Source organism: Tachyglossus aculeatus, chromosome 23, assembly GCF_015852505.1.
Source record: "Tachyglossus aculeatus isolate mTacAcu1 chromosome 23, mTacAcu1.pri, whole genome shotgun sequence".
Lineage (NCBI taxonomy): Eukaryota > Metazoa > Chordata > Mammalia > Monotremata > Tachyglossidae > Tachyglossus > Tachyglossus aculeatus.
In genome coordinates this window covers 28539908-28611996 of record NC_052088.1, presented here as the reverse complement: position 1 = coordinate 28611996, position 72089 = coordinate 28539908, and the positions used below count along the sequence as shown (strand labels likewise).

The window sequence follows — 72089 nt, the reverse complement described above, 5'->3', positions numbered from 1 at the left end:
GATGACCCTAAGGATGGCATGATTCTACTCATGCTTTTGAGTGAGGATAAGGGTCAGGAATTCCCAGGACAAAAACCCCACAACAATGCCTAAATGTCCTTCCAATCAAGAATCATTTACTGTATGCAGAACGCTGCACTAAGCACTTTGGAAAGCACATTGCAGTAAAGATGGTAAACACAATCTCTGCCCATAAAGAACTTACAGTCTATAGGGGGAGACAGATATTAAAATAAATTACCAATAGGGGAAATGGTAGAGTATAAAGCTGTCCTTAGTATTTTGTTGTGCACTTATTATAATGGTAATAATAATAATGATGGCATTTGTTAAGTGCTTACTATGTGCAAATCACTGTTCTAAGCACTGGGGAGGATACAAGGTGATCAGATTGTCCCACGTGGTGCTCACAGTCTTTATCCCCATTTTACAGACGAGGGAACTGAGGCACAGAGAAGTTAAATGACTTGCCCAAAGTCACACAGCTGATGATTGGTGGAATAGGATTTGAACCCATGACCTCTGACTCCCACGCCTGTGCTCTCACTGTTCTAAGTGATTGGGAGAGTACACTACAACAAAGTTAGTAGACATGGTGATGGCCCACCATGAGAAGCAGTGTGGCTTAGTGGAAAGAGCACGGGCTTGGGAGTCAGAGGTCGTGGGTTCTAATCTCGGCTCCTCCACTTATCAGCTGTGTGCCTTTGGGCAAGTCACTTAACTTCTCTGTGCCTCAGTTACCTCATCTGTAAAGTGGGGATCAAAACTGTAAGTCCCACGTGGGACAACGTGATTACCTTGCATCAAACCCAGCGCTTCAAACAATGTGTTGCACATAGTAAGCGCTTAACAAATACCATAATTATCATTACAATTATTATGAACTTGTAGGAGAAGCAACATGGCCTAGTGGCTACAGCATGGGCCTGGGAGTCAGAAGGACCTGGGTTCTAATCCTGCCTCTGCCACTTGTCTGCTGTGCAACCTTGGACAAGTCACTTAACTTCTCTATGCCTCTATTACCTCATCTGTAAAATGGGGATTAAGAATGTGAGCCCCTTGTGGGACATGGACCGTGTCCAACTTGGTATCTACCCCAGTGCTTAGTACAGTGACTGGCACAAAGTAAGTGCTTAACAAATGCCATTAAAAAAAAAAACGAGCTTACAGTCTAGCGTGTAGGAATGGGTACATAAGTGCTATGGGGTTGGGATGAATATCAAGGTGCTTCATGGATACACAGTCAGTGTGGCTCAGTGGAAAGAGCACAGGTTTGGGAATCAAAGGTAATGGGTTCTAATCCCAGCTCCACCACTTGTCAGCTGTGTGACTTTGGGCAAGTCACTTCACTTCTCTGTGCCTCAGTTACATCATCTGGAAAATGGGGATTAAGACTGTGAGCCCCACATGGAACAACCTAATTACCTTGTATCTCCTCCAGTGTTTAGAACAGCGTTCCCCCTTCTAGACTGTGAGCCCGTTGTTGGGTAGGGCCTGTCTCTATATGTTGCCAACTTGTACTTCCCAAGCGCTTAGTACAGTGATCTGCACACAGTAAGTGCTCAATAAATATGACTGAATGAATGAATGCTTGGCACATAGTAAGCACTTAAATACCATCATCAACTGCATAAGTGACACAGAGGGGTGGGAAGATAGGAGAAGGCACATAGTAAGCACTTAAATACCATCATCAACTGCATAAGTGACACAGAGGGGTGGGAAGATAGGAGAAATGAGGGCTTATTCAGGGAAGTCCTCTTGGAGGAGATGTGATCTCTAGAGGGTTTTGAAGTTGGGGAGACTGTATTGTCAGATCATCATCATCAATCGTATTTATTGAGAGCTTACTATGTGCAGAGCACTGTACTAAGTGCTTGGGAAGTACAAATTGGCAACATATAGAGACAGTCCCTACCCAACAGTGGGCTCACAGTCTAAAAGGGGATATGAAGGGGAAGAGAGTTCTAGGCCCAAGGGAAGATGTGGTAAATAATAATAATAATAATGATGGTATTTGTTAAGTGCTTATTATGTGTGAAGCACTGTTCTAAGTGCTGGGATACATACAAGGTTATCAAGTTGTCCCACATGGGGCTCACAGTCTTCATCCCCATTTTTCAGATGAGGGAACTGAGGCACAGAGAAGATACGTGACTTGCCCGAAGTCACACAGCTGACAAGGGGCAGAGTCAGGATTAGAACCCAGGACCTCTGACTCCCAAGCCCGGGTTCTTTCCACTGCTTCTCTAAAGGAGTCGGTGGCAGAATAGATGACACTGAGGTATAGTGAATAGGTTGTCAGTAGAGGAGCGAAACAGGCAGACTGTAGTAGATCAGCGAGATGAGGTACGGTGGGGAGAGAGCTGACTGAGTGCCTGCTTGTCCCTGTATCACTTCAGCATTCTCCATGAAAAATCACAAAGGAGCTCTGGTCAGAGGGGGTTGACTGAAGAAGGAGCCAGTCGTGACAGTTTAGGGCCCTGCGCCTGGGCCTATAGATTGCTTTGTCTCAGTGACACCCTGGCTACAAAACCCCCTCTTAAAAATCAGTCTCACCAAAGGATTCAGAAACCCCACACCCACTGGGCATGAGAAGCGGCGTGGCCACCAAACACGCCTCAGAGTCAGAAAACCTGAGTTCTGATCCCACCTCCGTCACCGTCCCCCTCGATGCCTCAATTTTCTCCTACTGCAAAATGGGGATTCAATACCCGTAGCCTTCCCCCTTTGCCCCTGAGATCCACTTAGAACGGGGACTGTGTCCGATCTGATAGCACTTAGCCTAGAGGAAGCTATTCACAAATACCCCAATTATGATCCTGAAAGCATTTTCCTGGGGCCGAGTGGAGCCACCAAGTGGGCTGGATCTCAGGTCTGATGGCCTAATTACCTCCTTGTGCTCCATCAAAGGTTCCTTCGGGCTCCCCAGTCTCCGGCCGGAAGTTTCACTCGCTCTTGGTCAGCTCTCACGTGCCATTTCCTGGATGCCTCCGTGGCATTTCCATCCCTTCCAGTTGACCGAGCCTGAGATTTTAACTAAACAAAAGCAGCCCGGTTGCTAAGATGAGAGAGCGATTGCAGTTGTCTGCCTGGTGCTCCCTGTTTGCACAGTGAAGGCGAAGGGGGAGGCACGGGGTCCCTGGAACCAGAGCCCAAGCCAGGCAGGCTGAGAGGGGCAGGGTGCATTTATTTGCTCCCGGTGTTCATCTGGGGTCGTCCATCACAGCACGCTCTGCCCTATTACCCAAACAAATCCAATGTTCCAAGGCAAACATGCTCCAGTGGTTTGACTGGGGTAATTGATGTAAAAACAGGTGTTTCCTATATTCAGTCTGATGGCTTACATGCACAGCTTCTTTCAAATTATCTGTTAATTACTTTGAAGTGTTAGCTCCAAGGGAAAAAGAAAGCCAAGGGGTTGTCTGGAAGGGCCCTTTGGTCTCGGGCCAAATTAAAATCTTAAGCAGCTGAATCCTGTAATTATTTAAATAATCAAATGAAAGGGTCACTGAAGACCATCGATTTGCGTTCAGTCACTAAATTATATGTTTCAACAACTCTATTTTCCTGAAACCTGGTATCATTTTTTTTCTCTGCCTTCTGCTGTGAGCTTCAAGAGAGCCACAGCTTTGGTTGAGTTTGTGTGCTTGGGCCCCTCGGTATTTTGGGTGCTGAGGAAATGGAGATCCAGTGAGGTTAGGTGACTCACCCAAGGTCACACAGCAGGCCTTTCAACCTCCCCTCACTCCTGCTATTCTCCAGCCTAAGTTACCTCCCTGCAAACTGTAGAGATTTTAGTCGTGTGTGATTATGAAGATATTCTTATCATTAAGGTAGATGAATCTGACCAGGGAAAAACTGGTATCATCAGCCCAGAGCTCTCAGACACAGCGCCACTACCATACTGTCAGAGTTTCTAGCCAATGTTTAAACTGCCACACTGGGTGAATAGAAAACAATTCATTTCTTTTTGAAGTTTCCTCTGAAATTGGCTTTGGGGGGGTTGGGGGTGCAAGCTGACAAACCAAATAGCGAACGTCCAACGGTTTATCCGTGGTTATTTCCCAGGTCCCCACGTTCATGGAATGTGTCTACCAACTCTGCTATATTGTACTCTCTCAAGTGCTTAGTCCACCATTCTGCACACAGTAAGCGCTCAATAAATTCCATTGATTAATCGGTTGATTGGCTCTTAACATCTCACCCTGAATCCTTCTTCATCGGAGTTTCCATCCACAGCCATGATGGCGATCGGAGGGGGCTCTTGTTCGGATATTGCCACTGGTTTTCTGGCCTCCTCTTCCGGTTTTCTCTTCTCAAGTGAAAGTTCTTTAATAAACGGAATTGGCATTTCCTCATTTGTTTTCAGGATCTCTTTTACAATAAACCTCTTTTCGGTGCTGGTGGTTATTTATAGTTTGCTTGGGGTGGGGGACCTATATTATTGTCACTGTGGCTCTCTGGGAGGATCTAATTAACGATAACGAGGCTTGCATGAGTAAATAAAACACCATGACTTGCTTCTTCATAAAAGAATGGTACCCTGTGCATTCATCACAGACAAATCTGAGATGGTCTCCTTCTCTCACTAAAGGTGTACCAACAAATCAACGGTATCGGTATTTATTGAGTCCTTACTGTATGCAGAGCACTATACTAGGCTTGGAAAAGTACTATACAAGAGAATAGGTAGACATGTTACCTGCCCACAGCAAGCTTACAGTCTAGAGACTGTATGCTAGGATAATGGCTAAGGCTTACATGGTTAATTAGAGCCAACTACAATATTAATCTTAACACATTCTGATAAGCCTCAACTGACTGGTGGAGGTTAATTTTTATTGCATCTAGTATTATACAGTGTATTTTCTTGCACTGTAGCTATTCCCTCACCTCCATAGACTCTGAGTCCCATGTGAGAGAGGGATTGGCTCCATCTGATTACCTCATTTCTATGCCACGGTTTGGCACACAGTAATAACTGTAGTATTTGGTAAACACTTACCATGTGCAGAGCACTGCATTACGTGCTGAGGTAGATGTGTGATAATCTGGTTGGACACAGTCCCTTTCCCCCATGGGGCATACAGTCCAAGTAGGAGGGAGATCAGATATTAAATCCACTTTTTACTGATGGAGGAAAATAAGACCCAGAGATGTTAAGTGAGTTGTCCAAGGTCACACAGCAGGTAAGTGGTGGAGCTGGGATAACAATCCAGGTTCTCAGACTCCCAAGCCCGTGTTCTTCCCACTAAGCCATGTCATTTCCCAAAACTTAACAAAAATCACCACTATAGTTAATAACGACTGAATTCTGTGTTTACCAATATCCCCCACTGTTTACAACATGTTCCTTTTCTTATTTGTTTCTCCTTGCCAATGAGCCCATTGAGAGTCAGAGACTGCAACTAAATCAGATAATGAATCATATTTATTGAGTGCTTTCTGTGTGCTGATCTCTGCACTAAGTGCTTGGGAGAGTAAATATAACAGAGTTAGTACACACAAACTCTCTGTCCACAGTGAGCTTACAGTTGAGAGGTTTCAGTTTGCTTGTATTTTCCCCAGCACTTAGCCCAGAGATCAGCACTTAGGGAGAACTTAATAAATCTCCAAATCAATCAATTGATCAAGCAGATAAAACACAAGAAGCAGCATGGCTTAGTGGATAGAGCACGGGGCTGGGAGTCAGAAGGTCATGGGTTCTAATTCTGGCCCTGCCACTTTTCTGTTGTGTGAACAGAACAAGAACGATAAGAACCGAAAGTCACTGAACAAACATACGCAAATGGCACAGGGCACCCATTCCTGCAAGGAAAATGAGGAAGTTCAATTACCTTTAAGTGGTTGGGGATCTGGCACTTCAATTGCCGAATCACAGAAGAGTGAAGCCAGATAGGAATGGACAGCCTGGTCCTAAAATAAAATGTCAAGAACTCTCCAATCAGGCTCCCCTGACCCCTTAAATCTAGATGACCAAATGACCTGGACTGGCTTTGCTGTGGCCTTAACAGGGAGTCACGCTCTGTACATATCTGTAATTTATTTATTTATATTAATGTCTGTCTCCCTTTGTAGACTTTAAACTCATGTGGGAAGGGCATGTGTCTTTATATTGTTATATTGTACTCTCCCAAGTGCTAAGTACAGTGCTCTGCACACAGTAAGGGCTCAATAAATATCAGTGAATGAAAGAACCTTAAGGGAGACCCTCAGAGGGGGCATGTATGACACTAAAATTGATGACCCCAACATCCAAGGCGGTCTGAGAATCCTCTTCCACTGTTACCTGGTAAAAGAGACCCATCTATTGATAAAATATCATTGATTGACTGATTAATTCATATTGAAGAGCCACAAAGACCATCCAATATGAGCCCCTCAGGGACAGGGTCCTTATCTAACCCCTACTTGTGAACTCTTTCCCAGCACTTAGTACAATCTTCTGTATCCAGGAAGAGCTTCAATCAAATTGCTACTACTGCTCACTGTTGTCGCTGACACAGAGCAAAACCTTCTCAACTCCCCAGACGATGCTGACCTCTAATGCTTTGTGCCCCCGGAATCTTGTCCTAATGCAACCCAAATGGAATGCTGGAATTGTTGTCAAATTTCAAGATGAAAGAGGAACTATTCTGTTTGTCCTCTGTAGGGTTGGGTTGTTGACGATGCAAGTCTCCTGACTGGTCCAAGAAGCTACCCGATTGACAAGTCAATTCCCCCATCTTTTCACTAGAATATGTCTTTGTCCTGCAAACTATTTTTTTTCTCTCAGCGAGGTATGCTTAAAAAGTCAGAGGACTCACTGTTAGGTTGAGCTGAGAGTCTGGTAGAGTTGTTTCTTGCCTGGACTTATGCTGTCGAGTCATCTCCGACCCATACCGACGCCATGGATGCATCTCTCCCAGAACGCCCCACCTCCATCTGCAATCATTCTGGTAGTGGATCCATAGAGTTTTCTTGGTAAAAATGCATAAGTGGTTTGCCATTGCCTCCTTCCGCCCAATAAACTTCAATCTCAACCCTTGACTCTCTCCCACACTACTACTGCCCAGTACAGTTGAGTTTTGATTTATCTCTCCTTAATCTCTCATCTCCCCACTGTATCTATTCCTCTACTTCCACTTCAGCACTTTTGTGCCACCTAAATGCTTGCCCCTTGCCCCTTTCCCCTTCTTCTACCCCATCCCCTCCTGACTGAGCTCTTATCAACATAACTTCACCCTCTGTGGCTCCCTCGTACCTGCCATTTATTTCAGTGTCTGCCTCTGTTCCCAGACTGTAAGCTCTTTAAGGGTAGGCACTATGTCTACTAACTAGATTGCAATTTCCCAAATGTTCCTCCCTGCTATCAGACTGGCTGGGATCCAGGACTTTGGCCGGCAAACTTTTTTTTTCTCTCAGTGAGGGAGAGAATCAACCAATCAGTTGTATTTCTTGAGCAGATGGAGACCCCTAAATTTTCAAGGTAAAATCCAGTGTTCCAATGGAAAAACTCCTCTAGACTCCTTGTGGACAGAGAATATGTCTGTTACATTGTTCTAATGTACTCCCCCAAGTGCTTAGTACAGTGCTCTGTACACGGTAAGTGCTCAATAAATATGAACTGACTGACAAACTCCAGTAAATTACTGTTTTAATTTGTCATTCTAGCAGCCTAGTTATCTTCCAGATAATGGTCCAAGCTACCCCCCAACTTAATTTGGATTTTCACCTCACTCAGATGACTATGGAAATTAATCTTCTCAAAATGGTAAAACAGCCTCCAGGAGAGGTTATTTGGGTAAGAAAATTGTTGAGTGATCAAAACCATTTTCATTAGAGGGGTCAGTCTGTGGAATTACAGGTTTGCAGAATTCAAAGTCCTCCTTATCATTAGCACAATCATTATAATTACATAAATTATCCTTATAAACATTTGCACTGGCATAATTATCTTCATTTATAGATCTCAAAGCCCTTAAAAAGTATGAATGAATTATACAATTAAGCTTCCCCATTTACTTTCACTGGCAATGGTTAATTGAACATATTCAGCCATCAGGCTTATGAGAATTCATAATTCCATCTCATTCTCTATTAAATATGCAGTTGCAATGACAGTGATCACCCAAAACAGAATCTGGATGGCCCTTGCTTCATCCTTCTGTTTCCACTGAGTCTAAAGATGGCTTTGCCCTGGGTATTTTCAACTCAGTTTTTCTTTTCCTAAAATTCCACAGTAGGTTGACACCCTAGAAGGAAGTCTTCCATTCATTCATTCATTCAATCGTATTTATTGAGAGCTTACTGTGTGCAGAGCACTGTACTAAGCACCTGGGAAGTACAAGTTGGCAACATATAGAGACAGTCCCTACCCAACAACGGGCTTCCAGTGGACTTTACAACTTTACCGCCCACAAAAAGAGAGGACTTCTCATTTTTATGGAGAATTCTAAGCCAGACCCAAATTCTGGATGCTTTTTAATCAGAAAAAAGGTGGTTTGTGAGTCAAAGATAAAGGTCGTGTTTGCTCTGCTCTTAGAGCTTAGATGGTCCCAGAACTGCAACCAGAAACCCAGATGAGATGAGACATTGTGAAATTACTTTTTCAGTGATTTTTGTTAAGGGGAGGCAGCCTTGCCTGGAGGACAGAACACGGGATTGGCAGTCACGAGGCCCGGGTTCAAGTCCTAGCTCTGCCACTGGCCTACTCTACAACCTTGGGCGAGTCACTTGACCTTGTTAGGCTTCAATTTCCCCCTTGTAGGACAGGAACTGTGTCTGATCCTATAATTATATAATAATCAGAGTATTTTTAGAGAACTTACTTTGAGCTAAGCAGTGGGCTAAGTCCTGGGGTACGTACAAGAGAATCAGAGCAGCCACTGTCCCTCTCACCCACCTGGAACCGGCAGTCTAAGATGGGAGGAAACAGGTACTGAATCCCTATTTTGCAGATGAGGACACTGAGACTCAGTGAAGTTAAGTCATTTGCCCAAGGTCACACAGTGGGCATCTCATAAAACAAACTTTTTTTAAAAGATAAATTTACACTAATAAACAAACTTTCTACTTTTTCTTTTGTTTGGAAATTTTCCTAAGAGGTCTACTCCTCTCTACTCTTTTCCCATTGACCTCCTAAAAACACTGTTAAGTGTCCAACCGATATATAGATAGATACACACATATATAGTCTATTTATATATAGCCTATATAAATGTTATATATATGTGTGTGTGTATCTATATATATATACTATATATGGTGTGTGTGTGTGTAAATATATGTATATATATGTATACATGTATATCAGTGTACCCTACATTAAAGTTTGGGCCTAGCATTTTCTCCAAGAATTCGCTCTTACTGCATATAATGATAACACACTTAGCAAGGATTTTTGTCTTTCACATGTTCTGCCTAGTCCTTAACATAATGTGGAAACTTAATAAATGTTTTATGAATAATGCATCCTAACAAAAAACAAAAGAACTAAATCCAGAGGCACCCTTCTACATAATACAATTCTGAAATACTTTTGTGCATAGAAATTTTATTCTGGAGATTGCAGCTGATCAGCTATAGCCCAGAGCAATGGGAAGGAGAGAGCTAGAGAAAAAAAGTGTCCTTAGAAAAGCTGCATGGACTAATTATAACAATAGCCGTGTTAAGCTCTTCCTATGTGTCAGGCCCTCTCAGGATCGTATCCTGAGAGTTTCCAGTACTCTATCAGTCTCAACTACTGGAGGAAGAGTCAAGCCTATCCATTCCATTCCTAGACTTGGAAGTGGCTAGTGAGTTGAAGGCAACCTGCTACAAGTCAAAACTCACCTCTGCTGGGCAGCAGGGATATGGGAGAGAGTCAAGGGTGGAGACTCAAGTTAGGAGGAAATGGTAAACCGCTTCTGTATTTTTAACAAGAAAACTCTATGGATCCACTACCAGAACGATTGGAGATGGAGGTGGGGCACTCTGGAAGAGTCGCGTCCATGGCATCGTTCCGGGTTGGAGATGACTCAACAGCATAAGACAAGATGTGTCAAGCACTGTTCTAAGCACTGGGATACATACAAAGTAATTACATCAGATACAATCCTTGCCCCACGTGGGGCTCACAGTCTAAATAGGAGGGAGAACAGGGAATGAATCCTCATTTTACAGAGGAGAAAACTGAGGCAAAGTTTAGTGACTTGGCCAAGGTCACACAGCAGGCAAATGGCAGTGCTGGGATTAGAACCCAGGTCCTCTGACTCCAAGGCCTGTACTCTTTCCCCTAGACCATGCCGCTCCTCTAGAGGAAAGAGCACAGGGACTGGAGTCAGGAGACCTGAGTGACTTTGGGCAAATCACTTAACTTCTCTGTGCCTGAGTTTCCTCCTCTGTAAACTGGGGATGAAATATGTGTTCTCCCACCCCCTTAGATTGCACAATCCATGTGGGCCAGGGACAAAGACTGGGTCCTATCTTATTCTCTTGTCTGGTCTCCAGCATTTAGCACATAGTAAACACTGGACAGACACCCCCATTATGACTCTAAGGGCTGCAACCTCAGAGTGCTGGGTCACTGGGAAAGGCATCTTTCTGGGCTAAACTGGTCCCTTTCTCTCCTGGAGCCCCGACCCTCAAACCCAGTGATCACCTCGTCCTGGTTTAAATTGGGTGGTGAGGTCACCCAAGTTCAGAGGCGGCCCTGGCGGCTTCTAGGCCTGGAGCAAGGCAGGGCCAGAGGAGCAGGCTGGACGTCCTGTTAGACCTACACTCTCTCTTTCTCTTTAGCTCTCTCTCCCCCCTTTCTTTCTCCCTCTATCTTTCCCACTGTCCATCTACCTGTCTCTCTTTCTCTCTCTCCATCTCTGTCTCTCTCTCCCTCTCTCTCAATCTTTCCTGCTTTCCCTGTCTCTCTCTCCCCATTCCCGCTCGCACAAGGCACCGCTCATAAGGTGACCAAAGCCAAAGCCCCGTGTTCCCAATCCCCCACGTGCCTCATCCCAGAGCAGTGTTTAGCACAAGCTGAGTCCCTGGCGGCTCCGGGTGTGGAGGGCGGGGGTGGGGTGAGGGGGGAGTGATGGTGAGCCGGCCGGACCCCACCCACCTGTCCGTCCTCCTCCCCCGCCCTGTTTTGCTTTAAAGAGGAGAGAAAAAGGGAATGCTATTCGAATGGGCCCGCGCAGGGAAGCGGGACGAGGGGCGGGAGCCTCGCCCGGGCAGCGTAGGGAGCTGGGAACCGGGAGCTGGGAGAGAGGAGAGATGGGAGATGGGAGAGGGAAGATAGGAAGGCTGGGAGCTGGGTGGGCTGGGAGCTGGGAGGGCTGGGAGCCGGGATCTGGGAACTGGGAGCTGGGAGGGCTGGGAACCGGGAGCTGGGAGCTGGGAGAACTGGGATCAGGGAGCTGGGAGATGGAAGATAGGAGGGCTGGGAGCTGGGTGGGCTGGGATCTGGAAGGGCTGGCAGCCGGGAGCTGGGAACTGGGATCTGGGAGGATTGGGAGCTGGTTGGCGGGAGCTGAGAGAACTGGGAGCAGGGAGCCGGGAGTTGGGAGGACTGGGAGCCGGGAGGAGGGAGCCGGGAGCTGGGAGCCGGAATCTGGGAGCTGGGAGCTGGGAGGACTGGGAGCTGGGAAAACTGGGAGCCTGGAGCTGGGAGGCGGGCGGGCGCTGTCCGCCCTGGAGGTGCTGGACCAGTGGGAGAGAGCAGGGCTGCCCGCGCCGGGCAGGGCATTCATTCATTCATTCATTCAATCAATCGTATTTATTGAGCGCTTACTGTGCGCAGAGCACTGTACTAAGCGCTTGGGAAGTACAAGTTGGCAACATATAGAGACGGCCCCTACCCAACAGCGGGCTCACAGTCTAGAAGGGGGAGACAGAGAACAAAACAAACTACTGCCCCGGGGACCCCAGCCAGCTCGACGGGCACGGGGGGGCACGGGGGGCACGGGATTAGAACCTAGCAACAGTGCGCGGCTCATAATAAGCGCTCAATAAAGACCCAGGGCAAGTCACTTCACTTCTCTGTCCCTCAGCTAGCTCATCTGTAAAATGGGGATTAGGACAGTGAGCCCCATATGGGACCAACCTGATTAGCTTGTATTCCCGCCCCCCAGCCCCCCAGAGCTTAGAACACTGTTAAGTAAGCGCTTAACAAACACCATTGAAAAAATAATAAAAAATAAAGATATTGATTGAGGGATTGAAATCAATGTGAAAGAGCAGACTGTCGGTCACACACCCGGGAAAAATTCAGGGAAGCCTGATGGGGGGGCTCAAGGTGGGCAAGATGGGGATGGCTGTGGAGATTGGGTAGCTATTTAGGGTTTGGACGTTCATTCGGTCATACATTCATTCCGTCGTATTTATTGAGTGGTTATTGGGTGCAGAGCACTGTACTAAGCGCTTGGAAAGTACAATTCAGCAATAAAGAGAAAGAATCCCTGCCCAAACCGGGCTTACAGTCTAGAAGGGGGAAGACAGACATCAAAACAAGTAAACAGGTATCAATATAAATAGAATTATAGATCTATACACACCAAAACAAGTAAACAGGAATCAGTATAAATAGAATTATTGATATATACACATCAAAACAAGTAAACAGGCATCACTATAAATAGAATTATAGAGCTATACATATAATAATAACAATAACAATAATAATAATAATAATGGTATTTGTTAAGCACTTACTATGCTCCAAGCACCGATCTAAGCGCTTGAGGGAGAATAAAAGGTAATTAGGTTGTCCCACGTGGGGCTCACAGTCTTAATCCCCATTTTACAGATGAAGTAACTGAGGCACAGAAAAGTGAAGTGCTCTGCCCAAAGTCACAGAGCTGACAAGTAGCGGAGCTGGGATTAGAACCCACGACCTCTGACTCCCAAGCCCGGGCTCTATCCACTGAGCCACGTTGCTTCTCTACATATATACATATATATATACCCATATATATATATATGCATATATACATGTCTGCTTGTCTTGCCACTTGTCTGATTGTTTTGTTTTGTTGTCTCTGTCTCCCTTCTAGACTGTGAGCCCGTTGTTGGGTAGGGACCGTCTCTATACATTGCCGATTTGTGCTTCCCAAGGGCTTAGTACAGTGCTCTGCACACAGTAAGCGCTGAATAAATGCGATTGAATGAATGAATACCACTGACTCAAATATATATATGTACACAGTAAGCGCTGAATAAATGCGATTGAATGAATGAATGAACACCACTGACTCAAATACATATATATATATATGTACATATAGCTGTTTCTCGCTGCTTCTCTACCTATATACACACATATATACATATAGCTGTTTCTCGCAGCTTCTCTACATATATACACATATACATATAGCTGTTTCTCACTGCTTCTCTACATATATATGCTTATATACGTATATACAGTTATATAGCTTTTTCTCGCTTCTTCTCTAGGCTGCTTCTTGACTGTGAGCCCACTGTTGGGTGGGGACCGTCTCTATATGTTGTCAACTTGTACTTCCCAAGCGCTTAGTACAGTGCTCTGCACACAGTAAGCGCTCAATAAATACGATTGATTGATTGATTCTCTACATACATATGCATACATACATACATACATACATATCCATATAGCTGTTTCTCGCTGCTTCTCTACATATATACATATATATGCATACATACATGTATATCCATATAGCTGTTTCTCACTGCTTCTCTACATATATACATATATATAACCCATATATGCAGATATAGACATATACATCCATCTAGCTGTTTCTCGCTGCTTCTCTACATATATACACACGCACATATACATATATATGCATATATATGCATATATATATACATATGGCTGTTTCTCACTGCTTCTCTCTATATATACACATATATGCTTATATACATCTATAAATATATATAGTTGTTTCTCACGGCTTCTCTACATATGTATATGCATATGTACACATATATCCCTATATCCATATAGCTGTTTCTCTCTGCTTCTCTACATATATATATATATGCATATGTACACGTATACACATATATCCATATAGCTGTTTCTCGCTGCTTCTCTACACACATATGCATATGTACACATATATACATATATCCATATAGCTGCTTCTCTACATGTATATATGCATATGTACACACATATACATATATCCATATAGCTGTTTCTCTCTGCTTCTCTACATATATCTATGCATACGTACACATATATCCATATATCCATATAGCTGTTTCTCTCTGCTTCTCTACATATATACATATATATATCCATATATGCAGATATGTGCATATACATCCATCTAACTGCTTCTCGCTGCTTCTCTACATGTCTACATAAGTGCTGTAAAGGGGGGTAAAGGCCCAGAGAGCGCTCAGCGGAGGCTCAGAGTGGGCGGTTGGCACGCAGGGTGAGTCGGGCACCCAGGGGGTGCGGGGCGATTCATCCGGCGGGGGCCGGGGGTGGGTGGGGGGCACGGAGGTGGGTGGGTGGGTGGGTGGGGCAGGGGCCGGGCCGCCGGCACGTGGTTCCCGCCGTCCTCCTCCGCCGGGCTGGACGCCAGGATCGCGCCCGCGGGCCCCGCCTCTCCCCCCGTGCCCCCCACCCCCGTGCCCCCCGCCCCCCGCCCCCCGTGCCCCGCGCCGGGGACACCGTCGGGACCTCGGCCCAGGTAGATCTGACGTCAAGATGGCTTTCGTCGACTTGACGTGGAGAGAAACTCATTTCCATTCCGGCTGTCGGGGCTGGGGCTCCAGAGCCGCGGGAGGCGGGCACACGCGGCCAGGGCAGCTGGGCACAGCGGAGCCGGGCACACAGCTGGGCACAGAGCCGGGCACAGCAGAGCCGGGCACAGCAGAAGAGCCGGGCAGGACCGGGCTGGGGGCAGAGCCTCTCCAGCCCCTCCGCTAGGTCCGGCCCAGCCCCTCCCGGTGCCCCCCATGGCCCGTGGCGCGTGGGCACTGCCCTGCTTGGCCTGGGCGCTGCTCTGGGGCTGCGGGGCGCCCGGGCCCGGCCCAAAGAGGCAGTTCGTCAACCAGTGGGCCGCCGAGGTGCCCGGGGGGCCGGGGGCCGCTCGAGCCATCGCCCACGAGCTGGGCTACCACCTCCTCGGACAGGTAAGCGGGCAGGGGGCGATGGGCAGGGGGCCACGGGCCGGGGGCCACGGGCAGGGGGCCACGGGCAGGGGGCCACGGGCCGGGGGCCACGGGCCGGGGGCGGGAGCTGTGTCTGTCCGCCTCCTCCTGGCGCCTGGGAGGGGATGGGGGGAGAGGGGCCGGTGGAGGGAGGAGGACCAGGGGTGGAGGGGGAGTAGCGGACAGCTGGGTGAGCCCCCCCCCTCCACCCGTCCTCCCCATCCTAAATCCTCTGGGACCTCCCCTCCGCCCGCCGAGCGCTTAGGACAGTGCTTCTTCGCACATAGTAAGCGCTTAACGAATATCATAATTATTATCCGAAGTCTGCTGGGAGCTCCCCAGCTGGGGGCTGGGGTGCTGGGAGCTCTCGCTCGGGACCGCCTCTTAAAACCTCTGGGGGATCCCTTATCGTCTTCCCATCGTTGGGGTGCTGGGAACCCCACCTAAGCCCGCTGAGAGCTCTCTTCCCATCGTTGGGATGCTGGGAACCCCACCTGAGCCCGCTGGGAGCTGTCTTCCCTTACCTGCGGAGATCCCACACTAAGCGTGCAAGGAGTTCCCTTCCCGTTTTCCCAGGAGGTGGGGAAACTGGGACTCCATCCTAAAACCGTTAGGAACTCTCTTCTCACACCTCGGGGAGTGCTGGGACCCCTCCCCTAAACTCGCTGGGAGCTCTCTTCCCTCCTGGCCCCTCCCCCAGTAACCAACCTGGCTGTCCACCCGGGGAGACAGGGGCAAGGGCTGCCCTCCTCGGGAGTTGGGGGGGAGGGGGCGCGTAGATGCCCGGGTGGGCAAGGGTGGGATGCTCTTGCCTTCTTCCCCACATCCTCCCCAACTCCCTGGTCCAGGGCGGGGCAGTCCTTGGGGGTCGGTCCCCCAGTGAGGGGTCCGGACAGGAGCTTTCAGGGGACCGTCCTGGAGCTTCCAGATGCTGAGGCCCTGCGGGGGAGGGGGGGCTTCCAGACACACAGTTTGAAACTTTACAAGCCAACCACCGTCTACGGAGCCTCACGGACCCCGCAGTGTCCAAAGGGGCCTGTCTGCTCTGGCTCCCTGGCTACTTGAAGATTACGAAGATCGGATCGGAGATGCTGATCAGAGTTCAACAGTAACCCCCGACCCCCCCCGTCTTGCTTGTCCAAGTCCCCTCCCCACATTTAAAGTATGTCCCCAAGGGTCTGTACAGCCTCATAGTCAGGCATCCCTGTGCCTGGGACTTGTCTCATCTGATGAGCGGCATATCTGGCCTTGAGGAATTGCCTATACATGGGACTACTGTATGCTGGCTCTTCCCTGGCCATTTCCACAGCCCATCACCACCTCCCTAGACCAGGCCCAGAGACAGAAATCTGGGTGGGTGTGGTGTGTGGATTTGTGTGGGAGAGTAGTCCCTGGGGATCAGAGCCATGGACAGGATTGGTGAGAGAGCTAGTAAAGGCCACAGAAGCCAGTTTACTATTTCCTCTAGCCCTAATCTATTTTAACGTCTGTATCCCGCTGTACATTATGTTGCATTGTAATTTCCCAAGTGCTAAGTATGGTGCTCTGCACGCACTTCCTGCACACACCATACCAACCATTTCGGAGAGTACAAAGTACGCAGAAAGAGTTCAATAAACACCACTGATTGATTGATTGTCCAGCTGGGAGTGGCCATCCAGCTGCAATTTAGTGGACCTATGTTACTTGGGTCCTTGTAGAATCTTTCCAGGGAAAGACACTCTTTAAAGGAGCACAACCCTAAAGGATCACAATCTTAAGGCAGCATCTTCCCCCAAAAGCCAAGATTGATGTGTTCACATCTTCTCTGGTCCAGATGAATGTGGAGCTGGGTCAGGGATCATTCTGTCTTTCCTGAGCAAAGCATCTCCAACCGGAAATCAATCGATTGATCGATAATGAATCATATCTATTGAACACTTACTGTGTGCAGGGCACTGTACTGTTTGGGAGAGTATATTACAACCAAGTTGCTCAAAGATTCACCATTTTTCTCTTCGTGGGACCCAGAAATCGACTATCTCTAAGTCACATAAACCTGAAGACTAGGCCAAGAGTCTGGCAGTCATGACATTTACCCTGAAACACACGATGACTCAGAGGAGCAGTTACAGCATCCCAACTCTTGCCTCTCATCCCACAAAACCTCTTCCATTCATTCATTCAATCGTATTTATTGAGCATTTACTGTACTAAGCACTTGGGAGAGTACAGTACAACAATTAACAGACAGATTCCCTGCCCACAACGAGTTCACGGTCTAGAGGAAGAGCTTATATTCCTGCCACTACAACCTATGGGATTGGAGAGGTAGGAGTGAAATGTTATCAACCATAGAGCATGGGCATGGGAATCAGAAGGTCATGGGTTCAAACTCTGGCTCTGCTACTTTGCTGTGTGACCCTGAGGAAGTCACTTCAACTTCTCAGTGCCTCAGTTACCTCACCTGTAAAATGGGGATTGTGACTGTGAGCCCCACATGGGACAGGGACCGATTTCACTCATTCATTCAATCGTATTTATTGAGCGCTTCCTGTGTGCAGAGCACTGTACTAAGCACTTGGGAAGTACAAGTTGGCAGCATATAGAGACGGTCCCTACCCAACAGCGGGCTCACAGTCTAGATTTGCTTGTATCCATCCCAGCATAGTAAGTGCTTAACAAATACCACAATTTATTAGTAGTAGTAGTATAATTGTTCTGAATAAAAGGACAGGTCTTAATACAACTCGGAACTCAAAGCATGGATCTACATCTGCCAGTCTACTAGATAATCAAAGCCTTCATTTTACATGGGTCAAACCTCCTAGCAGGTTGGAAAAAAGAACAACAAATTGTTCCTCTCTCCCCATTAGGTCTTAAGCCCTTTGAAGAAGTGATGTGGCTCGGTGGAAAAGAGCCTGGGCTTTGGAGTCAGAGGTCATGGGTTCAAATCCCAGCTCTGCCACTTGTCAGCTGGGTGACTTTGGGCACGTCACTTCACTTCTCTGGGCCTCAGTGACCTCATCTGTAAAATGGGGATGAAGGCTGTGAGCCCCCCGTGGGGCAACCTGATCACCTTGTAGCCTCCCCAGCGCTTAGAACAGTGCTTTGCACATAGTAAGCACTTAATAAATGCCATTATTATTATTATTATTAATAATATTATTTGAGGGCAGGGATCTTGTTTACTAACTCTATTATACTCTCCCAAGTGCTCAGTGCAGTGCTCTGCACAGCATAGATGGTCAATAAATCTCCAAGATCTCCGCTCTCTTGACTCCATCCATTTATCTGAGCACCTCACACCCCACCTCACCTCTCTCTCCTCTCTACCCAATCTTGATGATCAGATTACTGCTCTCAACTCCACCCTTTCTACTCAGCTAGACTCACTCGCTCCCCTTTCCCTTCGCCGCTCTCGTATCACTAATCCACAGCCCTGGATCACTGCCACTGTCCGCCTCCTTCGCTCTTATGCTCGAGCAGCCGAACGCTTCTGGTGAAAGTCTAAACACCATGCCAACCTCGTTCACTTCAAGTTGATCCTTTCCTGCCTTAACTCAGCCCTCTCCTCTGCCAGACAAAACTATTTCTCCTCCCTTATTGACGCCCATGCCCATCATCACCGTCAGCTCTTCCATACATTCAACTCCCTTCTCAGGCCCCCAGTTCCTCCCCCTCCTCCTTCCCTCACCCCCAACGATCTGGTCTCCTATTTCATTAACAAAATTAAATCCATCAGGTCTGAGCTCCCCAAAGTCACTCCCCACCTTCTCCAATCCCCCGGCTTTCAACACTCTCCACTACTCTCCCATCATTCCCAGCAGTATCCTCAGAGGAGCTCTCCTCCCTCCTCTCAAGTGCTACTCCGGCCACCTGTGCTTCTGACCCCATTCCCTCTCATCTCATGAAATCTCTCGTTCCGTCCCTTCTCCTCTCCTTAACTTCCATCTTCAACCACTCACTCTCCACTGGTTCCTTCCCCTCTGCCTTCAAACATGCCCATGTCTCTCCCATCCTAAAAAAACCCTCTCTTGACCCCACCTCACCTTCTAGTTATCGCTCCATCTCCCTCCTACCATTCCTTTCCAAACTCCTTGAACGAGTCATCTACATGCGCTGCCTTGAATTCCTCAACGCCAACTCTCTCCTCGACCCAATCCAGTCTGGCTTCCGTCCCCTAAATTCCATGGAAACTGCCCTCTCAAAGGTCACCAATGACCTCCTGCTTGCCAAATCCAACGGCTCCTACTCTATCCTAATCCTCCTCGACCTCTCAGCTGCCTTTGACACGGTGGACCACCCCCTTCTCCTCAACACGCTATCCAACTTTGGCTTGACTGACTCCGTCCTCTCCTGGTTCTCCACTTATCTCTCCGGTCGTTCATTCTAAGTCTCTTTTGCAGGCTCCTCCTCCCCCTCCCATCCCCTTACTGTGGGGGTTCCTCAAGGTTCAGTTCTTGGTCCCCTTCTGTTCTCAATCTACACTCACTCCCTTGGTGACCTCATTCGCTCCCACGGCTTCAACTATCATCTCTATGCTGATGACAGCCAAATCTACATCTCTGCCCCTGCTCTCTCCCCCTCCCTCCAGGCTCGCATCTCCTCCTGACTTCAGGACATCTCCATCTGGATGTCTGCCCGCCACCTAAAACTCAACATGTCCAAGACTGAACTCCTTGCCTTCCCTCCCAAATCCTGCCCTCTCCCTGACTTTCCCATCACTGTTGACACCCCTACCATCCTTCCCGTCTCACAAGCCCGCAACCTTGGTGTCATCCTCGACTCCACTCTCTCGTTCACCCCTCACATCCAAGCCGTCACCAAAACCTGCCGGTCTCAGCTCCGCAACATTGCCAAGCTCCGCCCTTTCTTCTCCATCCAAACTGCTACTCTCCTCATTCAAGCTTTCATCCTATCCTGTCTGGACTACTGTATCAGCCTCCTCTCCGATCTCCCATCCTCTTGTCTCTACCCACTTCAATCCATACTTCACGCCGCTGCCCGGATTGTCTTTGTCCAGAAACACTCTGGGCATGTTACTCCCCTCCTCAAAAATCTCCAGTGGCTACCAATCAACCTAAGCATCAGTCAGAAACTCCTCACCCTAGGCTTCAAGGCTCTCCATCACCTCGCCCCCTCCTACCTCACCTCCCTTCTCTCCTTCTACAGCCCAGCCCGCACCCTCCACTCCTCTGTTGCTGATCTCCTCACCGTGCCTCATTCTCGCCTGTCCCGCCGTCGACCCCTGGCTCATGTCATCCTCCCGGCCTGGAATGCCCTCCCTCCCCACATCCGCCAAGCTAGCTCTCTTCCTCCCTTCAAGGCCCTACTGAGAGCTCACCTCCTCCAGGAGGCCTTCCCAGACTGAGCCCCCTCCTTCCTCTCCCCCTCTTCCCCCCTCCGTCCCCCCGCCTTACCTCCTTCCCTTCCCCACAGCACCTGTATATATGTATATATGTTTGTACGTATTTATTACTCTATTAATTTATTTTACTTGTACATATCTATTCTATTTATTTTATTTTGTTAATATGTTTGGTTTTGTTCTCTGTCTCCCCCTTCTAGACTGCGAGCCCACTGTTGGGTAGGGACTGTTTCTATGTGTTGCCAACTTGTACTTCCCAAGTGCTTAGTACAGTGCTCTGCACACAGTAAGCACTCAATAAATACGATTGATTGATTGACTGAATAAATACCACTGGTTGATTCCTTAATAGTGGCTCACATGGTAGCCAGATGGCAGTAATGGGACTTGTGAGGTAATTCAGCCTAGTAGGACTCCAAGTGATAGATTAAGGTTGCTTTCTGTGAGTTTGGATCAGGGATCTGCCTCGTTACCAGAGGCTGCCTCGGGGTTCTAGCTGTTCTGTTGCTCTGGGGATGACCACAAGGTACCCTCTAGGATGGCAGCAGGGTGACAATCAAGGCCAGGGTCAATCAATCAATCATCATATTTACTAAACACTTACTGTGTGAAGGGCTCTGTGCTATGCCCTCGGGAGGGTACAATAAAGCAGAGTTGGTAGACATGGTTCCTGCCCACAACGAGTTTACAATCTAGAGGGTCTGAAAAAGTCCAAAATAATGCCTGTCAATTAGATCAGAATACTGCTAAGTTACAAGTGGGGCCTAGGAGCATGGCATAGTGAATAGAGCACAGGCCCAGAGTCAGAAGGTCATGTGTTCTAATGCTGGCTCCACCGCTTGTCTGCTGTGGGACCTTGGGCAAGTCATTTCATCTCTCTGGGCCTCAGTTCCCTTATATGTAAATGGGGATTAAGACCGTGAGACCATGTGGAATAGGGACTGTCCAACCCAATTTGCTTCTATCCACCACAGCATTTAGTACGGTGCCTGGCGCATAATAAGCCCTTAACAAATACCGTAATAATAATTATTATTACTATTAACGGTATGGGAGTCCTGTCTGCTTGGCCCAAACACCAAGATATTAAATTGGTGCCTAAAATTAGTTCTGACCTGACAAATTGAATCCAGAAATGGAATTTTTTCCAGGAAAACACCCATTCCTTACAGACCCACCCTCATCTCCCGATTTACCCGGTTATATCAAATAAAGAAAGTGATGCATGCATTCATCTCCAGGAAGCCTGGGCCAAAGCATGGTTTGGAAACAGGATTGTCCAGATAATTGGAATGTGGACACCCAGTGGACATTTTGACCTGTCAAAACTGATTTATTTTGGGAGTAATTTTGATTAGAAGCAAAATGATTGAATCATTAGGAGTCCCACTTCTCCATCACGTCACTGGTTGGCATTCACTTAGGGATAGTTATATTTGTCAGAAAGCACTGCTTCTTTGGGAAAAGAATTTTTATTTTAAATTCTACTTCTACAGATTGGATCACTCGAAAATCACTACTTGTTCCAGCATAAAAATCACCCAAGAAGGTCTCGGAGAAGTGCCGTTCATATCACAAAGAGATTATCAGATGATGATCGCGTAAGTGCTCCAACTTTGCCTCTAGCCACCACCCTGAGTGTCATCTTGTGACTTGATTTTGATGGAGTTCCATCCACCAGGCTGATTTGTTCCTGGTCACTTGCCATTTATGTTGAGGTTTTAACTTTCCACAGAAATTTCAGTGTTTTTTGGTTGAGGAAAATGATTAAACGGTGGTTGTATACCTCTCTGCGTCTGAGTGTCAATTCCAACCACGGAAATGAATTTCAACCTACAATCTTCAGGCCTAATGTAATCTGGTTATTCCCTAAAGATTAAATCAGAGAGTTTAGGGAAACATCATTTTGTTTCCTCTGCCTTTCTATTATTATTATTACTATTACTCCTAAATATTTCCTAAGCACTTACTATGTGCCAAACACTGTACTAAACAGTGGGAGAGATACTGTACAATCACATGGGACACAGACCCTGTCTCATGGTGGGGTCCATAAGTCTAAATTGGCAGGAAGATGGGTATTTAACCCCATTTTCAGATGAGAAAACAGGTATAGATAAATTGTGACTTGCCAAAAGTCACACAGCATGCGAGGGGCAGAACAGGGATTAGAACCCAGGTCCTCTGGCTCCTAGGTCCATGCTCTAGCCCTAGGAGACAACGTTTGGTGTTTGTGTGGAGTTTGAGGGGAGGTTTGAGCCTTGTTGTTGCCGACAGATGCTTGCAGTCCTTGGCTCAATGGTTTGGATAGAGATGATTGGTCAAAGTAGGAAGAACAATGGCAGTTCTGCAGACTGAATGGAATCTTTCCTGAATGGCTTTGGGAAGCTCTTTGTGAAAGTAAATCCTGATGTGGGCATGGCCTCACCTTTTAAAGCATTTGGGGATGCTATGGTTGGTGCCATTTTCTCTGAGTGTGGTGTCGCCAGAAAGCCCAAAATGCAAGTCTGCCACTTGTGTCATCCAAGATCTGCTGAGCTCTGGGCTCATGAGTCAGGGGTCATGGCTCTGCTTCCCCCTCATCCCCCGCTGGTGGTCTACTGGCAAACCTATGCTGTGTGTCTTCAGGCTGTTCCTTTAACAGATCCTCTGAGAATTTCTTCTCCTCAGACAGAAAAAGAAATGAGCTCAAGCCCCTGGCATGAAATACAAATGTCTCCAGGGAAGAACAGATTCATATGGCATTTCTGTGCCCCTATCTTGGAGAAATGCAAAGTATTTAGACACACAGGACACAGATGCACCTTGAAATGCAACCTTGAGTTACTGCTCCCATGCCAGCCCCAAATCCAGGCCTCTGAGGCAGGGGAGAAAGGTGAGAAAGCAGTCAGAATCCACTTGACTTCCTCACCACATGGGTGAGACTCCCCTCTCCTCCAGGCAGACATGCCTGATTCTGTCCCACAGATAAAACTCTGGTGAATGCAAATGGAGAGAGGTTGAGGGCTGGAGAGAAAGAAGTGGTCATCGATTTTTATCATCAAGGCAAGGAGTCAGATATCTCAAGGAAATATAATACAGTGGGGTCCACATTTAATGAGCTCGCTAAAAGCAAAACTTTCATAATGCTCACCACACATTCATCCCTGCCTGGCAACTGCCACAGACTCACAGGAAGCATGGCCACAGACTTCTGTGCTCAAGCCTCAGCCTTGGCTTTTGGCAGATGGGAGAGAGCCGGCAGGTGTGTGGCAGAATTTTGCAGGTCCCAGTGGCAGTTATAAATAAATACCAAATCCTTTCCCATAGCTCCCTGGTAACTCAGAGATCTGTTCTCTGTTCTACAAGTGATGCTAGCAAGACCCACAGGCAAGGATACTATTTTTTATGAACTAATTTCAGAAATCAGAATCCACACCAGAAAGAAGTAAATATCTTTTTTAAGAAATTCAATTATTGATAAAATAATGTATTACCTAAGGAGGTAAAAAAACCCATGAAAGAAGATTCATGAGCCCCATGTATGAAGTCACAATTTTACCCCGCAGTTACCTCTTCTGGTTTGAGATGTTTAATAATGATTTTTGCAATTCCCAGCACTTAGAACAGTGTCTTGGTACACAGTAAGTACTGAAAAATACCATTATTATTATTATGAACTTCTGATTATAGGCAAGAGAGAAAACATCGCCAAATGCTGGAAACATCAAGTGTGATAACACAACAAGGGACAGCCTTGTTGTGTGCACAGTATAGCCAGGACTTTTTGTCCTCCCTTAGCTGTTTAAACCACATACACACTCATAGGTGAACTTCACCTGTAGCCTGTGAGTTCCTCTGTAGACTGTAAGCTCCTTGTGGGCAGGAATCATGTCTACCAGGCCTATAGCACTGTACTCTCCCAGGGGTATTTTACAGTGCTCTGCATGCAGTAAGTGCTCATAAATACCATCGATTGATTGATTCATCATCAATGGTGTCTTCTTTGAATATGAGGGACAGCATTCTCTCTCCATTTATATCTGCTATGCATAGATTAAATTCTAACAGGAAAGTGCCACCAATTCGTTTATTACATTCATTCAGCAGTTCCTCAGAACACAATACCACACTAGGACATGTTGGAGTAATTCATTCATTCATTCAATCGTATTTATTGAGAGCTTACTGTGCACAGAGCACTGTAAAAAGCCCTTGGAAGTACAATTCAGCAGCAGAGGCAATCCCTGCCCACAATGGGCTCACAGTCTAGAATGACATTAAGCAGGATGATTTACCTACAGTTTGCTTATTTTTGTATTCACATCGGATCAACTGCACTTCCATGTCCTCTGGGACATATGTGTCTTGTCACTGCTGGTTTTCAATTTGGGGCATCTTCTGGGATTCGCTTACTTTTATTTGATGTTCTGAGAAGTTTGTCACCCAAAGGTGAGAACCAGTTTCTGCACAGCACAGACTCTGCAGAAGGAAACAGTGTGGTGTAGTGGCTAGAACAGGGGCCTGGGAGCCAGAGGACCTGGATTCTAAATCCAGCTCCTCCAGTTGCCTGTTGAGTGATCTTGGACGAGTCGCATAACTTCTCTGTGCCTTAGTTTTCTCACCTGCAAAATGGGGATTCAATGCCTGTTTCCCCCCTCCTACTTTTAGACTCCCTATCCCAAAAGGGGCTCACACTGTATCCAGCCTGATTAACTTGTAGCTACCCCAGAGTTTAGAACAGTGCTTGATACATAGTAAGCACTTAACAAATACCATTATAACAAATATAACAAATACAACAAATTATAACAAATTATAACAAATACCCATCTTACCTCCTTCCCTTCCCCACAGCACCTGTATATATGTATATATGGTTGTACATATTTATTACTCTATTTATTTATTTATTTATTTTACTTGTACAGTTCTATCCTACTTATTTTATTTTGTTGGTATGTTTGGTTCTGTTCTCTGTCTCCCCCTTTTAGACTGTGAGCCCACTGTTGGGTAGGGACTGTCTCTATGTGATGCCAATTTGTACTTCCCAAGCGCTTAGTACAGTGCTCTGCACATAGTAAGCGCTCAATAAATACGATTGATTGATTGATTGATTGATTATAAAAACAAACAAAAACCCCCCTCACAATTGCGGAGTCAGAATGGATAGAAATTAACAGGTTGCTCAGTGGACTTTCAAGGGCTCTCACTATTTGCCTTCTTTGGAACCTTGGGCAAATCACTTAATTTCTCCATTCCTCAGTTGTCCATCTATAAAATAGAGATTAAATACCGGTTCTCCCTTAGTCTCTGAGCCCTGGGTGAGATAGAGATTGTGTCTGATCTGATTATATTTTATCTTCTCTAACTAGAGGAGCAGCATGGCTCAGTGGAAAAAGCACAGGCTTTGGAGTCAGAGATCATGGGTTCAAATCCCGGCTCTGCCAATTGTCAGCTGTGTGACTTTGGGCAAGTCACTTAACTTCTCTGTGCCTCAGTTACCTCATCTGTAAAATGGGGATTAAGACTGTGAGCCCCTCGTGGGACAATCTGATCACCTTGTAACTTCCACAGTGCTTAGAACAGTGCTTTGCACATAGTAAGCACTTAATAAATGCCATTATTATTATTATTATTACCCCAGTCCTTGGCACAGAGTAGGCACTTAAAAAAAATCACAGCTATCATTGGAGTTGGTAATGTCATCCTTGTTTGTTAGAGGCAAAATAATTGTGGTAATAATTGTGGTGTTTGTTATTTGCCAAGCAAGTAGTCAGGTCCCACATTAGGATCACAGTCTAAATAGGAGGGAGAGCAGGAGTTGAATCCCCATTCTGAAGATGAAGGAACTGAGGCCCAGAGAAGTTAAGTGACTTGCCCGAGGTCACACAGCAGGTACATGGCAACATTGAGATAAGAATCCAGATTCTCTAACTCCTAGGTCATTGCTCTTTCCACTAAACCACACAGTGAGGTTCTGCAAATGAAGAGCTCAGTTTTATAAGACATGCCTGGCCCAAGGGTACTGTAGGTGTTCTGAGGTGGAAATGCAGGTGTCTAGACTCGGGTTTCCCAAAGCCAAGCTAGGTGGAATCCATCAAGTGCCACGGATGCGAATGTGTGTGGGGTGAGGAATTTTCCCACTTCTTTATCGCTCCATCTGATTCTGCACCTCTGAGCCCTCCAAATGTTCAATAGGTATGCTCCCCATGCTCATAACCTTGCCTGAAAAAGATTCATAAGGTAGAGGCCAAAGTTCGTATTTGTTTTGCTTCACTTGGCCTCATCTTCCCACCCGCTTTTCCGAATCCCAATTTTCACCTCGAGGATGCAGAAGGCTAGGAGAAATCACACCGCAGGTGGCTGAATGCTGCTGAAGGTAAAACCCTTTAGCTTGGTGAATCACAAAGGCAGATTGGACAATTTTCTAACTGCAGACAATGGTAAGTTCAACAGGAAAATGGGCATTACCGAGCATTTGCAGATGAAAGACAGCGACACTTCTACTCCTACGGTAACCTCAGTGTAAATAATTTCATGGAATCATCACAGCCCTGAATGCTTCTGCTCCTTAGGGTATACTTTACTGTAATTGAGAAAAACACTCATCTCCCCGTGGGCACTTCCTCTCTTCTCCAGCAGCGAGTTCAGTTTGTCGGCAAATAGCCCGAGGGAGGGGCTGCGTTGGCAAGAGTGGTGGGTGATGGGTGGCTTTCGGGTGTTTTTCTGATCAAAAATCTTCACAGGTGTCTTGGGTGGAGCAACAGTATGAGAAACAGCGAAGCAAACGTTCTGTCCTGAGGGATTCAGCCAACAACCTCTTCAATGACCCCATGTGGACCCAACAGTGGTATCTGGTAAGAGCTTAGTGAACACTCATCGATCCTTTCTAACTGTTATTATTATTATTATTATCATCATCATTACTATCATCTCCTCTAGAGGGTAAACTCATTGTCCGCATGAAATGTGTCTATCAACTCTTTTGTATTGTACACGCCCAAGTGCTTAGTGCAATGCTTTGCACACAGTAAGCACTCAGTAAATACCATTGATTGATTGATTACCTTTACAGTGAAGTGAGGGGGGAGGCAGGATTACTATTCTAGCCTCTTGCTTCAGAGGAACTCTCAGAGGGGGAGAATCTGGGGTCAAGAACAGACTAGAATGTAAACTCCCCAGAGCACAGATCTTGCCTATCCACTCTTATTGGATTGTACTTCCCCAAGACCTTAGTACAGTGCTCTCCGCTCTGCACCCAGTAAGGGCTCAATAAATACCACTGATGGATTGATAAAGCTATATAGGAGAGCTTGTTTTAAAGGAGAGCTTTATCCTTCAAAAACCTCCCTCAGCCCAGAGTCCCTGTGGCAAGGGATTTGACTCCCAGAAAACTAGGGAAAAGAGTTCCACTGAAGGAGATCCAGCCTGGCCCTGGAAAACCCAGAGAGGCTTGGATGATTTTAGCCAAATCCCCTGTCCTAATTACCCGTCTTCCCGCCCGAAGGTTAAACTACCTCCTGCCACCAACCTTAGCCCAGCTCGGCATTTTGCGTGTGCAAGCACCGTGTGTCATGGCTTTTTTGTGCTTCTTGGCTAGCAAGACACCCGGATGACTCCGACCCTGCCGAAACTGGATCTCCACGTCCTGCCCGTCTGGCAGAAAGGAATCACAGGGAAGGGGGTGGTCATCACCGTGCTCGACGACGGTCTGGAGTGGAACCACACGGACATCTATGCCAATTATGTGAGCCGGGCTCCTTGCAAGCTGTGGTCCTGTGCAGGCCAAGGCCCAGGCAAAGACTGTGCCTTCCCTTCTGTGAAACAGGCTGCTTTGTCCTACATCTGTCATGGGACACAGACTGGCTTCCCCACCCTTCAGCCCAGTTTTAAATCTTCCTCGAGACACTGAGAATTGAATAGCACTAGCCTCATGGGAGTGGAGGATTTTGCAGTGTGTGTGTGTGTGTGTGTGTGTGTGTGTGTGTGCGCGCACGCGCACGCGCATGCGCGTGCACAAGCCAGACGCAGGATTATGGAACAATGCTGAATTATTAAAACCCCTTCAAGGCCTTTCTGAGCTTGATGTACACTAAAGGCAATCAGATGAAGCTAGATGCCGAAGGCCTCTTTGTGGCCAATGTCTCTGTGCTTTTCCCTGCAGATACTGAGCATGGATATGGCAACAGTGCACATTTCCAAGTGTGTGACCCTGACCAAACAATGCATTATACACACACGCACACAGGCATGTGACCCTGCCCAATCACACACACACACACACACACACACACACACACACACACACACACACACACACACACACACACACACGTGCAGCAACAACCACTCCAGGCAGCAGCCAGAATCATAGCAAGAGAAGGAGAGGAGGACCATTTATTCCATTTTGTTAATATGTTTTGTTTTCTTGTCTGTCTCCCCCTTCTAGACTGTGAGCCCGCTGTTGGGTAGGGACCGTCTTTATATGTTGCCAATGTGAACTTCCCAAGCGCTTAGTACAGTGCTCTGCACATGGTAAGCGCTCAATAAATACAATTGAATGAATGAATGAAATACCAGGGAATACTGGCTAGGCATTTGCAGAGCTCTGCATCACAATTCTGGACATTGGTCTGTGTTTCACTGGAGAAAGTTGATTTTGTGATCTTTTACCCATATTTTTCTTCTATATCTTTTTCCACCCATCCCTCCTGCCCCTCCACCACTCTCTACAAAAAATCCTCCACCTCTTCTGTGGAGGGAATAAAAGGAAAAGATGAGAGTGTGTCAAACAAGAACGAAGGGTGGGAGGGCTGAGAGTGAGAGAGACAAAGAGTGTGGAAGGTAGAGAGAGAATGAAAGGAAAGAAGAATAAAGGGAGGGAGAAACTGAAAGGAGAGGAGGGGGAGAGTGAAAGGAGAGAGAGAGGAGAGAGAGAAAGAGTGAGCAATAGACTCTCAGCAGTATGCGAGTAGAAGCAGCAAGGCTTAGTGGAAAGAGCCCGGGCTTGGGAATCAGAGGTCATGGGTTCTAATCCCGGCTCTGCCACTTGTCTGCTGTGTGACCTTGGGCAAGTCATCTAACTTGCCTGTGCCTTAGTTCCCTCATCTGTAAAATGGGGATTAAGACTGTGAGCCCCATATGGGACAGCCTGATTACCTTGTATCTCCCCCAGCACTTAGAACAGTGTTTGGTACATAGTAAGTGCTTAACAAATACCATCATCATTAATATTATTATTATTATGAGAGACAGAAGTCATTAGAAGAGGGAAGGGATTCTGGGTGATGAGAGGGTTGTCTGAGGTAGAGTAGGGTACAAAAGGGAGATGATACTCTAGATGCAGAGATAATAATTCCAAAGCATTCTGTCTCCCTCCCATTCTCTCACCTTCCACCCCTCCATCCCTAAGAACCTCTCACAAAGCAGCCATGAATCCTGGGGGAAGGAGTTGGACATTAACTTCCTTGCCCTCATTTCCCTACTGTTGAGGAGCTATTTCCACCATAACATTAGCAGCATACGAGGGAGAGTGGCAGACAGATATTAGTCCCATTGAACAGCTCAGCTCCTCCCTTGAGTTCTCCCCTGTATCTCCTCTGCCTGTACCATACTGGATCCATCTTGGAACCATAAGCACCCTGGCAAGGACCTGCCCTCAACTCTTCACTTCTGAAAACCTGTCCCTTCCATCTGCAGACCTTTGAGGTTTAAGCACAGTCAGCTGAACTGTGGCGGGAGGCTTGGGGATGATTCTTCAGTCACACTGTCATATGTCTCTGTTCTTTCTTTAGGATCCAGACGCCAGCTATGATTTTAATGATAACGACCACGATCCATTTCCAAGATACGATCTGACGAATGAAAACAAGTGAGTAAATGACCACGTTTGGAAAAGATAGGGTCCGGTGTTTATGGTTCCCTTGGCCCGATGGACTCCTGGGGCTATGTGTGTGTGCGTGCTTGTGTGTGTTTTGGCATGTGCATTACCTACACTTCATTGCGCTTCCCAGAAAAATTTGTTTTTAAGCAGATTGAGTATGGAAGTTGTTTGAATCCCCAAGTCAGTGCACTCGCTTCAATTTCATTTTTCTCCGACTTTGGGACATTGTTATCTGCAGCACGCAAGTGGTTAATATAGTCACCTGGCTGACTCCAGAAAGCAACTTTCTAGAGACAAAGAGATATCCATCCATCAATTGGTCAGTTCATCAATGGTATTTAGAGTGCTTACTATGTGCAGAGCACTATGCTAAGCCCTCAGAAGAGTACACTACAACAGAATTAGCAGACATGTTCCCTGCCCATGTGTCTACCAACACTGTTAGATTGTACTCTCCCAAGCACTTAGTACAGTGCTCTGCACACAGTAAGCACTCCATAAATGATTAATTGATTGAATCCCCTCTAGACCTTAAACTCGTTGTGGGCAGGGAAAGTATCTACCAACTCTTTTATATTGTACTCCCCCAAGTGCTTAGCACAGTGCTTTGCACACAGTAAACACTAAATATGACTGATTCACTGATTGAATGTGCGTCCTTATACCGTTCAAAGCTGGTGTCATTCAATCACTAGGTCTCTGATTTTCTGTCCATAAGCCCAGGATACACCAATCAATAACCAGCATGTTTGGAGAACTAGGAATGTCTTCCCAACCCATCTCCAGGTCACACCAGTGACCATGACCCACACCCCAATGGAAGAAATCCCAGCTCCAAATGCAGGAGCTTCAAGAAGTCAGTTTCTGAAAGTTGATTAGGCTGCCTCTATTCAACAACCACACCATGAACAACAGTCACTCTGCTTCCCTATTATCTGTCCTCCAAATCAAGCACCTCCGACATTAATCTTGCAGCCAGACAGGCACTAAAGTTGTCAGAAGAGGCTGTTGTCCCAGGATAAATGTCCCTCATTTTGAAAATGAATGTCTCTGTTTTGCCTCGGCATTTAGAGCAGTGGGAGACCATCACCTGCTGATTCCACTGACATTTTCTCTTCCCACCCTACCTGCCATCACCACCGATCTTACTTAATATGCAAATGGCATTAATCTGAGCAGTATTGGAATATTTCGTCGCAAACATCGCTGCACAGTTAAATAGCCATATCACCAAAGTGCAGGGAACTCTGCATTTGACATTTATGTGTACTAAGGATTACTTGTCTTCTTGCCGAACTGTGGTGACTATTCATACACAACAGCATTGGGTGGTGAGATATTTTAATCAATCAATCAGTGGTGTTTATTGAGCACTCTCGATGTGCAGAGCACTGTACTAAGCTCTTGGGAGAGTACAAGACAACAGAATTAGCAGAAACGCTCCCTGCCCATAATGAGCTTTCAGTCTAGAGGACCATGGTGAGCTCCATGTTTAATTATTCATTCATTCAATCAATTGTATTTATTGAGCGCTAACTGTGTGCAGAGCACTGTACTAAGCGTTTGGAAAGTACAAGTGAGAAACATATAGAGATGGTCCCTACCCAATAACGGTAGAAGCAGCATGGCTCAGTGGAAAGAGCATGGGCTTGAGAGTCAGAGGTCATGGGTTCTAATCCCGGTTCTGCCACTAATCAGCTGTGTGACTTTGGGCAAGTCACTTCACTTCTCTGTGCCTCAGTTACCTCATCTGTAAAATGGGGATGAAGACTGTGAGCCCCATGTGGGACCTGATCACCCTGTATCCCCCCAGTGCTTAGAACAGTGCTTTGCACATAGTAAGTGCTTAACAAATACCATCATGATGATGAACAGGATCCCTAGTGGGAATGCCAGCAAGGCTGTTATTTTCCCATAATAGTCAGTCATATTTGACTGAGTGCTTACTGTGTACAGAGTACTGTACTAAGTGCTTGGGAGAGGACAATAGAACAAAATAACAGATACATTCCCTGCCCACAACGAACTTACAGTCTAATAATACTTGTTTCCTAGCTTGTATATTAAAGGACAAAGAGGCTTTGTGTCTAGCAAGGGGTATGGATCCTCTCATTAACTTCAATGTCATTATTGTAGTTATTTACAGCTAACACACTGCTTATTATTCTCCCTCCTGATTATTATTAGACTTGGGTGTTTGGAAAGATGCATGGCCTAGTGGAAATTGCATAGGCTTGGGAATAAGAGGACCTGGGTTATAGCCCCAGTTCCACCCTTTGCCTGCTGTGGGATCTTGGTCAAGTCACTTAACTTCTCTGTGCCTCAGTTTCCCATCTTTGAAATGGGGATTAAATACCTGTTTTCCATTCCCCTTAGACAGGTATTTATAGAGGGCTTACTGCATGCAGTGCACTGCCTCAGCTCACGGGAGCTTTAACTTTTTATCCTTTCATTCATTCAATCATATTTATTGAGTGCTTACTGTGTGCAGAGCACTGTACTAAGCACTTGGGAAGTACAAGTCGGCAACATATAGAGACGGTCCCTACCCAACAATGGGCTCACCATCTAGAAGGGGGAGACAAACAACAAAACATGCAGACAGGTGTCAAAACCATCAGAATAAATGGAATTATAGCTATATGCACATCATTTCAATCAACCCCTCTAGATTGTAAGCTCTTTGTGGCAGGAAATATGCCTGTTATATTGTTGTTCTCTTCCAAGCACCCAGTAATAAATAATAATGCCATTTGTTAAGTGCTTACTATGTGCCAAGCACTGTTCTACGTGCTGGGGGGGATGCAAGGTAATCAGGTTGTCCCACATGGGGATCACAGTCTTAATCCCCATTTTACAGATGAGGGAACTGAGGCCCAGAGAAGTGAAGTGACTTGCCCAAAGTCACACAGCTGCCAAGTGGCGGAGCCAGGATTAGAACCCACGACCTCTGACTCTCTAGCCCGGGCTCTTTCCACCGAGTCACGCTGTCCTGCACCCAGTAAGCGCTCAGTAAATCCCAATCAATTGATTGGCTGGGAGAGTACAAAATAACTGACTTAAGTCCAGCACTTAGTACAGTGCCTGGCACAGAGTAAGCACTTAAGAAATGCCATGATTTTTAATTATTATTATTATGGACAGATCCCCTGCCCACAGTGAGCTTATGGTCTCAACTGAATGATTTAAAGGAGAAGAGGGTAAAGGGTTCCCTCCCCTGGAACTGCTTCAAGCAGTCTCTGTAGTCTCCATTCCGGCTCCCTCAAAACACTGCTCAAAGGGTCCATCGCCTGGTTTTAGACTGTGAGCCCACTGTTGAGTAGGGACTGTCTCTATATGTTGCCAATTTGTACTTCCCAAGCCCTTAGTACAGTGCTCTGCACATAGTAAGTGCTCAATAAATACGATTGATGATGATGGTTGTTGGACCTAGCCAAAAACATGACCCCAACAGGCAACCAGAGATAGTATCTCTTCATCTTCACAAAAGCCTAGGGGAAGATGAGCAGGCTGGAGAAGATAGAGAAGGCTCGCCTCTCCCTGGCCCTGGGGAACATGCCTTCCCAGCCCCAGGGGGATAATTAAAATGAAATATGGAACTGCTGCCATTATAATAATACTAGTCCAAAGCATATAGTGGTGGAAGAAATGAAATCAGAGTTGCCTTCCACTTTCTAGGCAAATCAAAAATGATTTGAGCTGTATTCCGTGTCTTTGGGGAATTCCTATCCTTTATGCAGAAGGATAATCATTTGACTGGTCAATGGTACTAGCCCAGCAGGAGAGGTTATACAGTTCAGTGAATTCCCGGTTGGACTTGGGGGTTCTGATCTGGTCTAGATTGACTTCGGTCATTCTGTTTCCCCACGTGACCCAGGACACCCTGCTCATCCCAGGCATGGCCCTCTGCACACACACATGTGGAGGAAATGTGATTCATTTGCCGCATCAGGGCTTGGAAAACATTCTACCTTTCATTAGAATATAATGACACGGTGATGATTCCAATGAGAGACAGCTGGCCTAATGTTCTCTTTGCATTTGAGAAAAATCAATGCATCCCTATTTTTCATATGTTCACATTTTTGTTTTATCCAGACATGGCACAAGATGTGCTGGTGAGATCGCCATGCAAGCTAACAACAAGAAATGTGGAGTTGGCATTGCTTTCAATTCCAAAGTTGGAGGTAAGCCCAAACCTGGGTAATGTAGGACTTGCTTGAACCGATGCAGCAGGAATGGAAAGTGTTAAAGACTCAGAAAAAGCAGACTGTGAGTCCATTGTTGGGTAGGGACCACCCCTATATGTTGATGACTTGTACTTCCCAATCACTTAGTACAGTGCTCTGCATACAGTAAGCACTAAATAAATAAAATTGAATGAAATGAATGAATGAATGTAGAGTTGGCAAAATAGAGGGTTATTTCTTTGGTAAAATATCGGCTGGATACACATTTCCATTTATTTTCTTATATTATTTTGAAAAAAAATAAAGGGAAATGTGAACCAGATTTCAAGTCAAATTCAATTTCTTAAGTTCTCTGGTTTGTTAGTGAGAGCTGCAATGAAAGAGCTAGATTTTCTTTGCCTCTTGAGTCAGTTTAAATTATTCCAGTGGCAGGGGAGAGTTCTCGGAAATAGACTATTCAGGCTTTTGAACTAGGACACCAGGATCCCAATTTTACTCAATCAATCCATAGTATTTATTGTTCTAGGGAGAGAGAGAGAATTAAAAGTTTAATCTCTAGCACGTGGAAGTTCTGGACACTTGGACTTCCAGTGCTTAGAATCAATCAATCAATCAATCAATCGTATTTATTGAGCACTTACTGTGTGCAGAGCACTGTACTAAGAACTGTGCTTTGCACATAGTAAGCAGTTAATACCATCATTATTATTATTTTATTGACATATAACCCCATCTTCAGCACTCACTAAGCTTCGCTGAAGACTTTTGGTAATTAAAAAGGCCTCTAAATGGAGGAAAGGCCAATATGCCGTTTGAAGTCTACAAATGGAAACTCAAGTCTCCATTTCCCTGTGAGGGTCACAGTTGTGGCCTTACACTAGCCCATTTGAGATTGCTGACCCAAATGTAGTTTCATAAGTTCTGATGATTTTGACACCTGTCTACATGTTTTGTTTTGTTGTCTGTCTCCCCCTTCTAGACTGTGAGCCCGTTATTGGGTAGGGACCATCTCTATATGTAGCTGACTTGTATTTCCCAAGCACTTAGAACAGTGCTCTGCACACAGTAAGTGCTCAGTAAATACGATTGAATGAATGAATGAATAAGTGATTTTCTCAGGCAGAATGTTTCAGGAATCTCATAAACCTAGCGTGTTAAGGTTTGCGTTGTCAAGGCTTCGGTCAAAGCTTCATCCCTCCAGACTGTGAGCTTGCTGTGGGCAGGGAATGTTTCTGCTGATTCTATTGTTTTGTACTCTCACAAGTTGTTAGTACAATGCTCTGCACCCAGTAAGTGTTCAATGAATACCACGGATTGATAGATCGAGCATTCCTAAATCTTATACCTGGTGTTCTGAATGTTAAAAAAGGGTAGTCCATGAAAAAAGGTCTTCCTTGCCTTGGATGGCATCTTTTCCAAGAGAAAGTAGTCTAGTTTCTTGGGCACTAAAGGTAGGCGGTTGGGTGACAAAAACTGCTTCCATCTTGAGGGTCAGTGAGAAGACCGGAGTTTTACTCTCTCTGGTCACTTGTCCTATTTGGTTTAGGCCAAATGAAAACATTCCTCTAGGGAGGGAAGTGTAGGGAGGGTGTTGACATTTGGGAAGCTTTGGAGAGCCTTTCTAGGTCAGCCGCCTTCAGGATGGCCCTCCTGGCCTTGGGAATTTGCAGTCGCCCTGTCAGTCTCTGGAAGGCCGGGGATGCAATGCCATCACAGTGACATAAGAGTGTTTGGATATGTTATATAAGCCAATCAATCAATGGTATTTATAGAACGCTTACTGTATGCAGAGCACTGTACTAAGTGCTTGGGAAAGTACAATGCCATAATTATTACAATGTGAAGCAACTATCAATCAAATGCTTACTGTGTACAGAGCACTGTATTAAGCACTTAAGAGATTACAGTATAACAGAGTTGTTAGATACATTGCCTCACAGGGAACTTGCCTCTAGAGGGGGAGACAGATATTAATATAAATAAATAAATTATGGATATGGAAATAAGTGCTTTGGGGCTGAGGGTGGGGTAAATGGAGGTGTGAATCCAAGTGCAAGGGTGATGCAGAAGGGAGTGGGAAAAGAGGAAATGAGGACTTAATCTGGGAATGCCTCTTGGAGGAGATGCAATTTCAGTGGCCGTCCGGGAAGAAACAGAGGCCCAGGGACCACGGAGCAGAGAATTTCCAGATGGAGTGGAAATAGTGTGATCTAGTGGAAAGAGCACAGGTGAGGGAGTCAGAGGACCTGGGTTTTAATCCTGGCCTACCACTTGTTTGCTATGTGACATTTGGCAAGTCTCTGCACCTCAGTTACCTCATCTATAAAATGGGGATTAAGTCCTACTCCCTCCTTCTTAGACTTGAGCTCTATATAGGACAGGGGCTGTGCCCAACCTGATTATCTTATATCTACCCATGCTTTTAGTATAGTGCTTGGCACATAGTAAGTGCTTAACAAGTACCATAAAAAAATCCCCAGACCAATGGGTTCTGTCCTCCAAGAGCTCACCTTTGATTTCTCTGCCATGGCCCACCTCGCACATAAGCAATTATATCGCCAAATGTTCCATTTACTAAGAATAATAATGATGGTTTTTATTAAGCACTTACAACTTACAACTTGAGCCCTGGGGTAGAGAAAAGATCATCAGACTGGTCACAACAGTCCCTGTTCCACACAGTCTAAGAAGAAAGGAGAACATGGAATTTATCCTCATTTCACAGGTGAGATACACAGAAGTTCAGTGACTTGCCCAAGGTCTCACAACAGGCCAGTGGTGGCGACGGGTCTAGAACTCACCTCCCCTAATTCCCAGTCTTGGCCTCTTTCCACTAGACTATGACACCTCTCAGTTCCCTAGTGGGAAAAGCCCAGGCCTAGGAGTCAGAGGAGCTGGGTTCTAATCTCTGCTCTGCCACTTGCCTGCTGTGTGACCCTGGACAAATCACTGAACTTCTTTGTGCCTCAGTTTCCTCATCTATAAAATGGGAACAAAATGCCTGTTCTCCCACCCCCTTAGACTGTGAGCACCATGGGGAGACAGAGACTGCATCTGACCTCATTACACTGCATATAGTCTCAGCACTTAGCACAGAAATTGGCATATAGTAAGCACCTAACAAATACCACTATTATTTTTCACATCATTATCATTACTATTAGTTCCACTGCCTGGTAGTCAGTCAGTCAATCATATTTATTGAGCACTTACTGTATGCAGACATTGTACTAAGCACTTAGAAGAGCACAGTATAACAATAAACAGACACATTCCCTGGCCACAGCAAGCTTTCAGTCTAGAGGAGGAGACAGACATTAATATAACTAATTATTACTGAACAATGAAACACTAGGCCATCAGTTCTAAAGTGCATTTCCTCTCGACTTGAGACTTGAGTACACTCTAGCAACATCAACCAGGAATAATCAAGGAGGTGCGTGTATCTGTCCAAATTACTTTGTGCTCTTCTGACTCTTGAATTCACGAAGCTGATGATGGGTACCAATAAGCACATAAACGCTTCCTGCTCTGGCATACATCTGATGAAAGGTCACTCAACCCCCAGGAACAAAAATCAAATCCAAGGCGGTGATTTCATTTCTGGAATTTCATGGAAGGAGAGGAAGTGTGCTCTTTGGAGTGTGCCTTCAGCAGAGACGTAAGAACAGGGATTCTTACTCAGACCTCAGAGGCCCAGGCTATTTTCTCTTTAGGCATAGCCTCTGCAGAGCAGCTGGGTTTTTGGAGTTCTCGTTCCGAGTCCTTCGTTGGGAGAATCTTTAATATAAATCTGGCACCTGGCTGTTCTCGGTATGAGAAGTGCCGTCACCCTGCTGTGCCTCAGGCATAATTAACGGGGAACTGACTCTTCACTGCTCAGGAATACGAATGTTGGATGGCATCGTGACAGATGCCATTGAAGCCAGCTCAATCGGCTTCAATCCAGACCATGTGGACATCTACAGTGCCAGCTGGGGACCCAATGATGACGGGAAGACCGTGGAAGGTCCTGGGCGGCTGGCCCAGAAGGCCTTTGAATATGGGATCAAGCAGGTAGGAATCCTCATGAAGAAAAGACCGCTCCTCCAAGAGGTCTTCCCTGACTAAGCCCTCCTTTCCTCTTCTTCCATTCCTTTCTGCCTCCCCCTGACTTGCTCCCTTTATTCATCCCCCCTTCCCAGCCCCACAATACTTATGTACATATCTGTAATTTATTTCTTTATATTAATGTCTTTCTCCCCCTCTAGACTGTGAACTCGTTGTGGACAAGCAGTATTGTACTCTCCCAAGCTCTTAGTACAGTGCTCTGCGCACAGTAAGCGCTCAACAAATGCTACTGAATGACCATATTGGATGCCCGGGGCTCTGACCCTTGAGTTGGCACAGAGAAAAAAATGGTGGTCTCTTGTCAAAGAGGGCTGGCCTTTCAAATGCATGAAAAAAGCAGAATTACTCTGCCTACCGGGAAAAGGGGAAGTTTAAATCAGTCCCATCATCCAGGAACCAAGTAGAAATCAATCAATCAATCAATGGTATTTATGGAGTGCTTACTATGTGCAGAACACTGGACTAAGCACAGCACTTGGTAGAGTGCCATACTGTTGGTAGACACGATCTCTTCCCACAAGCCAGCCAATTAATCTAAGCGTGTTTGTGGGAGAAAATTCTCTTCTCCCTTTGCCCTTCCTTTGACTCTCTGTCAATCAACTTTCTCCTCTCCTGCATACTCTCAGTTAATGGTACTCAGAGCGCTTTAGTGCTGTGTTAAAAACACAATCCAGGGTGAAGGAACTCTGTTTCACTGACCTCAAGGCTGTGCATTATCTCATGGGCACAGGCCCCAAGTTACAAAGTCAAAATGGAGACAAGTAGTACAAGACAGGGGACTGGATAATAGGTTCTATGATGCTGTCCCCTTCATTTGTAGCTGAAAGAATGCCCAGCTTGGTACTTATCAATCAGCCCACCAAGAGATAAAACGGGAAGTGAAGAGAGCCACAGTAGAGTTCTGCAAGTATGGAGGAAGTACCCTTTGGGCAGGAATAAACAGAGAAAAGGAAGCTATGGAAGATGGCAGCTCTCACCTCCTGGGGAAAGAGAGTTATGTGGTTTTAAGAGGCAGGTTCCAGGGGTTCTCTGTATTCTGCATCATCCTGGGAGGTTTTGAAGAGGTTGTGGATGTGCCTAGCATGGCCCTGCATACCCTGTTCCTGGGTACTGGAGCAAGGACAGCAGCAATGAGGAGGCCCCTTTCGGCCAACGTGCAAAAGATGATGATTCCTGTATGTGTTAAGCACTTACTATGTGTCAAGCGCTGTTCTAACTGCTGAGGCAGATACAAGTTAATCAGTCCCTGTCCCACATGGGGCTCACAGTATAGGTAGGAGGGAGAACAGGGATTAAATCTCCATTTTGTAGTTGAGGAAACTGAGGGAGAGAGAAGTTAAGTGACTTGTCCAAGGTCACATAGCAGGAGGAGCTGAGATTAGCACCCAGATCCTCTGACTCCCAGGCCTGTGCTCTTTCCATTAGGCCACACTGTTTTTGTGTCTACTTGTAAGGTCCTTGAGGGGAGGGATCATGTCTACCAACTCTAATGTAACTCTGCTAAGCCCTTAATTCAGGGTTCTGCATAGGGTAAGTGCTTAACAAAACTCACAGTAATAGCAGTAGTACTAGCAGTATTAGTAATAGTAGCAGCAGAAATAACAATAGCAATATCAGTCAGTCAACTAACCATATTGAGTGCTTACTATGTGCAGAGCACTGTACTAAGCACTTGGGAGAGTACAATGCAACAGAATTAGCAGACATATTCCCTGGCCATAACAAGCTTACAGTCCAGAGGGGGAGATAGACATTAATATGAAAGTAATAGTAGTGGAAGTAGTAGTAATGTAGTAGCAATAGTGAAGTAACAGCAGTGATAGTAGTAGTAATAATAATAATAATTGTGGTATTTCATTCATTCATTCATTCAGTCATATTTATTGAGCGCTTACTGTGTGCAGAACACTGTACTAAGTGCTTGGGAAGTACAAGTTGGCAACGTATAGAGATGGTCCCTACCCAAAAGTGGGCTCACAGTCTAGAAGGGGGAGACAGAGAACAAAACAAAGCATATTAACAAAATAAAATAGAATAAATATGTACAAATAAAATAGAGTAATAAATACATACAAACATATATACATTTATACAGGTGCTGTGGGGAGGGGAAGGAGGTAAGGTGGGGGGATGGGGAGGGGGAGGAAGGGGAGAGGAAGGAAGGGGCTCAGTGTGGGAAGGCCTCCTGGAGGAGGTGAGCTCTCAGTAGGGCTTTGAAGGGAGGAAGAGAGCTAGCTTGGCAGGTATGTGGAGGGAGGGCACTAAGCGCTGGGGTGGATACAAGAAAATCAGGTTGAAGACAGTCCCTGCCCCATGTAGCGCTCGCCATCTCAATCCTCATTTTACAGATGAGGAAACCCAGGCCCAGAGAAGTGAAGTGGCTTGCCCAAGGTCCCACAGCAGACAAATGGCAGAGCCAGGATTAGAACCCATGATCTTCTGACTCCTAGCCCTGTGCTCTGTCCACTACAACATGCTACTTCTCTAGTAGTAGTAATAGCAGTTGTGTACTACCAGTACTGGTAATAGTAGTAGAAGCACTAATGGTAGTAGTAGTAGCAGTAATGATAGTAATAGTAGTAGTAATAGTGGTAGGAGGAGGAGGAGGAGAACAAGGAGAAGTAGAAAGAGGAGCTGTAGGTTTTCTCCCTACTGGATCATCTAGGAAGTTGAATCCATGTCTTCTAATCATTTAAGTCCTCACTCCATTCCCTCCCCTTCACAGCACTCAATATGTGCATATTCCATCGCTTCCCTCTGCCTCTAATTTATTTCAGTGTCTGTCTCCTGCACAAGATTGTAGACTCCTTGAGGGCAGGAATCATGTCTCCTTGAAAGCTCTTTGAAGGAAGGGACTGTGTCTACCAACTCTATTGTACTCTTCCAAGGGCTTAATACAGTGCTCTGCACCAAATAAGTATTGGCTGATCGATAGAAGCAATGTTTATAAGCACCCATTGGATGCAACACACCACGCTAAGCAGTTGAGAAGTACAAAACAAGCAAGGAGGTGACACTCCAGTGGGGGACCACTGCCATCAGTTTTGGCTTCCCCTTAATCACCAGATATGACTCCATCATGATCGCTCACTGAAAACTTGTTGGTTGCCTGACGACAACAGTGGGGTTGAGGAGGGAGGCTAGTGACCTAGTTTGGGGGATGGTTCTTTGTTCTCATTTTTCCACCCGAGGCGCCCTACCCCCAGCTAACGCAATCCCACTTCTGTTGTTTCCTCTAGGGAAGAAAGGGAAAAGGCTCCATCTTCGTCTGGGCCTCTGGGAACGGCGGCCGTCAGGGTGATAACTGCGACTGCGATGGTTACACAGATAGTATCTACACTATCTCCATCAGCAGTGCCTCCCAACAAGGCGTGTCGCCCTGGTATGCAGAGAAGTGTTCTTCCACGTTGGCCACAGCGTACAGCAGTGGGGATTATACTGACCAGAGAATCGTAGGTTGTTTTTATCAGACTTTCTCTGCCCCAACGGGGAGAATTTCATAACATGGTTTGCCTAGGAAAGATTGGGTTCCCTCTCTTTGATGCCCTGGGAGATCAGGAATCCTGTTCAGTCGCCGGAAAAGTTAGTAGCTGAGTGGTGACTCTACCCGTCTAGGGCCACCACACTTCTGAGGAAGCAGCATGGCCTAATGGGAAAAGCATGGTCCTGGGAGTCAGTGGACCTGGGTTCTAATTCTGGCTCTGCCAATTGCTTGCTGTGTGACCTTGGGCAAGTCAGTTAAATTCTCTGAACCTCAGTTTCCTCAACTGTAAATTCTCTGAACCTCAGTTTCCTCAACTGTAAAATGGGCTTTATATACCTGTTCATTCATTCATTTATTCAATCATATTTATTAAGCGCCTACTGTGTGCAGAGCACTGTATTAAGCGCTTGGGAAAGAACAATACAACAACTGTTCTTCCTCCTATTTAGAGTGTGAGCCCCATGGTGGGACAGGGACTGTGTCCGAACAAGTGAACATATACCTACCTCGGTGCTTGGAACAGTGTTTGACACATAGACTTTGGGCAAGTCACTTAACTTCTCTGTGCCTCAGTTACCTCGTCTGTAAAATGGGGATTGAAACTGTGAGCCCCCCCACGGGACAACCTGATCACCTTGTAACCTCCCCAGCGCTTAGAACAGTGCTTTGCACATAGTAAGCGCTTAATAAATACCATTACTATTATTGTTATTATAGTCAGCACTTAACAAATGCCATAAAAAAAAGATTAAGTCTTCCAGTCTTCCTCACTCTTGTGTCCCCTCTTGGGGGCTCCAAGCTCTGACCTTCTCCCTGTCCACTCTGATACCACATTCTCCCTGAGCAGCAAAATTGAGGTCATTCCGGGAAACGCTTCAGTTACACCAGTTGCCAATTCAACCAAGGGGACTGAGCAGGAATGGTACATGATGGCCCCAGAATACAATGCCAAGGACAACAAGGGCATCTGTGAGTCTGTGTCCCCTAGCCTGAAGGAATCTGCGTTCCTCAGCTGCCTAATAAGAGCTAGTTGAGCTGGTAGAAGTCATGTCCAATCAATCAATCAATCAATCGTATTGAGCACTTACTATGTGCAGAGCACTGTACTAAGCGCTTGGGAAGTACAAATTGGCAACATATAGAGACAGTCCCTACCCAACAGTGGGCTCACAGTCTAAAAGGGGGAGACAGAGAACAAAACCAAACATACCAACAAAATAAAATAAATAGAATAGATATGTACAAATAAAATAGAGTAATAAATATGTACAACCATATATACATATATACAGGTGCTGTGGGGAAGGGAAGGAGGTAAGATGGGGGGGATGGAGAGGGGGACGAGGGGGAGAGGAAGGAAGGGGCTCAGTCTGGGAAGGCCTCCTGGAGGGGGTGAGCTCTCAGCAGAGCCTTGAAGGGAGGAAGAGAGCTAGCTTGGCAGTTGGGCAGAGGGAGGGCATTCCAGGCCCGGGGGATGACGTGGGCCGGGGGTCGATGGCGGGACAGGCGAGAGCGAGGTACGGTGAGGAGATTAGCGGCGGAGGAGCGGAGGGTGCGGGCTGGGCAGTAGAAGGAGAGAAGGGAGGTGAGGTAGGAGGGGGAAGGTGATGGAGAGCCTTGAAGCCCAGGGTGAGGAGTTTCTGCCTGATGCGCAGATTGATTGGTAGCCACTGGAGATTTTTGAGGAACTGTGGGAAAGGGACCATGTCTAACCCAATTAGCTTGGATCTAATAATAATAATGGCATTTATTATGGCCTTTCTCCAGACAATTTCCACCCTTTCTGCCCTTGGGGGCATCCATGAATAATAGTAATAATCAATAATTATGGTACTTGCTAAGCACTTACTATGTGCCAAACTCCGTTCTAAATGCTGGGGTAAATTCAAGTTAATCAGGTTGGTTATGGTCCCTGTCCTACATGGGGCTCCCAGTCTTAATCCCCATTTTTCAGATGAGGTAACTGAGGCCCAGAAAAGTGAGTTGACTTGACCAAAGTCACATGGCAGACATATGGTGGAGCCGGGATTAGAGCCCAGGTCCTTTTGGCTTCCAGGCCCATGCTGCGTACTGCATTCTCAACCTGTAGAAATCTCAAGGATCTAGAATTCCTGCCCCGATGTTTCACCCCTTCATGAAGATGTGCAGGTTCTATCTAACCCCAGTCACCAGTCTGCCTTAGGACTCAGAGCGATTTCACACCAAGAGTGCCACCATTTCTTAGCTCATAAAGTCTGAATTCTTACCTGGGGCCAGAATGAGAAAACTCAATAAGGGGTGGTCTCAACTGAGTCACCTTAAGTACACTGTTCAGCTGGTGACAAAGTCGATCTGTTCTCAGCTCCAGCCTGACTGTGGTCACTGGGCTCTGGGTCACTGAGCTTTAGATGTTTTATTTTCCACCATGTGTCGAGAAGAAGGCTAAATCCCAGAGAGTTTGCTGCTCTAAAAATAACAACTCAAGTATTTGTTAAGTGTTTACTATGTGCCAAGTACTCTGCTAACCACTGTGGTAGACAGAGGATACTTAGATCAGATAGAGTTCCCGTCCCACATGGAGCACACATTCTAATGGGAAATTTCATCTTCATTTTATAGATGAGGAAGCTGAGGTCCAGAGAGGGAAACTAATGCTCAGAGAGGCCGTATGTGGAGATATGAAGCTGGAATGGCAGGTCTGGTAGCAATCAGACCTGGGTTTTTTATTTTGGGGCCCATCAACTTTTGGAATTTATCAACAATAGACTTGGGCAGGTTATTTTTGGTAATTTGACTGCTGCTCTTAAAAGCATCACAATCTCACCTGCAGCACTAGTGTCCTTTCCAATGTGGAAATACTGTCCATCTCTGAAACCGAGTCACACCTGGCATGAAAATGTAGATGCCAAAGGATCAGCTCAGCCTGTATTTTTCCTTCACTTGTTATGGTTTTTATTAAGAATTTAGCAGGGGCCAAGCACTGTGTTATGTGCTGAGTACTTACAAGGTAATCAGAGCATGCACAACCCACAAGAGGCTCACAGTCCAAGAGGGCATTTTGTCCCCATTTTGCAGGTGAGAAAACTGAGGCCCAAAGGCTAAGTGACACCCAAGGTCACACTACAGTCCAGGGGCAGAGTTAGTCTGCTGATTCTCAATCCCATTTTCTTTCCCTTAGGTAATATTAGCTCTCCTCTCTGGGGTACTTCTTTGGAAAGCACCCCAAGAAAAACAAGCTCTTTGATAGTGGCCTTAATCATTTTGGACAGATTTTGTGTGGTCACTAGATGAACATCTACATGCCCCCCCCCCCACCCCGCCACCTCTCTCTCAAGAGACTGAAAGGTTTACAAATTCAGTTCACCGGGTGATTTGAGAGAACAGAAGCACTCAGCCTGTATTTGTTTAATGGCACCTACAAGCAGCTGGGCTTGTTAAGTAATTCACTCATCATTTTCCAATCATCCAGTCTGTTTTTCATTCTCTCCAGTGAAGATTTGAGGAACTGACTTGGCTTTTGAAAAGATAAATCATCCAGAGAACAAATAAATGGGCTGAGCGCTCCTTCAAGGAGTTGAAAAGAAACAGTCTTAAGCCACTAGACACCTGTCATTTGGGCCACCATGCTCACTGCCTTTCCAGTGCCTCCAGATGAACAGTTATAAATGGCAGTGCTCTTCATTCATTCATTCAGTTGTATTCATGGAGAGCTTACTGTGTACTCAATGGTTGGGAGAATATAACAATAAACAGTCACATTCCCTGCCTATTTCTCATCTCAACTACCAGACCTCAGGAAATCCAGTGTTTCCAAGTAGGATTTCAGGGAGGGGATAATTGAGCAAATGCTACATCCAAGACTCCCTCCTCTGGGATGAATTTCCCAGCCTAAAAACTTTGCCCTGGGGCCCTTCTAAATCTCCACCAGTCCAATGACCTGTCCACTGCGCATTGTGGGCAGGGAATGTGTCTGTTTATTGTTTATTGTTTATTGTTATATTGTACTCTCCCAAGTGCTGAGTACAGTGCTTTGTGCACAGTAAGCACTCAGTAAATACGATTTAATGAACAAACACTGCCACCTGCCATGTGCTTTTGGGGATGTAGAAGGTGGGCTGAATTTCTCAAGAGCCCTGCATTTCCATCAGAGATGTGTGACAGTGTATGTTAGTGAGTGAGGTTTTAACAGAGTAGGATTACATCTTCCTAGCTGATTGGATGTTCAATTCCCCTGGTGCCAGGCTCCAGTGGAGAGCCTTGGAGTTCAAGAGTCTTGATAGAGTGATTTTCTGAGGGGAGGGGCTTGTGGAGGCGGGGAAAGATCCCTTAAGGCATCATTAGGGTGGAACAGAAGCCCAGCTTGGTGGTCAGCACTACCAGCCAATGGACCAGTCCCCCAAAGTCCTAGGAGATGGTCTCATCTGAATTTTATTTGCAGACTCAAGTCCAGGAGGCTGGGGAATCTTCAAATTCAAATCAGAAAGTGTCAAATTCTGGCAAGTAATCTAGCCCAAACAAAGGGCTTTTACTGATCCAGTATGATTTTCAAACATTCCCTCTTTGCCCACAGGGTATGTTTAGATAATATCAAGAGAAGAGAAACTATTCCCATTGGAAGTTCCCAGAAAAGATACTTTAAGCCAGAAGCTAGAGCCAGGTTGAACAGAGAGGAGAGGGAAGGGAAATACCAAGAGCCTATGTGCACCAGCACTTAGAACTGTGCTCAGCACTTACAACAGTGCTTGGCACATAGTAAGCACTTAACAAATACCATCATTATTACTGATCCACTGATTTGGGAAGGAGAGGGAATATAGCCCCAACTGAGTTTTCTGCTTGGGGCAGATGCCCCCGTCGTCTGCTAACCTTGATTGGGCGAGCTTCTCACGTGTCAATTTTCCTCTCTGTCTTCCTTTCCATCCCCTTGTTTCTCAGACCAGTGCCGACCTACACAACGAGTGCACAGTGACCCACACGGGGACATCAGCCTCTGCCCCGCTGGCCGCTGGGATCTTCGCTCTCGCTCTAGAGGCCAAGTAAGACTCCAGAGTGTTCCTCACCACTTTGATTCAAACCCCCTTTCAACCCAAATTCAGGGCCCAAGGATCCCATAGAAAGAGAGAGACTTTGGGTTGGCTTCCCCAGGTTTAAAGCTTTGCTGGCCCAATTTCCCACTGTGTAGAGTGATGACAGATCTATTGAGGCCAATCAAGGGGGTGGCTTGGTGCGTAGAAGTGCAGTCCATTTCTGGGGACAGAGGTGCCTCTTTCATGCCTGTGGGAGCTGCCATTGTAAGAGCAGTCAGATCCCCTATGGAGTTGGTGACAGATTTTCCCGAAACCTTACAACAAACTCCTTGGTAATGACAACCTCCAACATGAGGAAGTCTTTCATTCACCCCGTCAGTCCACTGTCTGATTCATTACCCTTTTAAATTGATAATAATAATACTAATTATGGTACTTGTTAAGCACTTACTATGTGCCGAGCACGTTCTGGGTAGATAGAAGGTAATCAGGTTGTCCCATGTGGGGCTCACAGTCTTAATCTCAATTTTATAGATGAGGTAACTGAGGCACAGAGAAGTTAAGCGGCTTGCTGAAGGTCACATAGCAGACAAGCGGTGTGGCTCAGTGGAAAGAGCATGGGCTTTGGAGTCAGAGGTCAGGGTTCAAATCCCGGCTCCGCCAATTGTCAGCTGTGTGACTTTGGGCAAGTCACTTGACTTATCTGTGCCTCAGTTACCTCATCTAGAAAATGGGGATTAAACCTTTGAGCCCCCCGTGGGACAACCTGATCATCTTGTAACCTCTCCAGAGCTTAGAACAGTGCCTTGTACATAGTAAGCACTTAATAAATGCCATTATTATTATTATTATTGTCATTAGACAAGTGGCAGAGCCAGAATTAGAACCCAAGGCCTCTGACTCCCAAACCTGTGTTCTTTCCACTAAGCCATGCTGCTTAAAAGACCTCCATACAAAGTTTTGCCTCAGAACAAAGCCCTTCCTTCCTGCCCACCATAAGCTCCTGTCTCATTGTAAATGGATTTTCCTGTATGCTGTGACTGGATGCTTGACTTCTATGTGCTTGGTATGGGCAGGGAATATGTCCCGCATGTTGCTCGCAATCTTAATCCTCATTCTACAGATAAGGTAACTGAGGCCCAGAGAAGGAAAGCGACTTACTCGAGGTCACACAGCAGACAAGTGGCGGAGCCAGGATTAGAACCCATGACCTTTTGACTTCCAAGCCCGTGCTCTATCCACTATGCAAAATAGATTAGGGATAGAGGAAGTTGCAGAGTATGAGAATATTTGCATAAATGTTGTAGGGCTGGGGTGGGTATCAAAGTGCTTAAGGGGTCCACAGCCAAGTTCATAGGTCTCACAGTCAGTGAGCATGCCAAATGCCCCACCCCTGAGTGAGGCACCTGTCTGATAATAATAATGATAATAATAATATTTGTTAAGTGCTTGCTATGTGTTAAGGACTGTTCTAAGCACGGGGATAGTCATAGTTTCATCATGTCCAACACATTTCCTGAACCAGATGGGGCTCACAGTCTAAGTAGGAGGGAGAACGGGTATTAAATCCCCATTTTTACAGTTGAGGAAACTGAGGCACAGAGAAATTAAGTGACTTTCACAAGGTCACACAGGAGATAGGTGGCAGAGCAGGAATCAGAGCCCAGTTCCTCTGATTCCCAGGCCCATGCTTTTCCCACTGAGCCACGCTGCGTCTCTTTGCTCCTGTTTCTCCAAGATTCTGCTTTTCCAAGATCCTCTGGCTGGGATCTTCGATCCCCAAATCCAGCAGTCACCACCAAGCCAGGCCTCCCAGTCCCAACACCCTCACCCACCTCCTCTCTAAATCAGCAGAACAGTTTTTACCAGTCCCACACAACTCCCGGGTTGATAGCATCAACAGAAGTTAGCTTAATCATCACTACTCCTACTCTTCCTATTCATTCATTCAAACGTATTCATTGAACGCATACTGTGTACAGAGCACTGTACTAAGCACTCAAAGTGCTTCTTCAGTGCTAAGTTCAATTCAATTCAATCGTATTTACTGAGCACTTTCTGTGTGCAGAACACTGTGCTAAGCACTTGATTTTCTCTTGGGAAATAATAACTTGAAGTGGTGTGAGGTATTCTTCACAGCAAGCCCCTCAGTCTCTCTAGCCCTCTGACCAACCCACTCCCTCAGAGTAATAGTAATAATAATAATTTTTGTATTTGTTAAGCGCTTACTATGTGCAAAGCACTGTTCTAAGCGCTGGGGAGGATACAAGGTGATCAGGTTGTCCCACGTGGGCTCACAGTCTTAATCCCCATTTTACAGATGAGGGAACTGAGGCACAGAAAAGTTAAGTGACTTGCCCAAAGTCACACAGCTAAGTGGCGGAGGTGGGATTTGAACCCACGACCTCTGACTCCCAAGTCCAGGCTCTTTCCCCTGAGCCACACTGCTACATTATATTCACATCAGAAACAATGTCATAAATGTCGGCATCAGATCCCGACCCGAACTTCCCCGTAGATCGGTAATATCAGTACCTAAATCATTTCTGCATCATCAGAATAACAACGACCCTCACTCCCTCCTTATCCTGTCACCCCCCTCCAGCCTTTGCAGTCCCCAGTATCATCATCATCATTAGCATCATCCTTGTATCATCATCATCATCATTAGCATCATCCTTATATCATCATCATTATCACCATCATTATCCTCATCAGTTCAATAGACAGCAACTGTCTCCACCCCAGAGAAGACGAGGAATGGTTGGGCCAACATGAGCAGCCTCAAACACAGACTCACCAGGTTGTAGAAGGCCATTTTCTATCTCCTTCCCACCTGCAGGCTGAGTCAAACACTGCTCAGAAGCCTTACATAGAGCTGGGGACCATTAAAGGGCCAGGAGATCTGGAGGGGAGAGAAAGGGAGAGAGAGAGAGAGAGGGAGAGAGGGAGAGGGGGAGAAGGAGGGAGAGAGAGAGAGAGAGAGAGAGAGAGAGAGAGAGAGAGAGTCAGTCACTCAGACAGCAACACAACTCCATCAAAGTCCTGCACACATCAACACACCACCAAAGCCCACAGTTGGGTAGGGACTGTCTCTATATGTTGCCAACTTGTACTTCCCAAGAGCTTAGTACAGTGCTCTGCACACAGTAAGTGCTCAATACAATTGATTGATTTACTGATTGACCAAACACTGCAATCATCAAGACACCACCATTCATTCATTCATGCAATCAATCGTATTTATTGAGCGCTTACTGTGTGCACAGCACTGCACTAAGCGCTTGGGAAGTACAAACCGACAACATATAGGGATGGTCTCTCCCCAACAACAGGCTCACAGTCTAGAAGGGGGAGACAGACAACAAAACAAAACACCATCAAACCCTTCAGGCTTCAACACTCTGCAATCAAATGCCGTAGTCATCAACACACCACTATCACACCCCACAGACACCAATACACCACCAACAAACACTGTAGTCATCAACACATAGCCATCAAATCCTGCAGACATCAACACACCACCATCGAACACTGCAGTCAATCCTGGTGTGGGAAGGGAACGAATCTACTACCTCCGTTGTAGTGTACTCTCCCAAGTGCCTAATACAGTGCTCTGCACACAGTAAGTGCTCAATAAATGCCACGATCTTGCCGAGGGGAAAATGCTGCCTGGAAATAGGAGATAAGGTCGGCTGGGGTCCTTTCCCCCTCTGGGTATGGTGCTCCCATCTAATTCCTGACAGGTTCTCCAAATAGCACTTTACATTCGGCTGTGTTGTTTATTTCCCTCCAGCATATCTGTGTGAAGGGGTCCATCTCACACTGTTTTAACCAGCAGCATTCATTCAAGTGACTTGTGAATCCTGTTGAGTCTAGCAAACCCAGAACGACTGTCAGAAGGGGAATGATTCATTGCCAGTCAACAAACTGTCTGTCACTTGTGTTGTGCGATCACTCCCACGAAGAAGACTTTTAGCAAGCAAATGCCTGGAATGTTCTAAATTGAATTCCAGGGAAATCCCCTGATTATTTTTCCAAAAACCAGATCCAAGGAAAGACAGAAAGCAGGAGAAAATGCACCTAGAGAATGTGTTTCCAAGAGAAAGATTAGGGTGGGATGCTTGAAAAGGGCTTTGCTATATTTGCAAGAGGGTCATCTTATGGATTTCTGTCTGTCTTGTAGCTGGGCCTTGGGAATGCTGTAAATTGAACATAGAAAACTGAGTGTTAGGAGGCAAATGCCCAGATTCCCTGGAGAGAGTTGGGGTGGGGTGGGGCAGGAAGTGCAGAATCAATCAATCAATCAATCGTATTTATTGAGCGCTTACTGTGTGCAGAGCACTGTACTAAGCGCTTGGGAAGTACAAGTTGGCAACATGTAGAGACAGTCCCTACCCAACAGTGGGCTCACAGTCTAAAAGGGGGAGACAGAGAACAAAACCAAACATACTAACAAAATAAAAGAAATAGAATAGATATGTACAAATAAAATAGAGTAATAAATATGTACAAACATATAAACATATATACAGGTGCTGTGGGGAAGGGAAGGAGGTAAGATGGGGGGGATGGAGAGGGGGACGACGGGGAGAGAGGGGGAGAATAGGGGAGGAATGCAGATAGAATGATACCGCCTCAGGGGAAGGCTGTCATCCATCAATCAATAGCATTTAACACTTACTCTTTTTTTAATGATATTTGTTAAGCACTTACTGTGTGTCAGGCACTGTACTAAACACTGGGGTAGATACAAACTAATCAATTTGGACACAGTCCATGTCCCACATGGGGCTCAGAGTCTTAGTCTCCATTTTTACCCATGACATAACTGAGGAACAAAGAAGTTAAGTGACTTCTTGCCCAAGGTCGCACAACAGACTAGTGGCAGAGCCTGAATTAGAATTCAGGTCCTTCTATCATGCCCGTGCTCAGTCGGCTAGACCATGCTACTTCTCTGTGCAGAGCACTGTACTAAGCTCTTGGGAGAGTACAATAAGCTCATTATGGGCAGGGAACCTGACTACTAACTCCGTCGATTGTATCCTCCCATGCGCTTAACACAGTGCTCTGCATATTACATGCTCAAAAAAAGCATTGATTGATTACAATAGAATTGTCAGGCATTACCCCTGCCCTCTGGAATTCATTCATTCAATCGCATTTACTGAGCACTTACTGTTTGCAGAGCACCGTACTAAGCACTTGGGAAGTACAAATCAGCAACGTATAGAGACGGTCCCTACCCAACAACAGGCTCACAGTCTAGAAACATTCCAGTCTAACAGTGGAGACAGATAGTAATATAATAATAATGATGGCATTCATTAAGCGCTTACTATGTGCAAAGCACTGTTCTAAGCGCTGGGGGGGTTACAAGGTGATCAGTTTGCCCCACAGGGGGCTCACAGTCTTAATCCCCATTTTACAGATGAGGTAACTGAGGCACAGAAATGTTAAGTGACTTGCTCAAAGTCACACAGCTGGCAATTGGTGGAGCCGGGGTTTGAACCCATGACCTCCGACTCCAAAGCCCATGCTCTTTCCACTGAGCCATGCTGCTTCTCAATCAGCTCCGCCCTCCTGATGGAAAATGCTGATGCTCAACTTCCACGCCCCACATCCTGATCCCAATCCCAGGGGCCCCGCGGCCACTAACCAGAACTTTCCCCCTAGCCCGAACCTCACTTGGAGGGACATGCAGCACCTGGTGGTTTGGACTTCCGAATACGACCCGCTGGCCCTGAACCCTGGCTGGAAAAAGAACGGAGCGGGTCTCATGGTCAACAGCCGCTTTGGCTTTGGGCTCCTGAATGCCAAGGCCCTGGTGGATCTGGCCGACCGCAGCACGTGGCGTGCCATCCTGGAGAAGAAAGTGTGCATCGTGCGAGATGAGGCCTTTGAACCCAGGTGAGCGTGGACTTGGAGGGGGATATCTGGGCCTCCACCCAGGCTTGTCCGTGGAGGCTCAGGAGGGGAACCCAGATATCCATGGGTTCCGGGGAACAGGAGTCTAGTTGTGGGCAGCGAATGTGTCTCTTTATTGTTCTACTGTACTCTCCCAAGCACTTAGTACAGTGCTCTGCACACAGTAAGTGCTCAGTAAATATGACTGACTGACTGACTGACTGATAGGAGTAGAATCAAGCTGGCATTGGGGAGGGGAAGTTGTATTCTTCCTGTAACACTAGGCCATAGAGGCAGGTTTCTATTATCACCTTCTTTTCAGCAAGCTCTCGCCAGAGCCAACTCAAAAAAGAAACAGCATTGTCCAGTGGAAAGAGTCCAGGCCTAGGAGTCAGAGGACCTGGGTGCTAATCCCAGCTCTGCCACTTGTCTGCTGTGTGTGACCTTGGGCTAGTCACTTCACTTCTCTGTGCCTCAGCTACCTCATCTGTAAAATGGAGATTAAGACTGTTTGCCCCACGTGGACATGGATTGTGTCTCTAGACTGTAAGATCGGGTTTTTTGGTTTGTTTTTTGGTATTTGCTAAGCAGTTACTATGTGTCATTGCACTGTTTTATGTTCTGGGGTAGGTTCACGGTAATTAGGTCGGGTACAGTCCCTGTCCCACATGGGACTCACAGTCTAGACAGGAGGGCGAACAGGCATTTAATCCCCGTTTTTCAGTGGAGGAAACAGGCACAGAGAAGTGAAGTGACTTGCCTAAGGTCACAAAAAAAGCAGTTGACTTACCTAAGTCCACAAGGCAAGCAATTGGCAGAGCTGGGATTAGAATTCAGGTCCTCTAACTCTCAGGCACATGCTCTTTCCATTGGGCCAGATTGTTAATCATTGTGGGAAGGGAACTTGTCTATCAACTCTGTTCTACTATATTTTCCCAAGTGTTTAGTACAGTGCTCTGCCCACAGTAAACACTCAATGAATACCATTGATGATAATAATAACAATAATAATAATAATGACATTTTATTAAGCACTTACTATGTGCAAAGCACTGTTCTAAGTGCTGGGGAGGTTACAAGGTGATCAGGTTGTCCCATGGGGGGCTCAAAGTCTTAATCCCCATTTTACAGATGAGGGAACTGAGGCACAGAGAAGTGAAGTGACTTGCCCAAAGTCACACAGCTGACAATTGGCAGAGCTGGAATTTGAACCCATGACCTCTGACTCCAAAGCCCGGGCTCTTTCCACTGAGCCACACTGCTTCTCTGATGATGATGATGCCAACTTGTTGCCGACTATGTTGCCAACTTGTACTTCCCAAGCGCTTAGTACAGTGCTCTGCACACAGTAAGCGCTCAATAAATACGATTGAATGAATGAATGAATGAATAACTTCTAATGTTGGCTCTGCCACTTGTCTGCTGTGTTACCTTGGGCAAGTCACTTCACTTCTCTGGGCCTCAGTTTCCTCATCTGTAAAACAGGGATTGAGACTGTGAATGGGACAGGGACTGTGTCCAACCTAAGTTGCCTGTATCCACCCCAGAGCTTAGTACGATGCCTGGCACACAGTAAATGCTTAACAAATGCTACAATTATTATTATTAATAATATTATTATTCACTGATTTTACTGTCTAGAGAGAGTAGCCATTGGCTGCCCTGGTGCCCAGAGGGAGCATTCTAGGAAAGCAGCAGCACTGCCTCCATCTCTTTGATCACTGAGGGCACCCCTCTCCCCAGGGCCTGGGGAGTTGCCTTAGTGCCCCTTTACCCCACTCTCTAATTCCCTTCCAGTTTCTCCAGTGTGGAGCATTACACTAACAGGACTGACTATTTACTGTCTGCTGCAGTCGGCGGGGCCTAGCCCAGAAGACGGGCAAAGGCATTTTTCCTGTCCTCAGTGAGCTTCCTTTCCAAAGTGGAACTCCCCTCTCCCCTGTTCTATGTCACCCTTCTCCCCATGACCTCTTACCACTGTGAACTATGGGTCAGCAGGAAGAGTGGGAACAATCCATCCCATTGATTCATTCATTCATTCAATCATATTTATTGAGCACTTACTGTGTGCAGAGCACTGTACTAAGCACTTGAGAAGTACAAGTTGGCAACATATAGAGATGGTCCCTACCCAACAGCGGGCTCACAGTCTAGAAGGGGGAGACAGACAACAAAACAAAACATATTAACAAAATAAAATAAATAGAATAAATATGTACAAGTAAAATAGAGTAATAAATATGTACAAACATATATACATATATACAGGTATACATATATGTATGTCCCACCTGGAACTCACCATCCCAATTCACCGATGAGGCAACTGAGGCCCAGAGAAGTGAAATGACTTGTCTAAGATTACACGAAAGGCAAGCAATGGAGCTGGGATTAGAACTCAGGTCCTTCTGATTCCCACGCCTGGGCTCTATCCACTAGGCTGCAGCACATGTAGAGAAGCTCAAGGAACAGAGATTGCAATTTTCCCAACGGAATCTCAAGATAATCCCTATTTACTGACAATGCAGATCTCCTAGCTGATAGGCTCGTCTCCACCCCGGCGCTTAGTACAATGTCCGGCACATAGTAAGCGCTCAACCAATACCATAATCATTATAATTATTACTAGCGCCATCTTACTTTATTGTATCTGGATTGATCCCTTCCTGTTCCCAGAGCCCTGAGAGCTGATGGAGAAGTTACCATTGAAATTCCTACTACAGCATGTGAAGGTCAGGAAAATGTCATCACCTCCCTGGAGCACGTGCAGTTCGAAGCCACAATTGAATATTCCCGCAGGGGAGACCTGCATGTCACCCTCACCTCAGCATTAGGTATGTTCCAGCAGGTGTTGTCTTCCTCAGAGAGAGTAAGCACTCAGATTGATATTTAATGCAGGGGAGGAGGAAATCCAATGACCTGATTGGGCTCCAATGAGGGACAAGTTCTGGTTCATAGAGAATCAAGTGTTTAAGAAATGCAGTTAGTCCTTTTGGCTTCAGTTTTGCAGAAGCTCAGACTCCCATGGGTTGGTATCCTTGGATCTTGGCTAAGCAGTGAATTTAACTTACTGAAAAGAGACCTACTGGGTCTGATTCTTCAAGGGACAATGCTTCCCCTTGAGAAGAGGGTAGTTTGACGCACCATTTGCTCTCTCAAGCAATTAGACAACCATTTACTGTCCAAGGGCAGGAAGTAATTACATACAATCCATGGACTAAGGGTCCCAATGAGCGAATTCCATTTCCAGAAGAGCCTGGGGTAAGTCTACAGGTTCTTGACTTTCCACTTCATCAGTTAATTTGGGTTTATTTCATTTACACAGGAACCAGTACTGTGCTGTTGGCTGAAAGAGAGAGGGACACATCCCCCAACGGCTTTAAGAACTGGGATTTCATGTCAGTCCACACGTGGGGAGAGAACCCAGTGGGCACTTGGGCATTACGAATTACTGATATGGTGAGTCTCCAAGATAATGGTGGTTTTCATTAAACGCTTATTATGTGCCAAGTACTGTGCTAAGTGCTGGAATAGATACAAGATAATCAGGTCAGACTCTGTCTCTGTCCCACACAGGGCTCACTGTCTAAAGGGGAGGGAGATTAAATTTTGAATCCCCATTTTACAGATTAGAAAACTGGCGCTCGAGAAATTAAGTGACTTGTCCAAAGTCACCCAGAAGGTAAGTGGCAGAGCCAGGATTAGAATCTGGGTTTCCTAGTCTATGTGTGCCAGCATAGCATGTGGGCAGCTGGGTGCAGGGAAGTCCAGTCAAAAGATTTTAGGATTGGAGATATTGATGCATTTGCCAAATCACAGATACACCAGCCCCAAGCCACCTACGGAAAAATTGAGTTTGAGATATCTTTTGCTGAAGTCTACCCTCAGGTCCCTCGGTGGCAGCCAGAGACATACTAATAATAATACCAATAATAATAGTAATAATAATAATTGTAATGGCATTTTTAAGCACTTGCTATATGCTAGGTACTGTTCTAATCGCTGGTGTAGCTACAGATTAATCAGGTTGGATACAATGCCTGTCCCACATTGGGCTCACAGTCTTAATCCCCATTTTACAGATGAGATAACTGAGGCACAGAGAAGTTAAGTGACTTGCCTGAGGTCACACACTAGACAAGTGTAGGTTAAAACCCAGGTCTTTCTGAATCCCAGGCCCAGACTCTATCCACTAGGCTATGCTGCTTCTCCAGCAGAGAAGCACGTGTTAAGCACTTATGTACCAAACGGTGAGGCAAATGAAGATAATCAGCTCTCTGTCCCAGCCCTGTTCTAGGTCACCTAGTTCCCTCCTAACTAAAACCTGATCATTTAGGCCAGTTCCCAGATTGGATCTTCCTTTTCAGACTGTACAAACCATTGGCTAACATGAACTCTTTTCTCTGCCACTGGAGACAGGATGGGAATTCAGCTCAGACAGGGTTAGGAACCATAATCAAATCCCCCAGCCAGGGCAGCAGTGCAGGACTACATTGCTCCCATCACTCCAGGTGATCTCGAAGGAACCGTTCCAAACATAGAAAGCATGACAAGGCCTAGTGGAAAGAACATTAGCCTGGGTGTCCACAGACCTGGGTTTTTAACTCGGCTCTTCCACTTGCCTGCTCTGTGACCTTACGCAAGTCACTTCCGTTCTCTGAGTTTCAGTTTCCTCACCTGAAAAATGAGGATTCAGTACCTGTTCTCCCTCTTACTTAGACTGTGAACCCCATATAGAACAGGGACTGTCCATCTTGATTATCTTGATCTGTCCCACTGCTTGGTACATAGTAGGCACTTAAATACCCCAATTATGATTATTGGGATTAGTATTATTATTGAATGAAGATAATCTAGATTTGCCTGAAAATCCAGAACCCAAGAGACTCAGTTCCACCTGTACTCCTTCCCTCTGCATCACTCTCACCTGTGCTCCCAACCCTGAGGTCGGAGTCAAAGGGGAAAGGTGAGGGACCAAAGCACATGCAGTTCCTTCTACATTATCCCTGAGATGAATTTCAGCCAGATCCTCCGCCTGGTTTATGACTGAGAAACTGACAGAGAAGGGAACGGATGAGTTTGTTGGAAGCATTTAAGATGGGAGGTGGGAGTTTTTGTAATGCATTATTAAAATAGAAAGGATCACAAGCTCTTCCGAGTCAGGCCATCGGGGAAGTGGTTGCGTGAGGGTCTCAGAGGGAGGGCGGCAGCATGCTTTCCCTCCAAACTTGTTGGCAAGAGGCTATGGTCTGGGAGCTGGAACTCTGAAATATCAGTCAGGAGAGTGTGGCTCGATGCCTGCTAATGCCACTGACTTTTTGAATGACATCAGCCATTGCTTAACGCTGTCCTGCATTCACCCTCCTTCCCCTTGTGAGACAAGGAAAACAACCTCTGCTGCCTCGCTTTCCGGAAAGGCTGTGAGCACATCATTCCCAGGGGATGGGGCAGTCAGAGTTCTGGTAGAGAGATGTTCGATAAATAGCAGCCACAGAGAATCAGGTTCATCGGGAATGCTGACTTGGGCCTGGTAGCAGCTCTGACAATTCCTCTAGCTAATCTGGAGGGCAGGCCAGCTTTATTTAAGAACTGGCTTTGCAGGTGGATGTTAATGTTTTTGTCAGCCTACCAAATTTCACTGGTATCAGAATCTTCAGTGAGAAGCAGCATGGCCTAGTGGAAGCATCATAGGCCTGGAAGCCAAAGGACCTCGGTTCTAATACTGGCTATGCCACTTGCCTGCTATTTGACCTTGGGCAAGTCTCTTAACTTCTCTATGCCTCAGTTTCTTCACCTGTGAAATGGGGTTCAAATATCTGTTCTCCCTCTCCCTTTGACTGTGACCCATGTGGGATGGGGACAGTGTCCAATCTGCTTATATTGTATCTACCCCAGTGCTTAGCACATAGTAAGTACCTAACAAATACCACAGCTATTATCATTACTATTATTATGAGGGTCAGAACCACAAGGCATCCGTTGGTAGCAAACCTGAAACAGGTCAGTTCTAGGCTTTGAGGCCACTTTCAGTTTTGATTCAAATGTTGAATTGCCCATGACTGGATTTTAAAGCAAAAAAAAAAAAAATCCTTTCTTGTTTTCTTTCAGCTCTGGGCCACCGGGTACACCCGAATTTTCAGAGATCAACTGAGTTCAGCGGGCTCTTCCTTTGCCTTGCTGCCCTTTCTCCAAAGGGCAATGAGAGCAGGTTTATTAAGAGTAATAATAATGATTGTGGCATTTGTTAAGCAGTTACTATGTGCCAAGCACTGTTCTAAGCATTGGGGTAGATATAAGACAATGAGGTCTCATATGGGGCTCACCATCTAAGTAGGGAGAACAGTTATTGAATCCTCATTTGGTAGATGAGGGAACTGAGATGCAGAGAAGTTAAGGGACTTGCCCAAGGTCACATAGCAGACAAGTGGCAGAGACGGGATTAGAACTCAGGTCCCCTGACTCCCAAGCCTGTGCCCTTTCCACTAGGCAATGCTGCTTCTCAATAAGGAGCTCCAGGAATATCAATGCCATCTGGGGGACATTCTTGACACCTTCTTATGTAATAATAATAATAATGATGATGATGGTATTTGTTAAGGGCTTACTACGTGCCAAGCACCGTACTAAGCACTGGATGGATACACGATAATCAGATTGGACACAGTCCCTGTCCCACGAGGGGCTCACAGTCTCAATCCCCATTTTACAGATAAGGGAACTGAAGCCCAGAGAAGTCGAGTGACTTGCCCAAGATCACACAGCAGACAAACGGCAGAGCGGAATTAGAACTCATGACCTTCTGACTCATGACACCAGGCCCATGCTCTAGCCACTACACCATGCTGCTAGCTATAACCACACCTTCATTTGCTCCTGTACTAAAACTTGTATTTTCCCCACAGTCTGGAAGAATGCAGAACCAAGGCCGAATTGTAAACTGGAAGCTGATTTTGCATGGGACGTCATCCCAGCCCGAGCACATGAAGAATCCTCGCGTGTACACTTCCTACAATACGGTGCAGAATGACCGCAGAGGGGTGGAGAGGATGACTGATTTGGCTGAGGTACCTTTTTCTCACAGTTCTGAATCCGTTTAGGGACAAAACCAAGGGCTGTTTTCAGAAACATTCCTGCCGATAAAGGAAGGATTTCAGCAGAAGGGATTTCAGCCTCGTTTTCAAAGAGCAGAGGATCTACCCGGGTGGTTTCTGTCGTAGATTATAGCAGTTGGCTAGTTCTGGTTATTTGGGATCTGGTCCTCTCCTGACTGACCAATAGTCCATCCAAGCAGCAACAGTAGCTCTGGGCTGCTTCTTTCACATGGCTTCCAGTCTTCCTGGGCCCTGGAGACGACTGTCTGACCTCCTGAGTTGGCGGGTGTTGGCGGGACAGAATGGAGGGTTGGAAACTCCCAGAATGCCATCTATCAACCAGGCCAACACGTTGATAACATCAGAGTATTAGGGAATGATTTACGTTATCCCAAAAACAGGCCCACCAGGTACTCCCCACAGTGGGCAATGGAGTGAGTTTTGCACCATGCAACATGGAGTCAAAAAGAAAGATTTCCAGAAAAAAATTTGTGCACATAGACAGATTCACCTTCAGGGTGTCATTTAGCAAACTAAAGCAAGGTTGGCGAGCCAAAAGCTGTAATGCTATTTCTCTTTGTAGTCTGCAACACTCTTGAGAGCCAGTTGAGTGTTAATCCCTTTCCCTAATACAGGCCCAGAAGGGCTAAGTGATAAAACTGAAACCTCCCAACAAGATGGAGCAGGGATTCAAACTCAGAGCTCTGGGCTCCGGTTCCCACTGTTAGGTCCCTGAGTCAGGTCTGGTTGCAGTGGATTTTTTATTGTCATTATTATTATCATTATTAACATCATTATTATTATTACTCTTGTTTAGCTCTTACTACATGCCAAGCACTGTACTAAGCACCGAGATAGACACAAGATGATAGGGATGGCTGTCCCACATGGGGCTCTCAGCGTAACTGGGAGGGAGTAGGATTTAATCCCTAGGATGTCATCAGGTCCCCGACCATGGTGGAGGACTGTTTGCTGTGAGTAAGAGGCATTTTGAGTATCTTGGCTCGTATGATACCGGAATGGAAGTCTGGGGAGGAGAAAATCTTGAATTCTCTTTTGGGGTAAGTGACCCAATTTACAACTAACAATTACAGATGCATCTCTTAAACTGTAAGCCCCACGTGGGACAGGGGAATCTGCTCGTTCTGCTTATATTGTATCTATCCCAGCATTTAGAAGAATGGTTGGCACATAGTATATGCTTAACAGATACCACGATTAGTATTATTATCATTACTACTGAACTTTCACCTGAGCCGCCCTCTAGCTTTCTCCAGGGTAGGAAGAAGGGTTTGCCATAAAAGGAGAGGAATGTAATTTCCACAGTGGTTTTAGAAGTCGAGTCGTGGGGAGATAGAACTTGGAAGCCACCAGGCTGCTGGCTTGCCAGTTCTCTCACTGATTATGGAGTGTCGCCTAGGGAAAAGTGCCTGGGCCTGAGAGCCAGAGGACCTGGATTCTAATACCGGCTCTGCCAATTCCTTGCTGTGTGACCTTGGGCGAGTCACTTCACTTCTCTGTTCCTCAGTTTTCTCAACTGTAAAATGGGGATGAAATACTTGTTCTCCCTCCAACTTCAGATTGCGAACCCCATGAGAGACAGGGATTGGGTCCAACCTGAGAGCGCTTGCTCTGTGCAGAGCACTGGACTGAGTGCTTGAATCTCTTCCAGATCCTAACCTAGGAATAGCTAGGCCCCACTGAGAGCTCACCTCCTCCAGGAGGCCTTCCCAGACTGAGCCCCCTCCTTCCTCTCCCCCTCATCCCCCTCTCCATCCCTCCCGCCTTACCTCCTTCCCCTCCCCACAGCACCTATATATATGTATATATGTTTGTACATATTTATTACTCTATTTATTTATTTATTTTACTTGTACATATCTATTCTATTTATTTTATTTTGTTAATATGTTTTGTTTTGTTCTCTGTCTCCCCCTTCTAGACTGTGAGCCCACTGTTGGGTAGGGACTGTCTCTATATGTTGCCAAGTTGTACTTCCCAAGCGCTTAGTACAGTGCTCTGCACACAGTAGGCGCTCAATAAATATGATTGATTGATTGATTGATTTTACATATGAGGAAACTGAAATGCAGAAAAGTTAAGTGACTTGTCCAAGGTCATCCAACAGACAGGTGGCAGAAACAGAATTAGAACCCAAATCCTCTGATTTCCAGGCTCCTGCTCTTTCCACTCGGTGATGCTACTTTCCCACTTTCCCTATTATATTATCCAAAGTGCTTAGAACAGTGCTCGGTACCCAGTAAGCGCTCGATAAATATCACTGATCGATTGATTTCCAGCTTCTCCCTGGGGACACCCGGGATGGTCCAGCAGCACCAACCCCCTTAATTTGTCACTGCTAATTAGGCCCACCTCTCCGGTGGTGTTCTGTGTTTTAGGAGCAGACCACGCCAGATACCCTGAGCGAGACTCCTCCGGTTTCAGAAGGTCCCAGAGTGGGTAATAGCAGCAGAGCAGATAAACCAACTGAGCAAATGTCTTTAGATGCCATGCTTCAGCTTCTGCAGAATGCATTCAACAGACAGATGGTTCCCAACCGAGCACCAAAGAAGACTCCGAAGGAAGAGCTACGCATTCCAAATGAACTCTTCTATCAAGCTCTGGAGAGATTAAACAAACTTTCCCCCATCAAAGACTCCGAGGACAGTCTCTACAGTGACTACGTTGATCTGTTTTACAAGACCAAACCATATAAACATAGAGATGATCTACTGCTGCAGGCCCTCCTCAACATCCTCAATGGACGAAACTGAAATTAGGAATGCGGTCCTGAGTTGGAAATATTCATGCTTCCTATGTAGCCCTCCCCCGTCCCCTGCCCTCAGCCCTCAAAGGAGGGCTTTCATATTTGGTTCCTAGGATCATTCACTCACTCATCTGTGTCGCCTCTTGGAGACACAACCAGTCAGCAGAGAGAGGGTGAGAGCAGGCAGGAATCTAGCAGATGTGGGGAAACTGTTAGCTGGTGAGAGTCAAAAGCGGGTCTGTTCAAACCATTCCCTCCCTGTCACAACAGTGGATCACTCCTATTGGGATTTCCAGGCCTCCAGTGCCTCTCAGACCCCATCAAAACTCCAGGCCCAGCCTTCTCCCTTAAACAATTCTAATCCATCTCAAGGGAAACCTAATTATCAACTGTGGCTGTAAAACCAGGAGATCTGTGTCAAGACCTACCCTGACCCCTGGCCTCAGTAATTGGGGCTTTCCACCTCTATAGGTTTCTTTGTATTTCGGATGCCTGCCTTCTCCCTGGTTCTTTACCTTTAAGCATCATAAAACGAATCCTGAATATCTTTTAACAGCATTTGTTAAGCACTAACAATGTCAAGTAATACTCTAAGTGCTGGGGTAGATGCAAGTTAGTCAGGCCAAATACAGTCCCTGTCCCACATGGGGTTTACAGTCTAAGTAGGAGGGAGAACAGGTATTGAATCCCCATTTAGCCAATGAGAAAACTGAGGAACAGAGAAGTGACTTGTCCAAGGTCAAACAGCGGGCAAATAGTGGAGGTGGGGTTGAAACCAGGCCCTCTGGCTCCCAGTCCTGTGCTTTATCCACTAGCCCACCAGGCTTCCCTGAAATCACTGTTCTCAGACAAAGGGATTTCTGATGTCTGAGTGTCTAATGGAGAAATTCTGCTAGAGATAGAGGCTCTGCAGTTAGAAATAATCCCTAGTCTTCCCTTTCCCAGCATCCCATTTTTTCCTACACGTTCGGTCCCAATATATCCCCTGGCCCAAGACACAGTCTGGGATTTTTGCCTCTGCTCTACATATTCAATCTGGAGGCTTGAAATTTAAATGACCCACTGAGATTTATTGAAATTTGTCTGGAGCAAATAAACTTTGAAATCCAACTCAGATCTGAAGCCAAGCAAAACAACCAATATTTTACAAAGGAGGCTGTTTACTTGTGCTTAGAATATTGAAGCTTCTAACCTCATCTGAAGAATGAATGTATATCTTATTAAATGAACCCTGTGTCTGGGGTAGTACAAAGCAGTGAGCATTTTCTGCTAGTTTTGAGACAGTAGTAAAATTGGGACCATAATAATAATAATAATAATGATGATGATTTTTATTAAGCACTTTCTATGTGCCAAGCACTATACTACGTGCTGGAGTAGATAACCAGATATATATCAGACCAGGCCCAGTCTCTGTTTCATATGGGCTCACAGTCTAAGAGGGAGGGAGGACAGGTATTTAGTGCCCATTTCAAAGATTAGGAAACTGAGGCAGAGCAGGGAGATGGCAGACCCAGGACTAGAATCTGGGTTTCCTGTTGCCCAATCCTGTGCTCTTCCACTAGGCTATGCTCCTTCAGGTTTATCCTGAATTCTATTTGGTTTTGGAAGAGGTAAGGAAGAAGTGTGGAAAAAGGAACTCATGCCAAATAAGGAAAAGAAGAAGAAATTTGAATGACAAGAAACCCAAGTGGAAAGGTTGGATTCTTCTTTTTCTTGAAATTTTCCAGAGTGAATGTTCTTTGGTTCTAAGAGATCCTCACATTTCCTCTGGCCGCCAGGATCCTTGACTTCACCAAATCTTGCTTTCTTATAAAAATAATTCTGAGCTCTAAGTGAGCCTGTGCAAAGCATAAGTATCACAAAGGGAAAAATAAAATCCATTCACGTCTTCCTTGACTGGATAAAGGAGCAGCATGTTCTAGTGGATAGAGCACGGGCCTGTAAGTCAGAAGGTCATGGGTTCTAATCCCGACTCCACCCCGTGTTTGCTGTGTGGCCTTGAGCAAAACACTTCACTTCTCTGTGTCTCAGTTACTTCTTCTGTAAAATGGGAGTGAAGACTATGAGCCCTTAGTGGGAAAGGACTGTGTCTAACCTGATTTGCTTGTAACCACCCCAGCATTCAGTACAGTGCCTGGCATATAGAAAGCACTTAAAAAATACCATAATTATTATTAATATTCCTCTAAGAAAACTGTCAACAGGGTAATTCAAACACCCAAACTGGCTTTAAACTCTGGTTTAATTATCCAGGTAATTCAGGAAGATTTTTTTTCGTTTGAAATATGGAAATAATCCAATTTATTGAGGGTGGGGGAGGACTGCATTATCCAGATAATCTGTATGCATAGACCTAACTTTGAAGTTCCAACTAATTACAACATATTTCCCTCCCCACTGCTCTTCACAGTTGCCCCTGTAGTCTAGTGGGCAATAATACAAATCTAAGCCAGCCCTGCCCTGGTGCCATTTTGGTGATAGATATGCCCCTTCCTCTCCTGAGCCTATTTTTAGCAGAGCAGTCTGTGACTCCTGGGTGACCAAGAGCCTTTGAAGCTGCTCTCCTCCAAGAACCCCAGTTACAACATGTTCTAGGTCACCCCTGGATGATCCCTTCCTTTTTCACGTGAAGTAACGTGTTTCTGTTTTGACAGTTGCATCAAGTGCGACCCGGAAGATGAAGCATTTTGCTTCCCCTCCAGGAACTAGCATTGGGTTAAATCCTGACTCCCATGCTAACTCCCAAAAGCTTGTCGATGAGAAGCTTTGATACCCTAGTCCATTTCACTTCTGAATGTTTCCAACCCAGTGTGCAGTGTACAGCTGTAGAGCATTTGTATTGTTCGTCTCTCTTGGTGCCCATGTGGATTTTGTGAAAATGTTACAGAGGAAAAAAAAAATATAGAGCGTGTTTTGTCTCAGAATTTTAAACTATATTTTCTTTACAGGTATTTATAATGTAACGACTTTTATCAAAGAGACAGAATTTTAAAAGACGTAATAAATTCTATTAAAGAATCAACTTTTTTCTTGAGAAAGAGAAAGTTTCATCCAATAAAATATTTTTAAAAGCATGTTCCTCCTGCAAATATGACAAAAAACATGTACGTGATGTGTTGTGAAAATTACGTTTGTCTAATAGCATAATACAGTGTGTTAGCAGAGTCCAGAGTGTGTGGTGTTAACATTTTTACAGACGACAAAAAGAACAAAGTAAGGCAGCGAACAAACGACCCAGGAAATGTACGGTACAATTGTCCCGCAGAAGAATAAATGACTCATAAGAAGAAAACAAACAATCCAAGTCAGTCCTTAGGTTCAGTCCTGGACAGCAGCACCAAAGGATAATCGGAGCTACTCCGGGACAGTTACTCACCTTGGGATTAGGGATCCTGGGAAAGTCTACATGAAGGACCCGAATAAGAAGGCCTGGAGTCGAAATCCGGGATATTGGGACACAGTTCCAAGTATGAATGTGCTTCCCTTCCTTCCCAGTTGTCATGAAAGCAGGGAGTGGAGGTGGGGAAAAGCAAAAGAATTAAGTCCTCTAGCCTGCTGGGACTCCCCTAGCCTTTTGGTACCCGGGTCATAGGTTCTAATCCCTGTTCTGCTTCTTGTCTGCTGGGTGACCTTGGGGAAGTCGCTTAACTTCTCTGGGCTTCAGTTACTTCATCTGGAAAATGGGATTAGGATTGTGAACCCCATGTGGGACGGGGACTGTGTCCAACCCAATTTGCTTTTATCTACCCCAGTGCTTAGTACAGTGCCTGACACACAGTAAATGCTTAACAAATACTATCATTATTATTATTATCTGTTTTACCAGTCTCAGAATGGAGTGGGAGCCTAAATCATGCCTGGACTGAGCATGCTTCAGCCTGGATGGGAAGTTCAGCAGTTAAAGGGAACGTGGGTAGTTGAGGGTTTGATGCCAGAAAGGTTGACCAGTTTAACCAGGATGGTCCTAATTCTAATACGCATACACACACACTCACACACACACACACACACACACACACACACACACACACACACACACTTGTGTGCATATAAGTACTAGAATTTGGACCATTCTGGGTAAACGAATATATGTATTAGACAGTCTGCCTATGCATATACACATATATGTTTGTGTGTGTAAATATATATATATATATATATATATATACATACATTAAGATATTGTATCCTTAATTTTTTAAATGGTATCTGTTGAGCACTTACTGTGTGCAGAACTAAGTTCTTGGGAGGGTACAATATAACCGAGTTGTTAGACACGTTCCCTGCCCACAGCAAGCTTACAGTCCAGATGGGGAGACACACAATGATATAAATGTTTCCCAGGATAGTTTTCAATATCTGAGACTGTCCCTTCTAAAACAGGATGTGTGGTCAGCATTTGAATACGATACTATTTTAGGGACTCCTCAAGTCCTTGAGACACTCACAGTCACCCAGCAAATGAATGGCAGAATCAGCGATTAAATTCAGAGCCACTGTCTTCCTGTCCAGAACCCAGACTCTCTGAGCTCCACTTGCTTCCAGCATCCAACAGCTCAGGAAGCAGTTTCCATCAGAGACAACACCCCTAAATGCTTCCTCTTCTCTCAGCTCTTTGAAACTGACAGCAGACCCCTCTACGTAAGGGCTCCAGGACAACCTCACTAGAGTTGGTGCAACTGTCAGCTGTATCACGAGAGCCGGGACACCTGTGAAATGAGTTATTTTCTTCAGTTCCCACATAATAATGATTGCATTATTTGAAAAGTGCTTATTATGTGCCAGGCACTGTACTGACCATTAAGGTGGATACAAGATAATCAAGTCAGTCACAGTCCCTGGTCCATATGGAGCACTTGATTAGTTTGCCCCATCTTACCCCATCTTAATGATCTCCTACTACAGCCCTGCCCACACACTTGACTCCTCTAGCATCAGTTTACTAATTGAACCCCGATCCCATCTATCTCGCTGTTGACCCCTTCCCCACAACCTCCCTCTGTACACTTATGTACAGATCTTTAAATTATATATTATAAATTACTTATTTATCCATATTAATATCTGTCTTTCATTTCAGTCTATGAGCCCATCATGGCCAGGCAGCGTGTCCGCTAATTCTGCTGGATGGTGCTCTCCCAAGCGCTTAGTACAGTGCTCTGAGCATAGTAAGTGCTAAATAAATACCACTGATCGATTAATCGATTGGGGCTCAGAGTCTAGTGGTGAAGAGGAGCAAGTTTCTAATCCCTATTTTACAGATGGAAAAGTGAGGTTAAAATCACATCTCCTCTAAGCTTGCTTTGGGCACGTGCCTACCGACTCTGTTACATTGTACTCTCCCAAGTGCTTAGTACAGTGCTCTGCACACAATAAATGCTTAATAAAAATGATTGATTGAAGCCTTCCCGAATTAAATTATCTCCCTCTCACCCTATATACACCTCAACAGCCAACTTCAGGACTTCAGCATCACTGAAGTATTTAGGTAGTCATTCCTCTCTCTCTGCCCAGCCAATGCTTCCCCCTAGCTGTAATTTGTCTTAGGGTCCATCTGCCCTGCTGAATTGTAAGATCCTCAAGGGCAGAGATTATGTCTATCATTTCTACTGAACTCTCTATACCTCAGTTTCCTCATCTGCAAGATGGGGGTTCAATTGTTGCTTTCCAACCCCTAAGGCTGCAAGCTCCATGTGGGACATGAACTGTGTCCAACCTGATTATCTTGCATCTATCCCAGTGCTTAGCCTATGGTAGCCTATGGTAAGTGCTTAACAAATACCACAATTATTATTACTGAGTCCAGATCAAAAGCTGATTAAGATTCCTAAGAGAGCAAGAGCAACGTAGTACAGCAGTTATGGGAATATGAAGTCACCAGGAAAGTTACAGGGAAACACTGGGAAGCAGCATGGCCTAGTGGACAGATCATGGGGCTGGGAGTCGGAAGGACTTAGGTTCTAATCCCAGCTCCTCCACTTGTCTGCTTTTGGACTTTGGGAAAATCACTTCAGTTCTCTGTGTCTCAGTTATCTAATCTGTAAAATGGGGATTAAGAGTCCAAGCCCCATGAGGGATAGGGACTGTGTCCAATCTGATTAATCTGTGTCTAGCCCAGAAGAAGAAAAAGAAAGAAGAAAGAAGAATCTTTGGAGGTTTTGACTAAACTCTTGTTGTGTGCCATTCCACTGTGCAAGGCAATACAATGACATTAGACAAAATTTCTGTCCCTTGTGGAGATTACAGTCTAAAAGCGAAAGAGAAGAGGAGTATAATCTCATTTTATAGATGAGGAAACTGAGGCCAGAGAAACCAAGTGACTTATCCAAGTTCACACTGCAAGCAAGTGGCAGAGCTGAGAGTTGAACCCAGGTCTCCTGATTCTCAGTCCTGTGGTCTTCCCAGTAAAGCATGCTGCTTCTTAATTATGACACCTATTAAATATTTACTCCTGTGCTAAAGTCTAGGGTAGATACAAACAAGATGGTCAGATTGGACAAAGGTCCTGTTCCATGTATTATTATTATTAATAATAGTAATAATAATAACTGTGGTATTTGCTAAGCATTTACTATGTGCCAGGCACTGTACTAAGTACTGGGGTGAATATAAGCAAATTGTATTCACTTGCAATGCAAGGGATTCTGACTAAAGTCCCTGTCCCGCATGGGGCTCACAGTCTTAATCCCCATTTTACAGATGAGGGAACTGAGGCCCAGATAAGTTAAATGACTTGCCCAAGGCCACACAGTCAACAAGTGGCAGAGCAGGATTAGAACCCATGACCTTTTGACTCCTGGGCCCATGTTCTATCCACTACACCAGAATTCACCTGGAATTATTTACAGGGGTCGTGGGGGCTCCCTGCTTCACCTGCTCCCATGCTCCATGTGGGAGGGGCCAGAGTCTAAATTCAAAGAAGGGAGGGAGCACTTCTGGAAATGCGACCTAATGCCAGAAGTCCCGGAATAACCCAGGCCTTAGGGCAGGGACTTGAGACAAAATTCCAAACATGGTCCTTCATTCATTCATTCAATTGTATTTTTTGAGCGCTTACTGTGTGCAGAGCACTGTACTAAGCACTTGGGAAGTACAAGTTGGCAACATATAGAGATGGTCCCTACCCAACAGTGGGCTCACAGTCTAGAAGGGGGAGACGGACAACAAAACAAAACATATTAACAAAATAAAATAGAATAAATATGGACAAGTAAAATACATAAATAAATAAATAGAGTAATTAATATGTACAAACATATATACATATATACAGGTGCTGTGGGTAGGGGAAGGAGGTAAGGCGGGGGGATGGGGAGGGGGAAAAGGGGGAGAAGAAGGAGGGGGCTCAGTCTGGGAAGGCCTCCTGGAGGAGGTGAGCTCTCAGTAGGGCCTTGAAAGGAGGAAGAGAGCTAGCTTGGCGGATGTGCAAAGGGAACTTCCTTCAGTTTGTTCTTTTTCTCACTCCTTGGCAAACTTCTGATACTGTTGTCCTAACTGTGTTTCTTCCAACAGTCTTTAAAAGTCCCATTTTCCTCCAACTTAAGCACTCACAAACAAAACATTTGCTCACTTTCTATTACAATGCAGAGTCAATCACCAATCAAGTGAGTTTACTCCCCAGTATCAACTGCCTGTTTAAAGATGATTTTCTTTTGTTTTGTTTTGTTGACACCCACACAACCTTTCTTCTTATTTCATGCTCCATTCCTATGAAAAATAAGAGAACTTGCATGATGTGCAGTTCAGTATTATGCTTTATAGGGATTATCTGATTTCTCTCTGGCTGGCTGGCTGTCTGCCTCTCTTATGTCCTTGACCATGCCATGTGTAGAATAGTTTCTCTTAACTGTGGCCTAGTGGATAGACCGCAAGGAGCACGGGCCTGTAGTCAGAAGATCATGGGTTCTAATCCCATCTCCACCACTTGTCTGCTGTGTGACCTTGGGCAAGTCACTTAACTTCTCTCTGTGTCTCAGTCCCCTCTTCTGTAAAATGGGGATTGAAACTGTGAGCCCTAAGACAGAGACTGTGTCCAACTCAAATATCTTGTATCTACCCCAGTGCTTAGAACAGTGCCTGGCATATAGTTAGCGCTTAACAAATACCATAATGATTATTAATTAAATGACTTTCTATTCCTTCAAACTACTAGATAGAAGAGGAACCTCAACACTAGAGTTCCCAAACCCCATTGTCTGCTCATTAGAATGCATCTGTGTGTTTAGAAGGTTAAAGTAAACACAGTATTGGAGAAATGGTAATGGTCCAACCAACAGATGTTTGCCTCCAACTAATAGGAGTGAGAAAGAGAGAGCCAGAGAGATGCATGATTTAATTTCGGACAAATTGAGATAAATTAACTGGGAGAATCAACAGTTAAATACAGACTTGGCCAATACATATTTTATTATTATCATTATTATTAATAGTAGTAGTAATAATGGTAATAATAATAATGGTAAGTGCTTACTATGTGCTAAGTACTATATTCAGCACTGGAATAGTACATGCATGGAAGTGGGAGAATCTAGAAGCAGGAAGACCAGAGAGGAAGCTGATATAATAGCCTAACCATGATAAGATGAGTGCTTAAACTATGGAGGGTGCTGTTTGAGTAGAGGAAGGGGTGAACCAACAGAACTTCTGGGTGAAGAATAAAAAGGATATAGCAAGTGAGAAGCAGTATGGCCTAGTGGAAAGAGCACAGGCCTGGGTTCAGAAGTCCTGGATTCTTATCCCAGATCTGCCAGTTGCCTTCTGTGTGACCTCGGGCAAGTCACTTAACTTCTCTATGCCTCGGTTACCTCATTTTCAAAATGGGGATTATGACTGTGAGCCTTACGAGGCACAGGCATATAGCACAGGGCCTGGCATATAGTAAATGCTTAACAAATACCACACACACCCCAAAAAAAATGATTGTGCCTGAAAGCTGGAAGACTGAGAAGAGTTGAGGATATTTTAAGGCATTCAATCAGCTCTCCCCTCCTACTACAACCTAGACTGCACATTTTGCTCCTCTATCATCAACCTACCTAACGATACCTCAATCTCATCTACTGCCTTTCCAATTCTTTACCCACGCTTTCCCTCTGGCCTGGAGCTCCCTCAACCTTCATATACATCAGATTATTACTCTCTCCACCTTCAAAGCCTTACCAAAATCACATCTCCTCCAAAAACCTTTCCCTATATCCTCATTTTT

At 45.7% G+C, this 72089-nt stretch overlaps 1 protein-coding gene across 1 annotated transcript; it reads left to right on the top strand.

Annotated features, from left to right (window-relative positions):
• Window positions 1-14805: 14805 nt before the first annotated feature.
• PCSK1 (proprotein convertase subtilisin/kexin type 1) lies at window positions 14806-63506 on the top strand. Its single transcript, XM_038765737.1, has 14 exons — window positions 14806-15090; window positions 21955-22059; window positions 27187-27297; window positions 28041-28187; window positions 30235-30311; window positions 34422-34510; window positions 38397-38569; window positions 41863-42075; window positions 47022-47122; window positions 52793-53026; window positions 55700-55857; window positions 56349-56482; window positions 59926-60087; window positions 62514-63506. The coding sequence occupies exons 1-14, from the start codon at window positions 14914-14916 to the stop codon at window positions 62886-62888; spliced, it is 2256 nt and encodes a 751-aa protein (XP_038621665.1). The 5' UTR covers window positions 14806-14913; the 3' UTR covers window positions 62889-63506.
• Window positions 63507-72089: the final 8583 nt, after the last annotated feature.

Coding starts and splice junctions, on each gene's coding strand:
- PCSK1 (XM_038765737.1), top strand. CDS start 14,914: ATGGCCCGTGGCGCGTGGGCACTGCCCTGCTTGGCCTGGGCGCTGCTC. Junction 22,060..27,186: donor GATTATCAGATGATGATCGC/GTAAGTGCTCCA, acceptor AAATCTTCACAG/GTGTCTTGGGTGGAGCAACA. Junction 38,570..41,862: donor TTGAATATGGGATCAAGCAG/GTAGGAATCCTC, acceptor TGTTTCCTCTAG/GGAAGAAAGGGAAAAGGCTC.